We start from the raw sequence: 60634 nt of genomic DNA, 5'->3' as shown, positions 1-60634 counted from the left end.
AATTAAAATAATATGTTATTATAAGCTGTTATTATAAGTTTTTAATACGGTATTTTATTTATTCATAAATTAGGTTTGACAGACTTAAATACTTAACGGTTGTAAATTCACTGAGTCAAGACAAGAAATGGCTTCCATTATAACAAAATATTACATTATTTTGAAATAAGCTAAACATTTTCAAAGTTGAACTGTAATTGTATAAAGAGGATGAAATTATTTAAGAACACAGTCATTGCAAATTAATTATTAGTACCGGTACATACACACATGGGGATATTCCTGAGCAACTTGGAATAAACATGGACGGTTAAGTGATAGGCATGATGTAACCTTAACGAAATGTTTCCTGAATCACTTTGAAGACATGAAAGATTATTTAGAAGCAATAAACGTAACCTAACCTATAATATATAAAAATGGTTTCCAGTTATACTGTAAACATAATCTAACTTGCATCAATGATAATTGCACTCTTGCTCAGATTGGAACAAAAAAATTCATGTTTTTTAATATTTCTTTACAAACAATTCATTTATTGCTAACTTAACACTTAATAAAAATTATCCACAAAGTTAATAATATCATATTTTAGTTGTTAATCTGGTAGAAGCACTGCTGAATTTTTTTAACAGATTTGTTAGTCTGGCTGTCATGCAACCTATCTGCTGCACTCCTCAATATATGTTCAATTAGTCCTAGGTGATCATCTAAAATATGTATGGTAGGATATGATCGACCTAAGAATCTAATGAGCTCAACAATGCTCTTACCTACTTCCGTGATGAAAGAAACGTCTGCTGCTACTGTAACCAGTTCTTCTTCTTTGATACGAATTGCCCAAATGGAACTGAGTCTTTAGTATGAGTGTTGTTATTTGAAGAAAGAGAAAATTGTGCATGTGTCTGTAGATGACTATGTATGCCAGGAAGAAATATGGTAGGCCTATTGTTGAAAAGCATTAGTGTACTGTTTGTACTTGAATTAGGCATGGCTTTGCCATGAATTGATCCAGAATTGCCTAGCATCAGTTATTTAGTTCATGGTGCAGATGGTGTGAATGGGGCCGACATCGTATTAAGGATGTGTATGAGAATGAATGTGTATCACACTGTACAGTGTTCAGATGCTATTGGTAATTTCATCATGGATGAGTAAGGACATGCCGAAACCAGATCAGGCACAGTGGGTAGCCGGGTGAGAAAATTTAAAAAATTTAAAATCAAGAGATGCTGGTTTACAAGCACAAGCAATGGTAAGTCTGGAATGCCATTAAAGAATGGTTCTACTTCCAACCATGGACGTTGTTCGAGGTATTTGTTATCAAGTGGACCACTGGAACACTTATTTGAAACAACAAGGTGACTATATTTAGGCAGATATATCGCCCATACATCAGTCTTTAGTTTCTGTATGTTCATGTATTTCGAACAACAAACCATTAGAGAAACCAAGAAAAAGTCTGTTTCATTTGGGCACATTTTGCAAAAAGGTCACTTCTGCAATTTGAACTCCTGAAATGCTATCTATTTCCACAAACAACACTTCATCATTAAGATGGTCTGCAAGGTACGCTACAGAGTTGTATCATGGAAACCATCTCGTCAATAAAGGCTTCGGGAACAATGGAACTTATTTTTCTGGTTACCAATCATGCACAATATCTCATAGATAGCGAGTGCTTTCTCAAATCACGCTAAAATCTTTCAACAGTAGTGTCGGCCGAATGGTCAAAGGGCCCCAGATATGATTCCCGGCCGGAAATTTTAACCTTAATTGGTTATTTCCCCTAGCTCGGGGACTGGGTGTTTGTACTATCCCCAAAATTCCTGTGACTTTCACACCACACACAACACTATCCTCCACTACAAAAAATTCACAGTTCCCATATACGGAGGGGCTGCATCAAGCTAGAAATAGCCACATAAAATTGTTACTATTACAACAGTAATGCATGTTCACTTTGCAGTTGTTTTGCAGCAACATTATTATTTCATGACGCTATATGAAATTCTTTTTGCAAGTTTATTTCCAATTTAAAATACAAGAAGTCGCAGAAGTGTAATTTCAACATGATACAATTGATTCTTATCACAACTTTCCTTGAAAATGTAAAGTATTTTATATACAAGGTCTCTATGCCTTTGCCTTGTTTGCAGTGCACTATGTCTTCTGGTATATGCTAGAGCAATTTTTGTTACTTTCATTGACCTGTCTCAGTCTTATCCTTGGCTTTTCAGATGGGAAAAAGATATTTTCAGTCATGTTGTTATCAAGATTTTGGAATTGATTTACTTCTCCCTTATGCATGTTTGTATGTCCCACTCCTCTTCTCCACTTCGTATTTCTGTGTTGGACAACTTCCTTTTCATACGATCTTGGAATGCCATTCTTTTATCCTCCTCCTCCAATTCCTAAATTCTGATCTTTGATTTCTTCTTCAGTACAATTTTAGGGATTTTTACTTGTTTTATTTCCACAATTAATAATCCATGATCACCTTCCATACTTTCACTGGGGATTATCTTCGTATTCATGACGTACCTTCCCCATTCTTGGTCTGTTATTATTAAATTGATGAGTGCTCCATACTGCCCATGTTATATCGTTCAGTGTCCTGCCGTTCTGGATCTCGGGTCTAGATGTGGGAATATCCATCTGGCGCCGTGATGTGGTAGCTGTTGCTGCATTAGGTGGTGCCTCCACCTAGGGTCCCACCAGAGCACCGAGCACTGCGACCTCTTCCTCGCCGGCGGCTGCCGCTCTGGTGGGCTGGACAAACTGGAATTTTGGGGGTAGCGTCAAGATTTTATCGTCCATGGCTGAGTCAAGCTGTAGAGCATATGACCACCCCTTCGATTTTTTTTCTAATTGCTTTATGTCGCACCGACACAGATAGGTCTTATGGCAACGATGGGACAGGAAAGGCCTAGGAATGGGAAGGACCACACAGCAACTCGCTTGGTGCTTTAGATAATGCCCCGTAGAGAAGACTAAGGCGGATGTAGGTGTACGCCTGTTGGCCGTTGTTCAGGTACGGCTAAGCTGATATAAACCACAGGATGGTAGTGGCAACGTGATGGTCATGACCGGATGGTGTCTGGAGCAGTAGGGCCTTCACAGCCTTGGCGAGGCGGTAGATGCGATTTTCTTCTGGCGGTAATGGAAGGGCATTCCCGTACACCACAAGATCCAGGCATCAGCATTTGTCCTGGAGTTCGTCGCCAATGTTCTGTGCCATGGTGTCATCCAGGGGTTGCCAGTGCTGTTCCTCGGGATTGAGATCAATATGTTCAGAAATGGGCGTGAGTTGCTGCTGAAGCTCTGCTAAGAGTCTGTGAGTCTGGAGAAGATGTAGGGGGCAATTTTACCTGACACCTGTATAATCTACAGTTACTTATGGAGGTGGACCTTTTATGGTGTGGGCAGGCATAAGGCTTGGCTTGAAGACGGATCTCCTGATCATTCGCAATGAATCCTTAATTGCTCAAAGGTACTTTAATGAAATATTAGTGCCATATGCAATTCTTCATGGGAGACAACTTAGAGAAAACACAGTATTCATGCATTGCTAGAGCATACGATGTCAACATCATTTCGAGATTCCTGCAGGAGCACTACACACAACGAAAGAGTGGCCATCCAGAAGTCCTGACTTGAATCTGACCGTGCAAGTCTGGGACCAACTGGAACAAAGCATCTGAACAAGAAATCCATCACCCCAAACACTACAACAAGCCCTTTTGGAAGAGTGGGGGACACCTTCTTCAACTGAAATGCAGTACCTTTGTCAGAAGAATGACAAGGCGTTGTGAAGCTGTTATACATGAAAGGGGTGGCAATACTTATTAAGATGCTTAATTAACACATAACCATTTTGGTGTATGACCAGGGATCACCTTATATACATGTTGTGCAAAGATATCGTGTATTGTGTGTCCAAATAATGCTTTTTGTTACCGTGTTTTAGCGGTAGGTAGAGGCGTAAGAAGGTGCGGGCGTGAATGGGTTTCAAACTACGGAATCAAAGTTAATGTAAAAGTAATTTAAAATTTAACTAGGTTATATTTTCTTTTCAAAAACCAAGCAATAACAGACATGGCAGGTACAATGTAGCAAAACAAGGGGAGATACAATATTTACAGGTTTTGGGCTTCACGCCCTGACTTCAGCGATCAGCTCAGTTTTACCACAAACACAAGTTTTAACAGAGGGGCAGAAAACCCCATTCATCCCTAGGAGCCCCTGGCTCCGAATTACACAGAAAAGCCTCCACGAGGCATATGACACTCCATTTTCAAAAGAGCGATCCGCTCTTAAAATTTAAGCCTCTCAAAGGCCACACCAAACTCTACCTTCAAGCTGTCCTCTAAGGACGTATTCACAGGGGTAAAATACCCAACCTACAGAGGTCTATTACATGAAAAGAAGGTTGATTACATGACCTCTAAAATAACAATTTGAGAGGAGGCGATCTTGCACTCCTAATACACTTTGTTTTTTTAAAACCTAATCTGGCTCTGGGCCGCTAACGCAAGGGCTAATCCCATACTACAGAGGTGACTTAGAGAAGAACACTTTACATTACATAAACGAAGAATAAGTTCACCTCAAAACAAATGTGAGTGGGAGCTCGAGAGGGTTAGCACTCTCTATCCCAATATGTAGCCTTACAAGAAAAAGATGAAAAGAGTAATTACATTTTAGGAAAAGGTTACATGATGGAAATGCTTCGAACCCGCCGCGAGTGTTAAACTGCCGACCTAGCAAGAAAAGAAGTTATTAAAAGGCCATTACCTGGTGTTGAACGGCTGAAGAAGAAAGAGGCGCTTCCCGCCTCCTGCTATGTACTTAATACACTGAAAGATGGAACAGAAGTGGCCCGGAGACCCCAAAATCAGCAGTTTATATCCTCTCGCGGAAGATTCTAGGCGTTAGGGGAAATAAAACACCCTCCCTCAAAGTTTTATTGGCTAGGGAAACGAAACCCCTACATAGAGGAAGAAGAAACACATTATTGGTGGAAAATTAATTAAAGAAATTCGGGATTGGCTAGATCCAAAATAAGGGGAAAAAGAGGGGTATACAGCCAACTTAAACCATGACAGAAAGAAATTTAACAAAGAACAAACTCTTGAAATAAAAATTTCTCCAACAAAATAGTTCTTTGATTTCGCACTAGGTTGCACTATTGTAATTCTTCAGTAGTGTCCTCTAGAAGAGAAAGTTCACACTTCTTACTTCAAGCGAAACAAAAACACATCAAAAATGACACAGTTCACAAACTCAAAAATTTCCAGGTAGTGACATCTTCTGAGAAATTAGTAGATTAATAGTGTAGATAAAGTTCAGACTTCCTCCAGAAGAGGAGTTTCAACTGGCGCAACTTTTAAATAAACAGAGTAGAGGTGTACCGCCCGGTACAGACCTCCCCCCCCCAAAAGTTCCTCCAGGGGTGACACATGAAATCAGTTTGAAACAAAGTCCAAGTAATGATGTTGATACGAAGATAGATAGCAGAAGCATTTACAAGATTTCTTAATTCAGTTTCAAAATATTGTTGTTGCAGGTGAAAGTCTTTATGTTTGTAGAATTTGAATTTCTGAAGATAAACTTTTAATACTTAAAGGTGAAGAAAAATTTTGCAATGTCCACCAAATATTGTAGTTGAATGCCCAAGTGTAGTTATTGCTTATGGTGACTGTCCATATAGTTGATGTAGATTGAGTCGAATGGCCGGACCGGCCGTTGCAGCTTGCGTCCAACGGAGGCCGCTCGGACCCCTCAAGTACCCTGAGATACCGCTCGCCCGCACTATGAGGGGAGCAGAGGTGTTGAAGTACGCCGCGCCCGCGGTGAACAGATACAGGCTGCGGGCATGTAGTAGGTCGTGCGCCGCACATCAGCCTTGGCCGGGAGGAGAGCTCCGGCTCGCCGTGCACATGTCGTCCTCGCTGGAGAGGAGGGGGCCCATCCCCCTCCCCAGTCGCTGCACGGTGCTGCGCGGCTGCGGGGGCGCTGAAACATTAAAGCTAGGCGGCAGAATTGTGTTGGACAATCATTTTCTTTGAGGGCACAGGCTTGTAGAGAGAGTGAGGGGCCAGCGGCGTGCAGATATTCATGGTATTCATTAAGCCACTGTGTAGAGTGGAGCAGGAGACGGGAGCGTGGTAATGGCCGTGGCAAAGACAGGATGGCAGTTTAATGGGTCGGGGCAGGTTTCACAAACATGCTTACATAAGAAACAAAATCCTATAGAAGGGGCAGAATGCCTTAAAAGTGAAACTCAAAAAAAATATAACCTTCATATCCTTTCAAAATAATATGAAGCAAGTTAACACAGAGATTACACCGGTTTCACCTGGGACAGGTGAACTCTAAATATCCTCTCGGTGGCTGGATTACTTAGCAATAAGGTAACCGGCGTAAGAAAATCGAGAATGATACAAGGCCCATGAAATCTGGGGGCAAGCTTGCCCGCGGGAACAAAATTTTTGACCATAACCTGGTCACCTACCTTCAAAGTGGTGGGTCTCCGTCCACGATCATACCTTTCCCTAACCTTTTCATGAGACACTTTAAGATTGGCTTTAGCCTTCTTCCAAAGATCTTTAATGTTGTCCGGATCTATTGTCTCGGGCAGAATGTCATTCAGAGACCAGAGGTTAGAGAGCGGCGTGTTGGGGACGAACTTAAACATCAAAGAAGCTGGAGTAAATTTGTGAGATTCATGAACCGCCGAATTCAAAGCAAAAGCTAACCAATGCAGGGACGTGTCCCACCTAGAATGATCTTCATGATGATAGGCAATAAGTGCGGACCTGAGATTACGGTTAACCCGTTCAGCCAGAGATGGTTGAGGGTAATAAGCAGATGTAGTTACATGAGAAATGGACAAGTCAAAACAGAATTTACGAAACAGATTAGATGTAAAAGCCTTAGCATTATCAGATACAATATACTGGCACGGACCAAAAGAAGCAAAAATAGAATTTAGGCAAGTGATGGTGGACTGAGCGGTAGCCAGCTTAGTCGGAAATAACCAGGAAAATCTTGTAAAACCATCTACACACACAAAGATGAACTTGTTAGCATTGCCCTTTGACTGGGGGAAGGGTCCCACATAATCAATATACAGGCGTTCCATGGGGCGCGATGCTTGATGAGAAGACAAAAGGCCTACCTTAGTGGACATGGTTGGTTTACTAAGCAAACAAGATTTACAGGCTTTTACAAGTTCACGAATTTCACCGTCCATACCTTTCCAGATGAACCTTTCACGAATCTTTTCACGGGTTTTAAAGATTCCAAGATGCCCCCCCAATGGGGTCTCATGATAGTATTTGAAGATCATAGGCACGAGAACAGCTGGAACGACAACTTTCATCATCTTGTCATGCCTCGAAGGGCAACATAAAACACCATTCCTCAGAACATAAGGGACGACATGCTCCCCAGAAGAAAGGGTTTCCATTATAGGAGCCAGCGTCGGATCTTCACGTTGGTATTTCTCAATATCCCTAAAAAGCATGGGAGCATCTGTTAAGATGGCATTAACACCAGATAGTATGGACTCGGAAGGTGATGAACTGTCGACCGGTTCGTGGGTCTCTACGTCGTTATGAAACATACGGCTGAGTCCATCGGCGACAACATTTTCAGTACCTCTGATATGCCGTACATCGAATTGGAAGGCAGAAATACGGATGGCCCAACGGGCTATACGACCTGTACGACGCGGCCTACCTAAGACCCAGCTTAAGGCTTGATTATCTGTCTCCAGATCGAATTTGACGTGTTCCAGATAGAGACGGAACTTTTCTAAGGCGAATAAGACTGCCAAACCTTCAAGCTCATATATGGAGTACTTTGCTTCTTGAGCTGACAATGTCCTAGACGCATAGGCGATGGGTCGCCTCCCTAGTTCAGTCTCTTGAAGAAGAACTGCAGCCACTGCTGACGACGATGCGTCGGTTTGGACGATGAATTTCTTCGAGAAATCAGGCATAGCAAGTACAGGGGCATTACAGAGAGCTAATTTAAGATCTTCGAAAGCGGCTTGTTGAGAAGGTCCCCACTCGAATTTGATGCCTTTCCTACGAAGAAGGTTTAAGGGCGCCGCTCTATTAGCAAAATTAGGAATAAACTTCCTGAAGAAATTCACCATACCAATGAATCTAGCGATACCTTTGATGTCCTTAGGAGGTTTAAAATCACGGATGGCCTGTGTTCTAGAATGATCGACAGCTACCCCATCGGGTGACACAATATGCCCTAGGAATGACATTGAGGGCTTAGCAAAGGCAACCTTGGACAACTTAACAGTTAACCCAGCCTTACGAAGGCGATCGAGAACTTCTCGCAGATGATCTAGATGTTCTTCAAAGGTCTCGGAAAATACGACGACATCATCCAAGTAGTGATATAAGTACTCAAATTTGATGTCGGAAAAGACCCTATCTAGTAGCCTAGTGAGCACAGCTGCCCCCGTGGGGAGCCCGAAAGGCACGCGGTTGTATTCGTATAAGTTCCAGTCCGTGGCAAACGCTGTAAGATGTTTAGACTCTTCGGCAAGGGGAATTTGATTATAGGCCTGATTCAAGTCCAAGATGGTGAAGAACTTGGCCTTACGAAACCATGAAAAGCAAGAATGAAGGTCGGGAAGGGGCACAGATTGCAACACCACCTTCCGATTGAGAGCCCTGTAATCAATGACAGGCCTGAAGCCTCCTTGGGGTTTCGGGACTAGAAAAATAGGCGAAGAATACGCTGACTTAGAGGGCCTAATAATACCATCCTTCAACATCTGATCGATGATTTCTTTCAGAGCCTTCATTTTAGGTGGAGATAGCCTATACGGTGGAAAACGGACAGGAATCGAGTCCGTGACCTCAATTTTGTATTCAATAAGGTCAGTAACACCAAGAGTATCAGAGAACACCTCGGGAAACGACTGACACAGTTTGCGAATACTATCAGCCTGCTCCTCAGGTAGATGTCTAAGGTCTAACAACATCTCATCCTGGGTAGGCGAAATAGATGAACATGATACAGAATTACACTTTAATAGTGGGATTTTATAACTAGAAGCAAATTTGAATGTGCACGACCTAGACCGGAGATCGAGCACAAGACCAGTGTGAGAAATAAAGTCAGCTCCCAATATAATGGGGCAAGACAATTGCTTGGCCACAAACAATTTAACTTTCCATGTAAACTTAAAAACACGAATTTTGACCAGTAAGGAACCTAGAATTTCTAATGGAGATGAATTAGCCGAAACGTATTGAACAGGAGAAGAGACATAGTCAGGGAGTTTACAAACAGATTTCAATTTAGAATACCAATCAGCCGAAATAATGGAACAAACACTGCCTGAATCTAAGAGAGCTGTTATAGGCTCGTTATTTAACTCAATCTTAAGAAAAGGAACAGGTGCGGGGGTATCCGCCGCAATCCTAAGACACTCTCTGGGGCATTCAAAAAAAGAATTTGAAGGCTGGTCGATCTCTGCATTTACAACCTGTTTACTAGGGGCTGAGTCTCGGGAAGATGGATTAGTCGGCTCAGCCGACGCCACTAGTCACTTTTTATTATTGGAATAGCTGGAATTTGCACCAGAAGTTGAGCAGGAGGGGGTGCTATTTGAGTTTGGGCAATTCTTGGCGATATGTGAGAAAGCCCCACATTTAAAGCAGCCTTGTGATGAGCCAGCTCCATTCCTAGTCCCACTTGGCTTGATCAGTGGACACTTATTCCGCAGATGGTCAGGCGACCCACAAGCATAACATTTACGGGGATTGACTGATCGGCGAGGTGGAGGCCGAGTATTACTAAAGGAAGGCGGGGGTTCTTTCGCCACACGCAAGGAATCGGCATACCTAACTCCTTCCGCAGAGACGGCTAATGCTTCCAGTTCAGAGAAGGTTTGCGGGCACGCCGCGAAACACAAATATGACCTGTAGGGTGGTGAAATCCCTTCGACAATAGCTTGCACGATCTGATCCTCAGGGAAGTGGAGAGCAAACACCCTAGTATAAAACTTAATATCTTGGATGAAGTCTGCCAGGTTTTCATCCAAGCGCTGTACCCGATAATAGTATTTCTGAATAAGGGAGGACCTGGCCCTAGCCGGGATGAAGTTAGCTAGCAAATGGGCATGGAAATCCTCAATAGAAGATTGCTCGGCGATGGCTCTAACTATTTTGTCAGATAGGACACCAATAGCATAAGGATAGATAATTTGCAAAATTTGACATGGGGAAAGAGAAAACACAAGGGCATGATCCTGAAATTCCACTAGAAATCTTAAAAATGAAATTACGTCACTGGTGGTGTTGACGGAAAACTTAGAGATACCTCTAAGCAACATTGCCAATGGATGAGGCAAGCTGCTGAACCCAGGTGTCATAGTCGTTAAAGGTTTCAAGGGCAAAGAAGTTAATTCAGAGCGGATGTTACTCAATGACGCACGGCGTTCAGATTCGTTGTTCGATGGGGCAGAGATAGTTTGAGCAGCCACGGTTATCCTATTGACTTCTCCCTGAGGAGGCTCTTCCTCGTTACCTACATTCACCGTGGCGGGTTGATCAGTTTTGGGAGGAGCTTCGCCGGTTAGCAATTGAGTGACCTTATTAGACAATTCAGAAATAGTTTCAAGGAGCGTATTAGCTTGCTTCCTCTGAACGTCATTCACCTTTAGAGACAATAGATCATTAACTCTATTTGCAAAGTGATACAGCCTGCCTTGCACACGCTTAATTTGATTAGGAGATGGATCGTTTTCATCAAAAAAGCTGACTACCGATGCTAGCCCAGTAATATTCTCGACAATCGTGGAAAGAGAGTCATCAATTTCTTTCTCTCCCAAATTGGGGATGGAAATGGGCAAATCAAGGGACTCTCTAAGCTTGTTAGTATCTATTGCAACCGTGCCTCCAGATTGAACATTTCTGATAGTTAACTCATATATCAACTCCTCTTTGCGCAAGTAGTTAAGGAGGAGAACATCGCGAGGGCCGGGCATGATGACAGAACAATTTTGAAAAACTCAAAAAATTCCAGCAACTGAGAAAATTGTTAGAGTTCGAATCAAAGCAATGTTTAGCCGTCAAAAGGGGCTAAATTGAGACCCATTCAACCACGCTCTGCTACCACTTGTTACCGTGTTTTAGCGGTAGGTAGAGGCGTAAGAAGGTGCGGGCGTGAATGGGTTTCAAACTACGGAATCAAAGTTAATGTAAAAGTAATTTAAAATTTAACTAGGTTATATTTTCTTTTCAAAAACCAAGCAATAACAGACATGGCAGGTACAATGTAGCAAAACAAGGGGAGATACAATATTTACAGGTTTTGGGCTTCACGCCCTGACTTCAGCGATCAGCTCAGTTTTACCACAAACACAAGTTTTAACAGAGGGGCAGAAAACCCCATTCATCCCTAGGAGCCCCTGGCTCCGAATTACACAGAAAAGCCTCCACGAGGCATATGACACTCCATTTTCAAAAGAGCGATCCGCTCTTAAAATTTAAGCCTCTCAAAGGCCACACCAAACTCTACCTTCAAGCTGTCCTCTAAGGACGTATTCACAGGGGTAAAATACCCAACCTACAGAGGTCTATTACATGAAAAGAAGGTTGATTACATGACCTCTAAAATAACAATTTGAGAGGAGGCGATCTTGCACTCCTAATACACTTTGTTTTTTTAAAACCTAATCTGGCTCTGGGCCGCTAACGCAAGGGCTAATCCCATACTACAGAGGTGACTTAGAGAAGAACACTTTACATTACATAAACGAAGAATAAGTTCACCTCAAAACAAATGTGAGTGGGAGCTCGAGAGGGTTAGCACTCTCTATCCCAATATGTAGCCTTACAAGAAAAAGATGAAAAGAGTAATTACATTTTAGGAAAAGGTTACATGATGGAAATGCTTCGAACCCGCCGCGAGTGTTAAACTGCCGACCTAGCAAGAAAAGAAGTTATTAAAAGGCCATTACCTGGTGTTGAACGGCTGAAGAAGAAAGAGGCGCTTCCCGCCTCCTGCTATGTACTTAATACACTGAAAGATGGAACAGAAGTGGCCCGGAGACCCCAAAATCAGCAGTTTATATCCTCTCGCGGAAGATTCTAGGCGTTAGGGGAAATAAAACACCCTCCCTCAAAGTTTTATTGGCTAGGGAAACGAAACCCCTACATAGAGGAAGAAGAAACACATTATTGGTGGAAAATTAATTAAAGAAATTCGGGATTGGCTAGATCCAAAATAAGGGGAAAAAGAGGGGTATACAGCCAACTTAAACCATGACAGAAAGAAATTTAACAAAGAACAAACTCTTGAAATAAAAATTTCTCCAACAAAATAGTTCTTTGATTTCGCACTAGGTTGCACTATTGTAATTCTTCAGTAGTGTCCTCTAGAAGAGAAAGTTCACACTTCTTACTTCAAGCGAAACAAAAACACATCAAAAATGACACAGTTCACAAACTCAAAAATTTCCAGGTAGTGACATCTTCTGAGAAATTAGTAGATTAATAGTGTAGATAAAGTTCAGACTTCCTCCAGAAGAGGAGTTTCAACTGGCGCAACTTTTAAATAAACAGAGTAGAGGTGTACCGCCCGGTACACTTTTCATTTTAATTCTTAATTGTTGCAAAGGAGAAGGTTTGGTTTCATTAGGTACATATGCATATTATGGAGGTGTGAACATATTAAAAAAGTGACCAAATTTCCCTTTTAGCAGTGTATTTAGAGAAGATCAACTCCTCTAACAAGGATGACAGTGGCCTCTTCTAATTCCATTCAACACTTCCACTAAACAAAACACTAGGAGGAAAAAAAAAACAGGAGTAGGAAAAAAGTGTGCAGCTTATTAGTTTAATGTTTGTGTACTAACACCTACACTACCAAAAGCACTAGATAATTAGCTTTATATTGAATTCACAAAATACAGGGTTTTCTCCTATCCTATTATGTTAAACTCCACTTCTCAGCATTCAGTTTAGATGTCCAAGTCCTCACCCTTTTCAGAACCTGGGATTTTTTTAGCATATTGTAATACTAGCAATTCCCGCGGCTTCACTTGTGTGTATTTCGTAATTTGATCAAAGTAATTGTTCCTCGGCATTGTACTAAGGGGTTATCTGAACATTACTAAAGTATAAAACTCACCCAAAATTGAGTTTCATTTACCCCAGAAATTCTTTGTAAATCATGTTTGTGGGGCAAAGACGACCATGCGACACAGAACTGTACATATGGGAAACAGTCTTCTCTCAAGTCAAAAAAATAAATACATGTTTTTTATTTTTAAGGGAGATTCCAAATACCTATTCCAACATCTGTAACATCTACAGTTTTTGAGATATACGTAAGTATCCCCATAAAAAGAATTCAACCCCTTGATCAGTCCTTCCCCCACTCCGACCCCATCTAAGTGTATTTTCCAAAAACAAAAATACATGGTCCTTTATTTTTAAAGGAGATTCCAAATACCAATTTTCACGTCTGTTACATCTTCGGTTTTTAAAATAAAATAATTCAACCAATTTTCACTTCTTTTCAACCCTCCGTTAAGTGCCTTCTTCGAAAACAAAAAGGTACTTCTTCCTGTATTTTTAAAGGACTTTCCAAATACCAAGTTTCTTTTCTCTAACATGTTAAGTTTTAGACATATAATGTAGATATACCGGTACTCATTTTAAAAATTCACCCGCTTTTCCAATTCTTTTCAGCCCCTTAACTGGATTTTCCGAAAACAAAAAAATACGTATTTCATTATTTTTAAAGGAGATTCCAAATACCATTTTTCATGTCTGTACATCTGTAACACCTTTAGTTTTTGAGATAAATGTATACTCATAAGAATTATTCAACTTCTTCTTGACTTCTTTCCACCCCTCTCCCGCCTTAAGTGGACTTATTACAAGTAATGAAATTAATTTTTCATCCGTATTGAAAGTGTCATGAAATGTATATAGGAAAATATTTAATATTTATTACCACCTATTCAATAAAATACAAGATGTTGGCATTTAAGTTAAAACAATTTTTTTTTAATGTGAGACATGTTTCGCCTCTTACTGTGAGGCATCTTCAGTCACTATCAAAACCTTATTATTTTTGTCAGCAACAGGTTGAAATTATCCTAAAATGTGTTTGATAATAATTGTAAGTGAGATAAAAATTTTACAGTTATTGTAAAAATGTTCATGAATAACTAAAAATCTAATACAATGGTAAACTCATGTGTAATTCACTTGATGAATAGGACATCATTCGATGGTACAGTAGCAAGAAGATGGCTTGAAGCCTTAGTCAATACCAGATATCCAACACATAGTGGAAAGCATATTAAAAAACATTACAGTGAAGATATACAATACATTCAAATGATATTTAAAAAACTAGTATTTTCTTAGGTAGTACACTTAAAGATGGAGGTGTCATATAATTATAAGTGACAGTTGATGGCTTAAAGCCATAGTCAATGTTTGAAGTATAAGTAAAAGCAATTTATTTCATATTCATTCATTACTAGCAAGATACCCGTGCTTCGCTACGGTATTATACTGAAATTTATAATTGAATGCTTATCGTTTTATATATAACCCGCCAATATTCACGATCTGACTCGTTTTCTGAGAGATTACGGCAACGTTCCTCCCATTTTTCGATCTTTTTTGCAGCAATCGATTTCGTACTTCCCGGGCTAGGTCCAGGTATTCCACCCGGTCAGTTGGGTCCCTAAACATAGCCATGTTTTCCTATAAGCATTTTTAATGTGGATCAAATCCTTGAGGAGATTCGGCGTGGTGTCCTCTTGGGTGCCTTGGCAGTACTGAACCAGCGGCCGGACTGCAATTGTAGTCATTACCCGCCCAGGACCCGTTTCGAGCACGGTCCGCACACTTTGACAACGGTCCAAAACATTATTATTATTATTATTATTATTAGGGTGGGTGAAATTAGTTGAATTTAGGTATTATTATTATTATTATTATTATTATTCTGGACCCCATAGCAAGATGCAAGACCTCTACTTGGCGGTAAATTACATCTGCTGTCATTGTCGTCCGTAGGCAAGTGCACAGGACTTCTGGCGATACGAATGACACTTCCGTGTATTATTGACCTTATTATAGAAGTGAACAATTGCACGGTCAATCTTATACCTATCGTTTATTTCAAATGTGTTTAAATTTTATTTATATGCCAGAGGAATCTACTGTAATCTAAGAAGGTACTCCAAAGGAAAATATGGCTCTTGAAAACGAACCCAGGAAAGATTGAAAATGATCGGTTTATGATCGGAATAAGTACATTGAAAATCCACAGGCTGTTTCCAGTCATTCAACCGGGTCAGGAATGGAATGAATAATCCCCCAGCTAGCGGTGAGGATGGGAATTGTGCCGCCTGCCGATGCCCGTCGCACTCCTCTTGGGCAATGATTAATGAATGAAAAATGAAATGAAATGGTATTGGAGAGTGTTGCTGGAATGAATGATGACGGGGAAATCCGGAGTACCAGGAGAAATACCTGACTCGCCTCCGCTTTGTCCAGCACAAATCTCACATGGAGTGACCGGGATTTGAACCATGAAACCCAGCGGTGAGAGGCCAGCGCGCTGCCGCCTGACAGACGGAGGCTCCTTATAAGTACATTAGGAACAGTAAAATCAACTGGTCTCACCTCCGTTTTCACCCAACCGCGGTTAAGTTGATTTACCCCCCGCCCCCCTCCAAGAAAAAACAAGGCATGTTTCTTTATGTTTAAAGGAGATTCCAAATACCAATGTTCACGTGTGTTACCTTCAGTTCTGAGATATAAGTATTCCCATAAAAATAATTCACTTTTTCACTTACTTTCACACTGCCCCCTCCTCTAATTGAATTTTCCGGCAAAAATTTTTGTTTCTTTAATAGTAAAAAAAATCTTCTAAATACCTATTATCTTCAGTTTTTGAGATATGTGTCCTCATGAAACGAATTCAACTCCTTTTCACACCTGCCCCCCCCCCAAAAAAATGCGTCGTTTTATTTTTAAAGAAGATCTAAATACCAATTTTCACGTCTGTAACAACTTTAGTTTTTATTAGATGTAAGTATCCACATACAATTAATTCAATTAATTTTTCAATTTTTCACCCCTCCCCCTTCATTGGATTTTCCAAGAATACCTGTTTCTTTGCTTTAACAGGAGATTTCAAATACCAGTTTTTACGTCTGTAACATTTTACATTTCTGAGATATACTGTAGATATAGTCTTTCTAAAAATTCACCCCAATTTGTCACTTCTGTTTAACCCCATTAATTAGATTTTCCAAAAAAAAAAAAAAAAAAAAAAAAATGTTTCTGTATTTTTAAAGGAGATTCCATATACTAACTGTCAGGTCTGTAATATCTTCAGTTTCTGAGATATAAGTATCCTCATTAAAGACATTCAACCCCTTATTCACACTTTTCAGCCCCTCCTATTGGGATTTACAGAAAACAAAAATTGTGCGTTCTTTTATTTTTAAAGGAGATTCTAAATATCAATTTTTACATCTGCAAATTTTTGAAGTATTGAGATATAGATACAATAATTTTTAAAATACGACCCCCCTTTCACCCCCCACTACTTGGATTTTCTAAAAACAAAAAATACATATTTCTTTATTTATAAAGGAGATCCCAAATAGCGATCTTCAGGTCTGTAACATCTTCAGTTTCTGAGATATAAGGATCCTTATTAAAGGCATTCAACAATTTTTCACCCCTTTCCACCCCTCCTATTGGGACTTTCCAAAAACAAAAAAAATTTGTTTTTCTTCATCTTGAAAGTAGATTCTAAGTACCAATTTTTACATCTGTAAAGTTTGAAAGTTTTGAGATATAGATACACTCATTTTAAAAATTCACCCCCCTTTCAACCCTCCACTATTTGGATTTTCCAAAAACAAAAAGTAAATGTTTCTTTATTTTTAAAGGAGATCCCAAATACCTTCTTTTCAGGTCTGTAATATCTTCAGTTTCTGAGATATCCTCATTAAAGGCATTCAACCCGTTTCACCCCTCCTATTGGGATTTTCCGAAAAAAATTACATGTTTCCTTATTTTTAAAGGAGATTCTAAATACCAATTTTTACATCTGTAAACTTTTAAAGTTTTGAGATATAGATACACTCATTTTAAAAATTCACCCCCTTTTCACCCCCCACCCATTAACTGAATTTTCCAAAAACAAAAAAATACGTGTTTCTTTATTTTTAAAGGAGATCCCAAACACCAATTTTCAGGTCTGTAATATCTTCAGTTTCTGAGATATAAGTATCCTAATTTAAGGCATTCAACCATTTCTTCACCCCTGATATTGGGATTTTCCAAAAACAAAAAATACGTGTTTCTTTATTTTTAATGAAGATTCTAAATACCCATTTTTACATCTGTAAACTTTCAAATTTTTTAGATATAGATATGCTAATTTAAAAAATTCACCCCCTTTTCACCCTCCCATTAATTGGATTTTCCAAAAACAAAAAAATACGTGCTTCTTAATTTTTAAAAGCGAAGAAAAGTTCCAATTTTCAGGTCTGTAATGTCTGCGGTTTCTGAGATATAGGTACCGGTATCCTGATTAAAAGGCATTCAACCCCTTTTACACCCTCTTTCACCCATTCTATTGGGATTTTCTGAAAATAAAAAAATATGGGTTTCTTATTTTTAAAGAAGATTCTAAATACCAATTTTCACATCTGTAAACTTTTAAAGTTTTGAGATATAGATACACTCATTTTAAAATTTCACACCCCCTTTTCACCCCCTTAGCGACGGAATATCCAAAAATTCCTCTCTTAGCGAGCACCTACATCTTAATATGAATATATCCTCAAAATTTCATTAATTTATGTCCAGTAGTTTTGGCTCGGCGATGATGAATCAGTCAGTCGGTCAGTCAGGACAAGTTACTTTATATATATAGATATACTAGCATGTTATTTTACTTCCCTGGGAGAATGTAGAAATGAAGGATATCCAGAATGCAAAAAAGAGAACAAGTTTACCAAGCACTACAGTTAGAAAATATTACTGTATTTACTCAGTTATAGGATCCCATCGCCTATAACGTTGCCTGTTCCGGGCTTCTGAGACATTCTATCTAGGTGCGGCGATAATGGTAAAACCCATGCCTTCCTGGCTCTAGCACAACTAGAGTCCACTGAAATGTCACCTTGGTTCCAGGCTTGCTACACAACCCCCTCCCCCACTTGTTTTGCTGCTTGGTTGGTACCGTACAGTACCCTTTTCCTTGCGTCGTCTTTATCTTACGATGTGTACTCTGAAAACTTGGAAGATGAGTACCAGTAATTGCAGAATGAGTTTTATGGCCTGTTTTTTAAATTAAATGCTGTTGAGGTTGCATTGAAAAAGAGCAGCATCTCATGAATTCGAGATACAGCATAAAATGATTTGTTATTGGCATAATCAGAGGGACCAACTAAAGTTAGTGAAGAAGGACTAAATATTTTCATGAAATGCAGGAATGAAGGAAAGTACAAAGTAGTTGATGAAAAAGTGTTATGAGTGCATTGTTCAAACAAGAAACAGTAGTCACGCTGTAACGCATGAAATGTTACAATTCAAAGTATGCAAGACAGCGATGAACCAAGAGATTTCAGCTTTAGAATTTAAGGCGAGCTGAAACTGGACAGTACCATTTATGTGCCTAAACAGTTTCAGGAGGAGAACTTTAAAATGTCAACAGCTTCCAGCTGAACACGCAGATAAAGTGGAATTTCACTGTTTCGTGGTAAGTCGCAGAGAAAAACATAAAATTTCTTCTATTGGAAATTGGCAACATCGATCAAACATCAGTTTCCTTCAAAATACCAAAAAGAATAACGCACAGCAGATGTATCAAGTGTTTTAGTGAAAACCTCAGGAGCTGAGAAGCTACAAAGTAGTTATACTAGCTGACTGCAGGAAATTTCCACCATACTGTATTTTCAAATGATAACTTCTGTCAAAAGAAGACTGTCCAAAAGGAATTCACATCCATGTACTTGACAAAGAGTGGATGGTGGCAATCAGGTGAAAGACTGGCACCACGTGAGAAACATGTCCAGGTGCACTACTTAATAAAAATTCAATGCCTGTACTGGAGAGCAGCAACTTAAGTATATTGCATAAGAAATGTCTCCATTAACAAGCCCTTTATGGACCATAAGAGAAGGTTTACACCAACCGAATGGTGGATATTTGTCTTGTAATAAATAATAATGTTATTGGCTTAACGTCCCACTAACTACTCTCATGGTATTCGGAGGCGCAGACGTGCCGGAATTTAGTCCCACAGGAGTTCTTTTACGTGCCAGTAAATCTACTGACACGAGGCTAACGTATTTGAGCACCTTCAAATACCACCGGACTGATCCAGGATTGAACCTGCCAAGTTGGGGTCAGAAGGCCAGTATCTCAACCGTCTGAGCCACTCAGCCGGCTATTTGCCTTGTAAAATTCCTACCAATGAAGACTAAATAAACATCTGTCAGAAAGTAGACTGGCACCTACATCTTTAAGAGTGCAAAGTCATAAGTCGGTCAAAGTTTTTGGATTCAAAATGGTGGCCAAAGTAATTCCCTCGCAGATGCACATGGTCAAATGTAACCTCCAAGGGAGAAAATATTTAATAACCCACTGGTCTGAAAATAAAAGGTTTCTACTAACATTTGTTTTAGTAAGACTGATCTGCAATAATACCGTATTTACATGAATAATCCCCGCACCCTAACTTTAGGAAGACTGATTTTGAAAAGAAAGAAAAAAAAAAAAAATGTCAAATTTGACGCAAATAAAACCTGCACCCCAATTTCGTGCCGCAATGTTCTTAAAAAAATGTGCGGGTATTATTCGCGTAAATACGGTACTTCGATATTTTTATAGATCCGTGTGCAATGTTTTCACATTTGTTGCCTGGTGTTTTTCACACCTTTCAGTGCAATGTAGTTATTTTATAAGCCCCAGCAGAAAAGGTTTTCATATTTGTTCTCTTATGTTTTTGTACACCTTTTAATACTCACTTCTCATCTTTAGGCCGATGACCTTCGATGTTAGGCCCCTTTAAACAACAAGCATCATCATCATCATATCTTTAAAAGTGTAGATATAGTTTTCACTGTACTCGTAGATCTTCTTCAGTTAAATGGTTCCTTAATGCAACATTTCTCCTACTACTGCTCAGCTGTCCTCATCAGTCTACTCGAATCCAGTCCTGTAAAATGCCCTCACGTCAAAAAAATCGTATCTAGTGTTTCCATATCTCTGTTGGATAGTTTTATTTGTGTATTCAATAGTACATTTTCTCACTTAACACGTTCTTTTTCCTTGTCCCCTGCAGAAATGTCTTAATGATGTTTTTCTGTATTCAATATTCATTTCAATAAGCAACTTTGCAGTCTAGCTTGACCTCCAACTTATAACAGTATGGGACAACGCAGCAGGTATTTGCATTTATTAGTTTGTAATGTACAGAGTTTTACTATGTGTACACTTCACAGTGAAACAAGTAACGTCAAATACTGTAACATACCTGGGTAACACCTACTGGAACAGGAGTGGTAATATGGACTTCTGGAAAATTCCAAGTTTAGGTTTCAGATAGACATAGCAGTCAATAAATGTATATTTAAATGCTTCTATAATACAGCATTCCTCCTCCTCCTACTACTACTGAATCACCCAGGTAAATTTGGTAAATCGAACAAATGAAGCATGCTACAGTCTTTACTTGATTTTAAAACAAATCAAGAATTCCCTTTATTTATACTGTAAAAATGCATATTTCAAATATATTTTAACACACACAGTATAACAACAAAGAAAGGAACAAATATGCTTTCTAATGAAGATAGGTACTTACATAAACATGTGGATCTCTTAGTCACTTATTTTCTCAATTAAAGTTTTGAATTATATTGCAGAAAAATATACCTAAATTTACCAGATACAATTCCATACTTAATAACTAAGGAGCGGATTTTTATGTAATTACATATTTTTTTGCGTAAGTTTTAACGCAAGTTACGAAGTTCATTATTCCTATTGTGCATTCCCAAGTGTAAAAACTGAATCTTATTTCACATAAAAACACATAACATATTTTTACCTTTTTTTAAATGTAAATACATATTTTAAGAAAATCTATAACAAGCACATAAATCGGCAATATTTGTTGATCAATAAAATTTAAAATGCTTCTGTGTTATAAAACAATGCTCATATTTTCATTTTACGATTAGGGTATTGTTTTTAACAGTGTATTTAACATCATGTATCTGAATGTTTCGGCTATCTATAGACCTCCCTCCAGAAGTTCTAAAACTTGCTGGTCACTGGCTATGTCGTTACATTTAGACAGCGATATGATTTGCTGCACAAGATGTTTCCTTGCATGATGTCATTCCAACTCTTCATGAGTCAGCCCTCTCGGGTTTTGTTTATAGAATATCAGCGAAAGGCAATCACAGAGAGATAAGGTGACGTAATTCCATTATGACATGGGAGACTCGGAAGAATATTGCCCCCCCCCTAGGTAGTGGAATTTCATCACTCCTAAGAGTAAGGTTAGCTGTTCGGGTCCATATATCATTCCTGTAGTCGTGTGATTTTGTATGGATTTATAAGAAATATTTCCTTCAGTGTCCGCTGCTATTCTTTTTATTGAAACAGTGATTCACCGTAAATGCGTGTGTCGTAACCTGCAAAATAATGCCAAAAGAGAAGTAGAGTACAAGGTCGCGTCTTCAACAATATGTAGTAGAATTTAAAAGCATTTTCACTACCGATGGAAAAGTATTATTTTGCCAACCGTGTGGTAAAACAGTACGTGCAGATCAAAGTTCTCACGTAACCCAGCATTTGTCTGGAAATAAGCATACTGCGGCCGCTTCGCGTGTGCGTTCGCGACAATTACTAATAGCTGAACCAGCTACTTCAAATGCAGGCCCATCTAAATATTCCCAGCATTATTTAGATGTGTGCAGAGCATTTGTTTGCCCCGACATTCCACTTGGTAAAATAAATGATCCTGGACTGAGAAATTTCCTAACAAAATACATTAATTTTGAGCCTCCAGACGAATCCACATTAAGGAAAAACTATCTCCCAAAATGTTACGAAGAAACTTTACAGAGAATTCGGGCAGTATGTGATAGCGAAAAACTGTGGGTGAGCATTGACGAAACCACTGATTCAAATGGCAGAAAAGTAGGAAATGTTGTAGTTGGTGTGTTGAAGAATGACAAAACTGCTTGCGAACATTCTTATTTGCTAGCGGGTAAAAAAATGCTTGCTGCAAACCATGTCACTGTAGCTAGGTTATTCAATGAAGCCATGCACTTACTTTGGCCAAAAGGTATAAAATATGACCATGTATTGCTTTTTCTTACCGACAGTGCAGCTTACATGAAAAAGGCAGCCGAAGGCCTTTCTGTGAGCTTTCCGAAAATGATACATGTAACTTGTGTTGTTCATGCTCTACACAGGTTATGTGAAACTGTGCGGGCTGAGTATCCTCAAGTGGATAAATTAGTGTCTAATGGCAAAAAAGTCTTTGTAAAAGCACCCTCAAGAATCGATCTCTTTAAAGAGAAAAACTCGGATCTTGCGCTTCCTCCTCTGCCTATTGTTACGCGGTGGGGTACCTGGCTTAGCGCTGTGCTATACTATGCAGACAATTTCGTTGTGAACGTGCTAGATAAACACGACGTGTCGTCAATTGAGATTCTTCAAGAGATACTAAAAGACAGCTCTTTGAAAAATGATTTGGCGTTTATATCTGCCAATCTAAGCTTCTTGTGTAAAACTATAGACATACTTGAAAAATCCACTAACCTGTTGTCCGAAACAGTGAAGGAAGTGCGCGCTGTTGAAAATAAATTAGATTCACTCCCCGCTTCGCAGGTACTGTTACAGGTCAAATATCAAAATTTGTTCAGGAAAAACAGAGGATTTCAAACAATATGCCAAATTTTTAATGTATTAGAGGGTGCTCATGTTGGCGAAATTGATGGCGCTATTGTTGGTGACATTCCTCTCTTTAACTATGCTCGTATAACTTCCTGTGATGTGGAGCGATCGTTTTCGCAGTATAAGGCGTTCTTTAGAAATAATCAGCATGCATTTGTGATGGACAATTTGGAGATGACCTTTGTTGTTCACTGCAATTCTGAGATTACTTCTAGCAACTAATATTCCAGCGTGTGATGGGTGAGTACGAACTGGTACTATTTTTTCAAAGATGACAGGTTGCTTTTGCCATACATAAACAAAACATTACCTTTAAAAAATAACCAATCATAATATCTACTCTGGCATATCAAAAATTAATATACCATACAGCACGTTTCCATACACAGACACCATTTTTGCCTTAAGGAGCACATTTGGTAGCTCCATATTCTAATACAAAACATTATATTTATTTACTTCTTGAGCGCTAGTAGTTATGTGATATTTAAAGGAAAATAATTTCAATTTTTTATCACATATTTTAAAGTTTTTCAGCACATAAAAAATAAATATTTTTCACATTTTTAGCACATAAAAATCTGCTCCCTATTAATAAGAGTTAAATGACTGAAATATACAAGGGTTAAAGTTTCAATACTTAACAAACATGACTTCTGAAACTATTAACATCACAAATATTACATCAAGAATCTGTTTCTGATGTTGGTTTTCCTAACAGCACAATGTTCAGGACAAAATCACTGAATTAACAATGAATTATATAAAATAAGTTATATTTACAGATATGTGCCTTCACTTCACCCTAACAATTATAGATATTTGGCAACACCTTTCTTCTAGAAATATTTACAGTTCATCTTCATTCAGTAACATATTTGGTATTCCTTGACTGATCGGAAACTTCCTTCCTGACTCAGGACACACCAACTCTCCATTGATAACTTCCACCTGGAGCCATAAAATAACCAATTAGAAGTTTCTTAGCTGCACAATATGAATGATAAACAATACAAAAATTAAGAAGCATCTGTTCGAGGTATACAGTATTCACTTTATTAACAAGAGCATTGGCCAGCTGTCAGCTGAAACTATTCCGTTACTATAAAAAAAGAAAAGGTACTGCAACCACTACTCGTAATTTCCAAAAAATATTGTGACAATGAAGGCTGAGAGTGCAGGGTGAGGTGACAAAGCTGGCACAGCAGTGAGCAAAACAACAGTGTCAATAAATTGTTGAGGCTTGCGATAAAGGAGCTCCTCAGAAGAAGCTGAAAACTGATTAACGAAGGAGCAGTACCCAGAATTATCTGCAAGTGGAAACTATGAGAATCTTCTATGAGTTCAACATCATAAGAGTACGAAGAATGCAACATATTCTTAAACATAACCATCTCTTTTAAGGGAGGCCTTCTATATGACTGTGAATTCTTTATGAAACATGTACAAATCACAACATTTATTAACCCTTCAAGCTGGCAATTTAATCCTGAGCTGTTCACTTTCCAGGCGGTATTTAAATTGAAGGTCAACAGGGGTTTAGACACCATCAAGTCGAAGAATTCATAATGTTAAATACAGTGGAACCTCAATTCTCCATTTTTGGAGGAACCACGGGAAAAAAGTACAAAACGGGAAAATGGAAAATCCGGGAAAGAATGAAAACCATCAACAATTTGGCTAAACATCACAAAAATAAAATACAGTGAAACCTTGTTAGTGCATTCCTCATTAACACATTTTCCCCGCTTAGCACATTGTAAATTCGAAGTCCCGATTCTCATCGCATTAAATCTATATTTAAAAAATACCTCAATTATCACGTCACAAATTTTTGCTATTACCACTTAGTACGATCACATTTTTCCTAGCCCTGAAAAATGTTATTTGCCATCCCTTGTGAAACAAAACATGATTTCCAACTCGGGTAAGATCTGTTGTCACAGTCGCGTGATTACAGAAAAAGTCCCTAAATTCCCGAACTTCACAGGATAAGTTGCACGTTCGGAGAGCAAGCTGTTACCATCAGGAATGTTCAATTTTGCTTGCCAGTTAGCAGCAAGAATGCTCAATAACACTGTGAATCAATTTGTGCTTGTATTTCGCATTCCATTCAGAAGTTAGAAATTTATTTTGTGTTGAGTGGTACAGTGAAGTTTTTCTGCATGATATGGTAGCCTATGCCTGGATTAGAAATATAATGGTGTGAAATTGACCAGCGTCGTGCATATTTGTCTTGTGATTGCCTAGGTATGGATGCAGAAAAAGTGAAATTCCTTAACCCTTTCCACTCAAATTATTTGTAAGTCCTGATTTCTCCCCACTCGTATTTATTTCTGTCAGCATTCTTCATATTTTAAAACCTTGTATTAAGTACTGGTTGTAACAATATGCACAGGAAGGAACTACAAAATTAATTTATGGTATTTACAATGCACAAAGTAATGTTTTTCACTTTCTTAACAGTATGCCTCGAGTGTGTGGAAGCGTTCAAAGCAAATGCCTGGATGGAGCCCTGGTTGCTTCTCACAGGTTTTACAGAAGTGGACTGTCTCTCTCCTCCCTCCAACAATTTTCCTGTCACTGCAAACCTTGCAATCCTTAGTTTTTCCTTCAGGATGGTGGTACAGCAGGTGTAGCTTGCCATTCAGCTTCACTTCTTCATCTGTTGAGGAAGGTCTTCCCCTTTTCCTGCTCTGTGTATTACACACATTTCCTACAAGTTGTCTTACCAAGTTTTTCCTGAACTTCAGATGGGTGATTCCATTGTTACCTTCTTTGAAGAGTAGGAAGGCATTCACTATTGTGATCTCCAGAAGCGAGAAGAAAATTTTTCTCCACCACTTACAGATTTATGTGTGAATGGGTATGAGCTAGCATAGTGGTCAGAAAGATCAACGCCTCCCATGTATTGATCATAAGCACATACGACAGTAGGTTTCTCTACAATTTCCTCAGCACCTTGCCGTCTTATTCTTTGCACAGGCTGAGTGGAATTGTCATAGAAAGTGGATAGCATAGCAATAATTTGCTTGTCCTTCCAAACCAAGCAAGAAGTGTTATTTGTTCGGAGTGCAATAATGTCATGTTGTTTTATTCTCTTTGCTGCGGCTTTTCTCACTTGTAATGGCAGACCTCTCCTATTTACCATTACAGTGCCTGTAATATGGACCTTTAGTTTCAGTAGCTCAGCTACAAGGTCGTAACTGGTATAGAACCGGTCCGTACAGACATGAAACCCAATTTCGTTGGTGGCTTGCAAAACTTTTGTAACCAAATGAATAACTATCCTGCAAGTGAAGGGTAAATCTTGCCTAACAAGTGATTGTGTGGTTATTGAACCATAATATGGTTCAATAGCACATACGTATCTGGTACTCGAGCCTGACAGTACATAAATACGGAGTCCCCACTTTGTTGGTTTCTGCTTATTGTAACACTTGAACACGAAATGACCCTTGAAGCCTACAGTGCTTTAATCAACACTGAAATTCTTTCCTGGAATGAAGTGTTCCCTGAATTTCGTGTCCAGGTACGACACTATATTTCTGACCTTTGAACCTCTAGATTGTAGACCTCCCCTATCAGCATCAGGGGAAGGTGGAGATTCCAGAATATCTGTAGAAATCTGTCTCTAGAGAACACATCTTTGTAGAACACCTGCTTATCCAACCAGTCTTCACTAAAATAATCCTGCATTTCTGCCTTACTGTTCATCCCCATGTTGATAATTAGGCCTACACCAATAAATGCCCTCAGCTCTACTAAAGTCACAGGTTTCCAAGAAAACCAGATAGATCTCTTCTGAAGTGGAGTGAATATGAATGAATGAATACCTACAACCTGTTTTCCAGTCTTTGATCGGGTCAGGGATGTAATGAATGAATCAGAGATAGGCTGTTATTATGATGGGGTCGCCACTCCCAAAGTGATTTATATTAATGAGTGATAGATGCTATGAAATGAATATGGAGAGTGTTGCTGGAATGAAAGATGACAGGGAAAACCAGAGTACCCGGAGAAAAACCTGTCCCGCCTCCACTTTGTCCACCAAAAATCTCACATGGAGTGACCGGGATTTGAACCACGGTATCCAGTGGTGAGAGGCCGACGCACTGCCGTCTGAGCTACGGAGGCCCTCTGAAGTGGAGTATTTTGCTGTATTTTCATTTCGGCAAATTTGTTTGTCTCATGGACAATAGAGGTTAGCAACTGATCAGTAAAAAATAGCTGCCAGTACTCTAGTTCTATTTTAGGTCTATTGCCACAACTTATGAATCCACTGACTAACCTATCAGGAAATTTGGGTAATCCTGCATCACCAGTTCTCCACGATCTCCAAGGTATATTTGAAGTCAGCACTGTATGACTGGGACCGGGACGAGTCATAATAATACCGCTTCCTCTATGATTCCTTGCGACGCTGATATCGATATCATCTCTTGAATCACTAATGGATATATCACTTTCATCGCCAGATTCAAAATTTTTGTCACTTTCATGGTCACTATCAACAAAATCAGCCGAAATAGACTCAAGAATCACAGCTTCGGTCAGACTGTGCGCCGCCATGTTGCTTCACGCGACTGCTTTCCATTGTCAAGGAAACGGAGCAATTTTGCCGAGCAAAGAGAAACTAAAACAGTCTTATTTGACGCTAAGTGACGGCTGTTGACCTAAGGCCGACACACGAGCGGAAAGGGTTAATAATGAAGACAACATTAAACTCTTTCAGAAAGTGGACTGGCATCCGCATCTTTAAGTGCGCAAAGGTTGCGAACGATGAAATCGCACCTTTAAGTTTCGACTCGATCGATTCGACTTGGTCAAAGTTTTCCAAAATGGCTGCCAAAGTCTTTCTTTCGCAGTCGCACATGGCCGAGCATAACCTCCAATTCATTGTCTAAGAGTGTGACCAGAATATGTTTTATAACCCACTGCTTGGAAATAAAAGGCTTCTACTAACATTTGTTTTAGAAAGAGAGTGATCTGCAATAATACTTGGATATTTTTATTCGCCCCCATGCATTTGTTTTCATATTTGTAGTTTTTCACACCGTTCAGTGCACTTATTATTTTATAAGCCCCAGCAGAAAAGGTTTTCATATTTGTTCTCTCGTGTTTTTCACACCTTTTAATACTTTCCTCTCATCTTGAGAAATTGCAGGTATTGTTTTCTTCATCCAAGTGACCACTGCTTAGTCCGAAGGCCTGCAGATTACGAGGTGACGCATGGTCAGTGTGACGAATCCTCTCGGCCGTTATTCCTGACTCTCTAGACCAGGGTCGTCATCTCACCATTAGTTAGCTCCTCAATTAAAGGTAATCACGTAAGCTGAGTGGACCTGGAACCAGCCCTCATATCCAGGTAAAATGCCTGATCTGGCCGAGAATCAAAACCGGGCCCTCCAGCTGAGAGGCAGGCAAATTAGACCGTGGGGTAGCGTCAAAACATTAATTACCGGTACGCGAGTTAAAAATCTCGATCCTTTACATAAAGTCTTACCGGGGAAACTTCGCTGGTTTTTCGTGAAAACTTCTTTCAATTCAGCAACACTGATCAGCCAAATTCTTTGAAATATCTAATAATGCCAAGCACAGTCGACCACTAGAGACGAGATCATTGGGATGGGGGCAAGGAGAGGCAGTTGGAATACCAGGCTTGAATTAGCTATACGGAGTGTTATCAGTGATTTCGGAAAGTAACAAAATTCCAGAAGATTGGAGTAAAGGAGTCATCATCCCACTGTTCAAGAAGGGCAACCGACGGAAATGTGGAAATTACAGAGGCATCACGCTGTTGTCACACTCACTGAAGCTGCTGGAAAAGATCATAGAAACAAGACTTAGGAAGGTAGTGGAACCTTTGCTTGAGGAAGAACAACATGGGTTCAGGAAAGGTCGAAGTACTGTGGATCTTATCTTTGCAGTAAAGATGTTGACAGAAAAGTACTGGGAATACGGAAGAAATATTGTGATTGCATTTGTGGACATCAATAAAGCATATGATAGTGTTCCTCGAAACAAGATATGGGAAGTACTTAATTGACAAAGTCAAGATGCTATACCAGAAGTGCTACAGCTGTGTCCAGATAGGCAACAGATGATCAAAATGGTTTGAAACAAAGAGAGGTGTCCAACAAGGAAGTGCTCTGTCACCACTCCTGTTCGTAATAGTAATGGACAAGGTCATCGTATCTATCAAGAAAATGGACAGTGAATCAAACGCCCTGGTATTTGCTGATGATGTGCTTTTATGGGGAGAGACAGAAGCTGAAGTTCAGAAGAAACTTAATGAATGGAACAACACATTCAAAAATTTTGGACTGAAGATGAGCAAAACAAAGAGAGTGGAAATGACCATCAACAGGGAAGGAACAAGCTCAAAGATATTTCTGGAAGGAGCAAAAATTGAAACAGCTTCCCAATTCAAGTACCTCGGAAGCACAATCTCGAAAGACAACACTGTTAGGCAGGAAATACTCAGCAGGACACAGAGAGCACCGAACTTCTACAGTCAAGTTAGAAATCTTCTCTGGGACTGCAAAATACCACAGAAAGCGAAAACAATGATGTACCACACTTACTTCGTACCAATCCTCTCACGTATGGTTTAGAGACATGTACCCTACTAAACAAAGACTTCAGTAGAATCCAAGCAACTGAAGTGAGATTCATTAGAACCATGAACCAAACAACCAGAAAGGACAAGATCAGAAATGAAGTGAATAGGAAAGTAGCTGGTATTGAGGTTCCTATTATCAGTGTCATAAAGAAACGCAGACTTCAGTGGTATGGGCACATAATGAGAATGAACAGGAAAAGACCTGCCAGAAAATACTTCGACCTTAATCTCGTAGGAAGAAGACCACAGGGGAGACCAAGAAAACGTTGGATAGAGACTGTAAGATCAGATGTGGAGGAGAGAAGATACAAATGGGAGGATGTACTGGATCAGAAGATGTATGAAGACAGAAGATGGCGAGCGCTTGTACACCACACCCAGGAAACTGGAGTTGGGAAATTATGATGATGATGATGATGATGACTCATTATTCTTTTAAGAAAAGAAATATCCAGTCAATTATTGTTGCACTGTACTTGCTTTTTTACTATTATTGTACTTTTTTTGGCTAGCAGAGTACCACGTTATACATAAACATACACAGACATATACACACGCGCGCGCCATGTATTTTCTCACATAATTAACACCCTGCCATAATTTACGCATCCCATTATTTTTGGGTCAAAAGTGGAGAAAAAGAAATGTTCACGTATTTGATGCACCCACTTCTTCCAATATCCATCTTGCAGCTTGGGATGCGTTTTAAAATAGAAGATGTCAACTACTCAGGTAGCAGCCTTCCAACTGCAAAATCAGGCATTCCAAAACATACGGTCATAGGGCCGCAAGTATTCGGTGTCCGAATGCAATGTGCACTACCACGGTAACAGAGAAGTGCACCTCAAATGACCAACAAGTCTCGCAAAGCATTTCGTGGACCAAAAAGCACCAGGTTTCCAAAAGTAGGGGAGGATCTGCTTAAATATATTATTTCATTATGCAACGTTGTATATGTTTCTCACGAAATTATTAGGCCTATTTGCTTTACGTTGCACAGACACAGATAGGTCTTCTGGCAACGATGGGATAGGAAAGGCCTAGGAGTGGGAAGGAAACGGCCGTAGCCTTAATTAAGGTACAGCCCCAGCATTTGCTTGGTGTGAAAATGGGAAACCACGCAAAACCATCTTCAGGGCCGTGGACAGTGCGGTTTGAACCCACTATCTCCCGGATGCAATGCTGTATTTTAAAGGACGAGAAATATCTGCAGCACATTGATTCAGTGTCTCGAATCTGAAGATTAGCCAAGGCTTGATGATTAATTTTATGAAGAGAAATGGACTTTCTCTTAGACAAAGAACAACATTCGGCCACAAAATGCCAAATGATTTCACCTGAAATTTCATAGCTTTGTGATTGATTGAGAAGTGTAAAGTGAAGGAATATTTTCTTTCCAAAACAGGAACCACAGGTCAGACGGCAATCAGTTTCCATATGCCACAAAGCGAACAATAGATAAGAAAGGGACATTGAGTGTTATCGTACGCAAAAAACAACGGTGCACGAAGGTCAATCAAATATAAACTGGACTTTTGTTCCTGAACATCAACAGTTGGTAGGACTGGCCCGGGCTTCTGCTATGCTTAGCCGGGACCGTTAGGAGTGGGGAGAGCGTGCTGTTAGATATTTCCTGCCATTTCGTCACTAACACTCATGATCGTAAGTTATGATCTTCATTTCTGTGTTATTAACACTCATGATAGTATCCTCCAAATCAATACATCATATATTCCGTCATTAGACGGAGTAAACAAGATCAGACATGTTTCGGCTCGTTTGAGCCATCTTCAGTGAAAAAAAAAAAAAAAAAATTAGGGGGGTTGGAATAATTTACATAATATGAGTTGAAAAAATGCTAAAAAACATGTGTTCCAGATGGGTCCCTCGCCCTTTGACCGAAAATCTGAAGCTGAGATGTGTGGAGGTCTGTCACAGGCTTACAGCAAGGTTTGCATAAGAAGGTGATGCAGTTTTGAGTCGGATCGTCATCTGCAACGTAACATGGGTCACCATACACTCCCGAATCCAAACAAGCCAGTAAGGAGTGGCGGAGGAATGGGGAGGTAGCACCAGTGAAAGCCAAGACTCAACTGTCAGCTGGCAAGGTTCTTGCAAACATTTTTTTTCGATCAGCGAAGCATTTTGCTGATTGATTTTTTGCATGAGCAACGCACAATCAATGCTGCTTACTACTGTGAACTGTTGAACAATGCAAGGGTTGTATATAGCCGCAAAAGGCGAGACCAACCGATTCAACAGGTCATCCTCCTCCACGAAAATGCACGGCCCCATACTGCAGCTCTAACTGTCTCCAAGCTACAGGAAATGCACTGGACTACACTTTACCATACTCCTTACAGCCCCGGACTTATCGCCCTGTGATTTCCATTTGTTCGGACAGCTAAAGAAGCTCTAGGAGGGCAACAATTTGAAGATGACGAGTTGTGGAAGACTTCGTGCACAACTGGTTGGTGACAACGAGCCTGTTCTTTTTACGATGAGGGCATCAAAAAGCTGCCCATGTGCTGGGACAAATGCAATACCAAAGCAGGAAACTATGTGGAAAGATAAATTGTAATTGCCTTGTGTTTTTTAATAAATGAACCTAAATAAAACATATAATCCCATTTATATTTCATCCCCCCTCGTATTGCAATGCTTGCTGTAACAAGTGATGGCAGAAAGCTTGCACCTTGTGTTGTTCTAAAAGAAAAAACAATGTCTAAAGTAAAATTTCGCGAGTGATCCATGTCTGTATCCAAGAAAAAGGGTGGATGGACACGTCACTCGTACAAGACTGGATACGAATGATTTGGGGAAATATAGTAGGGGTCCCTACTTTAATGCTCGGCCCTTCTCGCGCTGGACAGTTTTCTTTTTTTGTCGGTATGTCATTATAATTTACATGAATTGTACTTTTACTAGTACATGTTTATTTCACTTCAGGTCGTACTGTCAGCTCGTAACGGGAAGAATATTTTCCAGTGTCGGTACCGGTATTTCAAACCCAAGTGTCCAACTTATCTGATGTACCCTATTTGACTTTTCAGAAATATTTCACGCTGGAACTTTACACTAAATGATGATTAACCGCAAATGAGTTGAACCAGTTGCGTTTATATTATATTTGATGTATCTTTTTAAATGATATAGATGTTGATTCCCAAAGGGAACGTGAAATATTAGTCCTGAATGAGTAAATTTATAATACCAATATAAATGATGCATTATCGGACATTATAAATTTTCCAGCTAACTCATTCCTGGTTGCCAGCGATTCACCCCAGTGTTGCACATTATAAATTTCATATTAGAGCCCGTATTGTCAAAGTATCAACTTGTGAAAGTTTAGATTTTATAATTGTATTGTAAAGGTGGAATTATAAAATCTAAACTTTCACAAGTTCACCCCAGTGTGCTAAGTTGGGCTCATCAGTTGGTAAATAGCACACCTACCAAGACGCATGGCTAGTGCATACCGTGGAGGCCACTGCGTAGGCTACGTGGAGCCACCAACAGTGCCAATGCACTACGAGAGACTTTGTCTCATTACCACAAAAGGATGGCTGCTTCGCCATCAGATGATATAGATGTGGATTCCTATAGAGAACCTGAAACATTAGTCCCGATTGAGTAAATTTATAATACCAATATAAATTATCCATTATTGTACATTATAAACCTTCCAGCTAACTCATTTCTGGTTGCCAGTGTTTCACCCCCATGTGCTAGGCTAGGCTCATCAGTTGGTACCTAGCACACCTACCAAGACACATGGCTAGTGCATACCGTGGAGACCACTGTGTAGGCACTAGGAGAGACTTTGTTTCATTACCAAAAATTGATGCTGATGTTGATTCCCATAGGAAACCTGAAATATTAGTCCCAAATGAGTAAATTTATATTACCTTTTTTTTAGCTAGTGGTTTTACGTCACACCGACACAGATAGGTCTTATGGTGACGATGGTGTGATAGGTGTGTCATCAAGAAAGAACAAGAGAATTGCATTTTTGTCATCAAGAAAGGACAACAGGATTTCATTTTTGTTTGGAATATTCTGTATTCTGCAAAATGAAGAAATAAGAACTCTGGATTCTGCTGGAATTATTGTTATGCAATTGCAAGAAATATTAATTTAAATATGTTTGTAATAATTTTTTAGGGAAACATCAAGATATATGGAACTGTAAATGAACATTGCAAGATGCAAGAATTGTTTTGAAGTGTTTTCTTTTTGTATGTAAATTTTATGTAATTGATCAAAATTAATGTCAGCAAGCATGAAAAAAAGACACTTGGGACCAGGGGTAGAAGAAAATAGAAATAATTCAGTAGCCAGCCCCTTTTTTATCAGGAGCCAGCACATATTTTGCAAATATACATTATGAACACCACAGGTTAGACTAGGATCAAGCTACGTATTATTTTTGAAATGTGGCCTTAAGTAGTATAGTCTCAGTTCATATAAGAATGGAAATTTATATTTTAAGAGATACTAACCCAAATAATCACCAGTCACCTTCAAGGTCAGCGTCTTTTAAAATTACACTACATGTGCCTGTTTGATTTCCCACCAGTAACATTCAACTTGCTTTACAATGCAAACAAACCTTCGAAATCAGTATAGGGTTCTTTTTTTTTTTTTGCAGTATGATAAGATGCCATGAACAATGCATTCTTATGCTGTAACATATTAGCATTCATTTTCTTGACGCACCTCGCTTAAAGTACACATTCGGGATTTTTCATGAAACTTTCAGCCTCCTGCCGGCCCCGCGCTGTAGTGGTAGCGTGCCTGCCTCTTACCCGGAAGCCCCAGATTCGATTCCCGGCCAGGTTACGGATGTTGACGTGGATCTGAGGGCTGGTTCGAGGTCCATTCAGCCTACATGATTACAATTGACGAGCTATCTGACAGTGAGATGGCGGCCCCCGCCAAGAAAGCCAAGGATAACGGCCGAGAGGATTCGTCGTGCTGACCGCACGACACCTCATAATCTGCAGGCCTCCGGGCTGAGCAGCGATCGCTTGGTAGGCCAAGGCCCTTTGGGGCTGTTACACCATTTTTTCAGCCTCCTGACACTTCGAGTGAGGATAGGATTTTTCGTATGTTTTAAACGTTTCCAATTTAAATGGTCCTGAAAATTCGGATACACCTTTAGAATGTTTATCGGTAATACTACGAAAGTTACTGCCTAATTTACACTTCGCAATTCCTTCTTCACAGCACAGCCAAGGTATTCATTCAAACTACGATTCTCTGCATTGTGTATCATTCTCATACTTCTCTGAATCAGTAACATTCAGCTTGCGTAACAATGTAACCAAACCTTCAAAACCAGTGTAGGGTCTGTTATTTTTTGCAATATGATAAGTTGCCATGTACAATGCATTCATATGCTGTGACATTAGCATTAATTTTCTTTACGCACTTTGCTGAAATTTCCGTTTGCCTGAAAATTGAAATTTCCACGTATTTTTGATTTCAAGCTGGTCATTGTCGTCCTGAACTCTACAGTCGGCACTTCCGTCAAGTGTTTTCTCACATTCACTCCCTTCTGTATCACTTTGTGTTACATTTACGGGCCCTACTTACGAAGAAATCTGAAAGAGTACACTGTTACTCGCATCAGTCAATTCGTGCGGTGTTGTACGTTTCATTTTGCCGGTTTTCTCAAGTATAGCACAGAAACGTAAAATGGCTTCCGAGTTCGTGAGCTTCGATGTCTGATGCTACGTTGCCAATTTTCCATAAACGCACAGGAATAAAAACAACTGTATTTATAAAGTGCAAACTGTTCAATACCAAAATGCTGTAACTAAATTAAAAGTATAAATATTGTTCGGTGAATATGCAAGAATTGATAAACACGTCATTCCGCATGTTCTAAATGCAAAGAATGAATTCCACGGGAATTTATCAGCACTGCTTTGGCGGCAATGGTTGAGGAACGGTTAGCAACTACTGTATTTGCGGTTAGTCACAGGAAGGATGGCGGTAATGTAGTGTTTGTGGAATTATTTAACGTAGTAGTTCTCTGCATTTCTCCACAACTCTGGTCTGACCTTTGTACTCGGCTACCGATAGCTGATCATCTGTAATAGAACTCGTGTTACGATATGTCCACATGAAAGGATACCGGTACTTGTTTGGCGGGTTACAACGATATCTCCCATGACTGCTAGGCAGTTCCCGCGCAAAACTGAAACGTCCAGTTCCAAGGTACGAAGAGCAATTACAGAATTCAAGACTCTGCCAAAAGCACAGAAAATGTTTATTGCACATACTAGAATAAATGTGAGTTACAGAAGAAAAACGTGAAACACCACACGACTTGTTACTTTGTAAAGTAATGGAAAAGTACATGTAAGAGAACTCCGGATTTCAAAAAATAATTTTCAAAACCGAATTTGAAAATTCAGGCGCCAGGTTAAAATTTTCAGGTGCCATGGTGACTGGGCGCCCGGTATTTTTCGACCCCTGCTTGGGACGTTTTTACTTGAAAAATTTCTTGAAGAATTATTCGAAAATTAGTTTTTGTAATTCTGTATGTGTAATCTGATGGAAAATTTTGTAAGGTGCTTTATTTTGAAACACCCTATACCGCACATGCGGTTACCGATGTTGAAACAGATGATGTAATTCCTCTCGCATCAGTAGGCCAGGAAATGATCATATATGGTCATGCAATTGTATTGGCGAACGGGAATATAGTGGAACAGTGTATTATTGGTGGATTGTGATTTGTCAATTTCCGGCCTTAGGCCGCTTCACGTGCGGGATGCAATTTGGCCGCGTCTTTACCATCTGACCGTCCTCGAGTGCGGTTGTGCTCAGGAGTTCCCCTCGGGAACTCCCGCTTTCCGGGGTAAGTGCTATTTTCATGTTATTCTCAATGTTTTCTTATTTTGTTTGATTTAATTTAATTCCTTTTGTATTTCGGTATTTTCTTGCTCAATGTAATTTTTAAAGTTTTAAATTCAACGTGTCTGAGTTACCCTAGATTCCCATCATTTGTAATTTCAATTCTCACCTGTGTTTTTTTTAAATCAATAATTCATACATTTGTGTTTTTGGATTCGTAATTGTATCAGTTTGTCAAATGTGTTAAGTAACAGCTACTCTATCATTTAACTTTGTTTCTTGTAATTTTTCATTTTTTATTTTTAATATAGTTGTGCTAGAGGGTGATTCTTGTGAACTATTTTCTCCCCCGTAAAGCCATACCTTCCCATGGACCTCATAGGGCTCCTGCAGCTTCCACATCCTTTCTTAGTTGTCATTATTAGGCCTGTAAGTTTTCCTTCGTGTCTGATTTGATTTTGTGTATTGATAGCTACCGTCTCGTTTCCAAGCTTTGATATAAAATCACCGCCACTGTCTCATTTTACAATTTCCTTATTCACATTAAGGGTCAATATTATTATTTTCTATTCCGTGTTTATATTATTATTATTATTATTAGTATGTGTAGGCGTAATTTTCCCGACTGCGGTTACATTGTTACTAGAGCATGTGTTATGGAAGGAGAAAAGGTTGACAATAATCATTCTTGGCTAACTTTTCTAGAATTAATTTTAAATCTTAAGTTTGAATATAGGTTTTAATTGTTACGTGTGTATTCTTAATTCCCGGTTTTTGTTTTTCATGATTCTTGCTTGAGTTTTACACACCACATGTTTTTCATTCCGCAAGGGGCAGTCTGGTGTTGCTGTGTTTCACCTTGTAATTAACGGTTGGAGGAAATGGTGCGTCACTATTTGTAACAAGTTTTTTTGGTTTCGTTAATTTTAATAAATTTTCTTGTGTGGCAAGGTTTTGCTTGACCACGTGTTTTGTAGTAAAGTGATATCTTCACATTTCGTGTGCTGTATTCGCGTTCCGAAAGTCTTTGATAAATTTCAACATGTTTGATTATTTCAAGTTTTTTTCTATATGTGTGTTTTGATCTTAACATCTATGTGATTATTTGTTGCTTTAAACTACGTCGTAAAATCATGCTAAGTATTGTACCTTCTTGTCTGACTGCATGTTATCTTTGAACAGCTGGTGTGATTATCTGTTAGACACCTGGTTACTGACCTATACCTTGAGCCTGCGCACGCATTTTCCATCTTATAAATTTACTTGTGTCGTAATCTTGTGTTTCTTCCAGGCCACATATATTGTAGGGTGAATTGTCAGATTGATCATTGTGTTTTGGTTCATTTGAGCATGATCTCTTATTCTGTTTCTATCAGTTTCCAGCAATATTTGAGGTTAAAGTTCGTAAATTTTTGTCTATATCTTCGAGTGTTTTTCTGTTTGTAAATTTCGTGTTTTAACATAGTATGTTCAAAATTTTGTTTCTTGTCACCTGCTGCGTTTATTTGGCAGTATTATACATGTGCGATCTTCTAAAAAAAAAAAAGTGTCGTATTTTAGCTCGGTATGTATTTAAATTTCTGGTAATGTGGTGTTGTTTTTGGTCTGTTGCTGTATCTGGGTTCATTTCTGAGTAGGTATGGGACTATTTGGAATGGTTGCCATTAAGTATCAATATTATTATTTTCTATTCTGTGTTTATATTATTATTATTTTTGTATTATTATTATTATTAGTATGTGTAGGCGTAATTTTCCCGATTGCGGTTACAGATGGGATAGGAAAGGCCTAGCAGCTGAAAGGACCCATCGACAGGAATTTATAACAGGTAAGTTAAATTCATCTAAAATGCAAATTTATATGATGTACATACATGTAAGGTAGGATAAGAGGAGACAGGTGGATTGAAGGCAGCAGAAGGAGAGTGGAGAAATAACAGAGAAGTAAATGATTAAAACTACCACTAATGTTAGCTCCTCCCCACCCAAAATTCCTTCTACCAGGTAGGTCTTGCAAATATGTCGTAGATCTACTGGCGCGTTCTGGCCTTGGTCCCTTGGGATATAATAGCCATTTGCATCCAGATTAAACCACATTCATTACTAAGTACTATGTCACATAAATCCACAACTCTCTATGGCATACATTAACAACACCACTACAATGTTGCTGATCACAGAATTTGACCAAAAAAATACTGTCAATACACGTCTTGCTCCACAAGTCAACCAGCAAAAATTATACAGATTGTAAAAGAGATGTTCAGTAATGCTCTTTGAATCTATTGGAATGTGCAATAATTTCCTTGCCAGGTACTAAGTCTACAATCACCTGGTGAGTATGTATTTCACCATTCACAACAGAGTTATCATGCCATCATAAAGCTAACTGTTTTGAATGAATAGATCCTGTGTCTATTTGTGCAACAAAAAACCTTTCCTAAATAAGTGTTCATTATCATCTATCCTCCACTCCAATAGGCCAGATTCAGGAATAATGTAAACCTTCTACCTTAATCATTTCTTTATAAATTTTTGAGCATGAGGTTCCTGAAGAAATCTATAAACCAGATTTCAGAAGCTAATAATACCTGTAAACGGTCAAAAATGTTGTAACCTAATCTACTGTATTTACAATGATACAGCTGCACTGTACACTCAAATGCACAAAAAAGGGCAAAAAACAAAATATTTAATTTTATACATTCTCAAAATGCAAGAATATCTGTAAACTGTTGATAGCCGGTGGCCGAAGAGACGATACTTGGAATCCTACCACTGGGACATTTATGTTCACCCTATTTCAAACATGAGGATTTTGAAACATCAGCATCTACTGAGACAACCAATTTTTGTGCAGTTGAGTGTACATTTTCAAAAGGTTATACTAGTTGTACTATTCTAAAACTAAACAAATGCTAAACATATACATTACCTCCAATAAGACATGATGGACCTTTTTCAAAAATTCCTCATTATTTTCAAAATCCTCAATCAATGATTGGGGAAGATCTCCAGAATGACCAATCTGCAAATATAGAATGACTAATGTAGGCTAATTAATTATATTTTAATACAATAAGAATAAAAATAGAGAACAAGAGGCAGACCTAGACCAAGATAGCTGCACTTGATTGAGAACAGTATAATAAGAAGGAATCTAGATTAGAACATAGTTAAGGAGTAGCAACAGTGATTGAATAATGGAAGATAGAAAGGTGTCATTAATGTACTGACCTGGCTGAAGTTGGAAAAAGGAAATTCATAATGATGTTAAATACAAATTATACATGTATAATAACATCAATGAGAAAATCTCCCAGTACAATGCAAGAACATATCATCAGTCTGTTGGTCAAACATACATTTTTACCACATCAAGGAAATACATTGCATGATAATCACAATAGCAGCTAGCAATAATAACTGCCAGAGAATAGTGACAAACACAATAATAATATTATAATACTATGGGTTGTACGGAAAAATTCTAGATGCCAAATTAAAATTAGTAACAATACTTAACAGTTATGAATAGTAGTGGCATCAACCAGGAATATATTTTATCAACCACTCATTTCAATTCTCTTATAAAAGCAGTCTTAATATTGTACACTTAAATGTAAGAATTTGGTTCAATGACAACAAACCGTTCTTCAGCCTGGTTTACATCAAAGATGTAGTACTTGTGGTTATATAATAATATGGCTTGTTAGAATGTTAATTCATATTGAATCTACAAGCAAAACCCATTACATCAGCATGTCAAGAAACAAAAGCAATGTTAATGTTTTCAGACTCCAAAGTCAGCAATTTCAACCGATTTCTCAGTTTAAATACTGCATAGGGAAGAGTAATAAATCATCAAAATTTTAATAAGATGAAATATAGTACTGGTGTTTAAACAACAACAGATACTTATGCCACTCAGCTTGACAGTTACAGGAGTACAAGACAGAGCTGTTGATTAATTCAATATTTCATATCACTCACATCAGTCATGGTTGTATTGTCCCAAAGGATTTTGAATGGTTGAAAGACTTGTCTATGGATGAGATCCCTTCACATGAATGTGTTGATGAAGTCCCTAACAGGTCCAAAGCCCAATCAAGTGGCACAGAATCTACGACGACTGGAGAACCTGAAACTGCTGCAGCCTACAGGGACATTATGGATGCATAGCTTGCACTCTTACCTACCGACACCAGGGGAGTAGATGATATTCCCCAGGGCATACTCTTCAATTCCTAGGTTTGTTTCATACCAGCTTCTTATGGCTACAGGAAGAGCAATTCGTAGAAGATGCCGTAACAGAAAATATGACCAGGCTTGATGATGATATGGTACTGTATCCAGAAGCAATAAAAAAGTGAATGAAGTTTTACTTGAAATCGCTATGGGAAATAGGAACTCCTCATCTTCAGTGCAATTAAAAATAGGAATTTACTGCATGAAGTATTTCTAAAAATGTTCCTGAGTTTATTCACTCACAAGCTGCATATACTGGGCTAGTACCTGAGGCAGATATCCCAACTATGAACCACTAACAATTAAAAATGAAAGTGTCAAATCAAGTTACATAATACAACACAGAGATACAAACATGAAAAGGAATAGATAATAGGGTTAACAGGTCAGTGTAAGAAAAGGAAACAATAGAAAGAGGAGCAAGGACAAATACTGTACCTATAAAAATACAAAAGGACAGTTTTCACAATGATGAGGTGAGAACCTGTCTACTTGGAGACTATACTAAGTGAAGATGTGGAGATTGTCCTCATCTCTTCTTTCTATTGGTCCTTCTTCCCAAACTGACGTGTCATAGTGTTTATCCTACTATGTATTCCTTTTCAAAGCCACTATCCCATATAGTCACAGATGCACATCTCTCAAAATTTGATGTAGCTGTCCATGACAATCACCAGCTTCTTCAAATGACAGAAGTTGGAATCCAATGATTTCGGGAGGAAATCAAGTAATTTGTAGAAACATTCTGAATCCATGTATGCAAGATTTGGTTCTGTTTTAATGAACTAATGCTGGGAGTACAATGTAAACACACACTGGACAAAAAAATAGTTGATTTCTCCTGAATGAACGAATAGGGACATACAATTGGGGCAAATATTTGTTTATAGGAAGGGGAGTTAGGGATTGGAATAACTTATCAATTTCTTTGCAATCATTTAAGAAACGGCTAGGAAAACATCAGAGAGGGAATCTGCCACCTGGGCAACTGCCCTAAATGCAGATCAGTAGTGACTGACTGATACAATATTGGATCAGAAGGGAGGTAATTTGGAAAGATAAAAGTGTAGCCATGTAAAATTCTAATGTGAAGACTTTGGTAAAAGGCTGGACAAAGAATGATTTCATCCCAGAGAACGGACTGTAATGATGATGATGATGATGATAATAATAATAGAAACAACAACCACCACCGTACGGATTCATATACCATAATGCAGACCTTCTTCACTCTCACAAGTTGCATATGCTGGGCTAGTACCCGAGGCACATATCCCAACTATGAACCCCTACAATTATAAATGAAAGTATCAAATCAAGTTACATAACTGGATTCTACTGGCATGGATACTATGGCTGAGTTAATTTAATTTTGGTGACACCGAGTACCAAGATTTTTGACCATCTTTCAAAAATTGATTACCTTAGCCTGGGGGATCATGAGTCGGACATTCTACGACTGACCCACAGAGGCACCCATGTCCAAAATGATGAACAGGAAAAAGAATCTCCAACAATGTATGTAAGCCGGTCAACAAACATAGTTTCTCTAAACACAAGGTCCCATTTGACATGCACAATGGCAGTGAAAATAATAATAATAATATTATTAATTAAATGTCACTTACACTGTCGGCAGCTTTCCAAAGGGCATTCCAGTCCAGTTTTGGAATAATTCTAGAGACAAATTCAGAATTGAATTCTGTTTCTGATACTTTAATATCTTTCGCCTGAAACATGAAGATAACAAAAGTAATGTATTATTCAAAAGTATTAAAAAATGGGCTCTCAGAGCAAGAAAACACATTGGCACTTAAGCCCAAAAGGCATGGGATGTAGAAAACTACAGACTAGAAAAGCATACAACACAATAATGATGTTTGCTTTTAGTGGGTGGGAAGTAAAAGGCTGTAACCTCTGTTGTTTCAACACAAAGATAATTTTTACATTTATTATTTGATGATGATTGATGTTTTTTGTTTACAGGGGCTTAACATAGAGGTCATCGGCCCCTAATGGTACGAAATGGGATGAAATGAAATGACAACTTAAAAAGTCCAAAATCCTCCACTGACCAGAATTCAAAGCGTGAGGACGAAGAATGAATGGATGGACGGATACGAATTTAAAACGATCAGTGGATCCGATCCACAGTGCATCACATGCACAGAAGCTGGCACAAAACAATAGCAGTACTGACCAAGGGACTGCTTATATAGCATGATGCTGAATCGATTATGCTTATAGTCGAAACGGGTCCAAAATCCAAGTCATCGGCCCCTCATAATGGTATTTATCGCTAGGAAAGTAGAACCATGCTGTGTGTAATGTTGCGGTACTAATCAAAAGTAGCATAGACTTGCGGTATTCCAAACATTGTGGTTCTACTCACAGGTAGTGTAATGCGCACATATAACACAGACCTATGGTGTTTCGCACATTGCGGCGCTATTTACAGGCAACGCAAACCTATGGCGTTCTTCACATAAGTGGACTAACCACAGGGACTCGTAGAATTCCTCACATAGTGGGAACTGAGCATAGGTAAGGCAGAACCATGGTGTCGCTCATAAAAGGGTACGAATCACAGGTACTGTAGAAGCCCCCTCCTGATTCACACACTATCACCACTAATCACAAACCTATTGCATACCTAACATAGTATTTTCCAAGAACTTAGCAGGAGCACAAGTTCTCATTCAATTATACTGATTTGCGTCATTTATTTTTATATACGTACTTAACTTCCCGCAACCGAGACAAATATTGGACCTTCAAGACATTCTCCACTCTACTTTGGCGTTCGAGACCGCAGCGCATGACCTTGAATGTGCCGCGCTGATCACCGGGAACTGGCGGTTTGATTCTACAAATCTATTCATCTGCGACTTCAAGTTTATTTATAATCTTCATATATTATTAGATAGTGTTGTGACTTTGTGCCTGACAGAGTGTGAAACTGACCCATTTCTCCAATATTCATAAACATTGTGTGATTTCGCCTACTTGTTTTTACGGCTGACGATGACCTGGACTAGGGTCGAAACCGGTCCCATTTAAATAAGAATGTAATTACTACATTTCTTTCTTTTATGTATTGAATTGGTTAAACTTCAATTATTTAATTTTTAATGTACCTAACATAGTGGTACTACGCACAAGTAAATGCGACCCATGGTGTTCCCTGCGTGATGGTACTAATTACAAGTAGTCTCATGGTTCTAATTGCATCATTTGGATCATCCCTTGGTCGCCCCTTTTAGACGCTTCTTACGACAGGCAGGGGATACCGTGGGTGTATTCTTCCTCTGAGTCCCCCACCTCCACAAGAGGTATTTTATTTCCCTTAAGTCCGCCGGCAAGCCGGTTAGGACACCCCTATCTGCCACCTGGGACGCGCCACATGGAAGTATCACCTCTCCCCCGGCTACGCCAGCGTAGTAGGTTTGTCGTTTATTATTTGAAATGATGGATTAATAGCATAAAATTCAATTTTGATGTGTAGATAACCAGTGGTATCAACTAGCTTCCTCATACAAGGGACAGAATCTACAGAATGAGATGTTTGTAAACAGTCATGAAGTCATGGCTTCATTGGGTGAGTGATGTTTCATGCAGAACACGTTCTCCTTTGCCCGACCCCGATGGAAAAAGTTGTAGGGTATGAAATCTGGAAATCTCGCAAGCCCATTTCTGTGATCCACATCGTCAAAATGTCCACGAAACATGTACAATATACACAAAGTAAGCGGATGTGCCATCCTGCATGACAATAGAATTAAACTAACTTTGTGGTTCAGACAGATACGTGTAAGTACATGTGCAGCTGGTAGAAATTTGTGGACAGAAGGGCAAGGTTAAGCAAGAACTTGATTGGCTGCTTTCAAGGACAGGTCTGGTTGCCTAGGCAATGCTTTGTTTAAATGGGCTCTTGGGCTGTCACTGCTAAACGTCACGATCACAAAGTTAGTTTAATACAACTGAAGTTATCCTTGTTATCTTTGCATTGTTCCATTAACCCATGAGTCTTGTTGTTCATTTCCATGTCCGTTTCGTGTCATTGTGTCCGTTTCGACTTCAGATCCGATTCCAGATTTGTGTTGCTGTTGTTGAGAATGTCTGAGACTCTTGTGACTTATGTGAATCTTCTAAGTGTTTTATGTTAATCCTCTCTTGGTCTGAAGTTTTGTTAGCAGAAATTTCAGACACAATCATATCTCTGGAACAACTGGCTTATGGACTGAGTTAATGTCAGCTCCTGGATATGATTTTACATAGTTTACATAGTTTCAAAACGTGTTATCATGATGCAGTCAATCTAATTTCTGACAATCGCTTGGGGACTGCCAAGCGGAATAATAAATAATATTATTGTTTTATTGATTTTACGTCCCACTAACTATATTTTGACGGTTTTTAAAGATGCTGAGGTGTCGGAATTTTGTCCTGCAGGAGTTCTTTTACGTGCCAGTAAATCTACTGACAAGAGGCTGACGTATTTGAACACCTTCAAATACCACCAGACTGAGCCAGGATTGAACCTGTAAGTTGGGGTCAGAAGACCAGCACCTCAACCGACTGAACCCTTCACCCCAGCTGCCAAGCAGAGCACCAGGTTTACAAATAACGAACTACTGAAGGATGAGAAACACATAAAATATCCCAGTAAGGCCTGAATTCTGATGATGTAAACAACATTAAAAATGCCCTCAAAATGTAAAAAAAAAATAATAATGTTTAAAAATTAATGTTTAAAAATCCTTCAGAAAATAATAGGTTAGACATGAACTAACAAAGTACATAATATAGCCTTTTCATTAGGAGCTGCTTGAAGACAATGAATATTGATTGAAAAAGAAACAGTTTGAAAAGAACTTCAAATAATAAATGGCATGCAACGCAACATTGAAAACATCCTAGAATTTTTAGGTAAATAAAATATAATAAAGTATGAAAAAATATTTTTTCATTTATTCCTAAAAATTAAAATCCTTTTCCTAATCATCGTTATCCAGTCGATTAGATTAGCAGTTTGCCTTTTTCTACCACTACAAGTGTTAAAGTGACTCAATGCAAAGCTTCACTTAAACCCTTATAACTACATTCGGTGTGGACATTTTTCAAAAAATCAAAAAACGCCTCAGGGTATTGAACCACGGAAAACATTACAGAAAGAATTATGTAGGCCTAAATAAGTTAATTAGGCTAGGATTTGAATATTAAAAAACAAGTAAAGAAACAAGCGATTTTAAGCTGTTTTTCCAGAACTGTATTTAGTCCAGAAGTGATTTTTGACAATTTTTTAGTTTGACAGAGCTATCCAAGACTTAAATTTGAAACCTTTCCAAGCCCTTCAGACCTTCAACGTTCAGCACAACTGAGGAAATTGCTTAATTTTATGTTTTTTTTTGTAGTATGGGGACCCTACTTTGCTAAGAAATGTTTTCAACATTCAAACATTTTAAAAATTATAAGAAATAACTTGAGAAATTAATTTGTACTAAGTTTAAAATATAAATATGATTCGAAAACAAATACGAAAAAAAAAACAAAAAAAAAAAACACAAGAAGAATAAGACTAAAGGATACCAGTATGTTGTTTTAATTCACCTTAGTCTAAGTTGCACCGAACTACAAACATCATCTTCAAGCTTTTATACCTCAAAAGTCGATGTAATTGGAGCATACTTGAAGTGGAGAAGATCACTGGCTGTTAAATCTTCCTCAATTCCATCCATGGAGTAGTTTTTGCCACAGAGTATGTGTAAGATTTGACACAAAGTTTTATATCTGACTAGCTGATTTACCCGTGCTTCGCTACGGGATTCTCAGAAAGACTGCCTTTGTGGTTTTCCTAACTGAAGTCAACATCAGAGAGAGAGAGAGAGAGAGAGAGAGTCATCTCCTTACAGGCAATAAAGGCCCTTGGAGGGGTGGAAGGTAAAGGCTTCCACTATCCGTAACCTCGGCACTTGGTGGGGTAGAGTGGTTAGCTCTATGCCCGGCCTTCTTTGCCCCCACTCCCCAGAAATTAACCTGGTACTCATTTTTGATGTAGGCTGAGTGAACTTCAGGGCCATGTGCACCTTCGGAAGTGGAAACGCAGTTTCTTAAATTTTACGACTTCCTGACGGGGATTCGAACCCACGTCCTTCCGGGCGAACCGAGTACGCCTTTACCGCCTCGGCCAGGCAACATACGTCATTAAAAAAACGCCAGTAGGAATGTAGCGACTAAATGCAATGTTATCATATAAAATACTTGATCGAATAAAAAACTGAACATTTTCTCACTTTCAACGAACAGTGGTACAGTGCCGATCTAACAGTCCAAAGTTCCACAGCTGGAATGACCAGGCCGCAGACAGCAGTGAATACTCCTCTGCCATTATTTCATGAAATATGCACACTGATAATTCCAATCAAGCCTCAGATTAGGGACTGAATAGCTGGAATACTATAATGAACCAATGTGTTACGTACCAGTAGTATCAGAAAATTTATGAACCAGAGATTTATTTAATAATAAATAAATATGAACCAGAGGAATGGCATCCTAAAGAAGAAAGTTATCTAACTCCCCAGCTACTTCCCGCAAATATTCAGGTAGGCTGTTACACTCGGTATGACCGGGCGATTTGGCCGTGTGGTTAGGGGCGCACAGCTGTGAGCTTGCATCCGGAAGATAGTGGATTCGAACCCCACTGTGGGCAGCCCTGAAGATGGTATTCCGTGGTTTCCCATTTTCACACCAGAAAAATGTTGGGGCTGATCCTTAATTAAGGCCAAGGTCGCTTCCTTCACAGTCCTAGCCCTTTCCTATCGTCGCCATAAGACCGATCTGTTTCGGTGCGACGTAAAGCAAATTTTAAAAAACTCGGTACGCAGCAGTAATCCTATCTATCGGAGATAAGTGTCAACAGAAGACACAAAGCACATCACAACAAACAATGGTCGATGAAATGTTATTGTTGATCAATTTTATGAACCTTCTTTATTGTAGCCCTTCACATTCAGTTTTCTTTCGAGTCTGCGATATTAGGGCGTTTTATAAAAAAAAATTTTAGCGTAGACTGTAGTTCCTCATTCTCCGACTTTACATACCGATTTTTATTAAGTTCGGTTTACCTATTTTCTCGTGACTCGGCGCAGATATGGACTTAGTACAAAGATCCAAATTCATGAATATCTCTGTGAACATAGCCGGGACGGTAACAATGTATAAGAGATAAATGATCGAAAATTTAATTCTATATAACTTTAGTTATGTAGTATTTATCAATATGACCATTAGTAACATAAATATTTGAGAATAAAATTGTAGGCTTTCCCCTAAACTACCGTTTTTCTCAGCGTCAATACAATGATTTATAGCCTAGATTATAGAGACTTGTTCCCTGACTTTGCCTACTGATTTTAATTAAGATACGATCACTAATAACATAAATATTTGAAAATTACATTTTAGGCCTTCCCCTAAACTACCATTTCACTCAGCGCGAATAAAATTATTTATGGCCTAGATTGTAGCGACTAATCACGTTTTCTCGTGATGCGTGTACATACATACAGACAGAAATTACGGAAAAGAAAAAAGTGCATTTCCTTGTTAATGTGGACATGACCGATACAGAAATACCATTTTTTTCTAATTCTGAGCAATGTACAAAACTCTTATTTTATATATATATAGATATTCTTGTCAAGCACTTTTTTCAGTTTAAATGCAATAATTGTAACATTTTCAAAAATGAGTGTTGTTAATATCAGACTCCAGCTGTTTAATTAGTGAAATGGAATCTACCATTACCTCACCTTTCTTTTCCAGTGAAGAGATAGCTGTTGACAACAATGTGAAGTTCGAATTAATAAATGCCAAATTCCCACCATGTTTGGTTCAGAGAACATATCTTGAGCAATCTATAATGAAGCAGCTTCTTCACAGCCAAAACCCTGTATTATTTTCTTCACTACATGGAAATTTTCACAATAAGCATTTATTTAACTGCATGCCCCAACATGCGATTGTAGGTTACGGTGTTAACTGCAAATGTCCGGAGCTTCTGCTTTGATGTTTTTTTTTTTTTAAACATGTTTCTTTACGTCACACTGCCACAGGTAGTTTTATGGTGAAATGGGATACAAAAGGGCTAGCAGTGGGAAGGAAGCGGCCATGGCCTTAATTAGGGTGCAAAAATGGAAAACCACAGAAAACCATCATCAAGGCTGCCACAGTGGGGTTCGAACCCACTATCTCCCGAATGCAAGATCACAGCTGCACGCCCCTAACTACACAGCCAACGCACTCGGGGCTTTCAACTGTGTAAATCATGAGGGGGCTTCAAAGAAAATCTTTTTTAACATTCACCACAAGCTGTCTATGTTGGGATAATTTGCTCATACTTCTTCACAAATCCTATGTAGGCCATGCGCTAGGCACACTACATGTACCATTTTATATTAAAGTGCCTACAATGAATTACCTGCTCGTAGCATATGTGGTGCCGCGTCACTTAAAAATAAAAGCTTGTCACCATGTTTTATGCCATCAGGCCACAGAAAATCTTACCAGTGTCAAATAATTTGGATACCATCGAGTAATTAGTCTTTTCTAACACTTCAGCAGTCAGTAAAAATATTTTACCTGGTCTGTCTAATTCCAATGTTCCAATCACAATGTTGGCTACATAGTACCCCACAGCATCGACAGAAACCCACAGCTTCTTTCCATTAGTACCGCACCTTGTTTCCTTGTAGCACTGTGGTATATAATTCTTACATAAAGCTGACTCATCTGGTATTTCTCGGTTTGTGTGATTTTGATAAAGATGTTGATTCCCCTAGGGAACCTGAAATATTTGTTCCAAATGAGTAAATTTATAATATCAATATAATTGGTCTCTCATTGGACCAGCTATATTGGTATTATAAATGTACTCATTCGGAACAAATATTTCAGGTAACCTATGGGAATCAACATCTTCATCATCCGATGGCCACGCAGGCATCAATTTTTGAAAATGAGACAAAGTCTCTCATAGTGCATTGGGACTGTCGGTGGCTCCAAGTAGCCTACGCAGTGGCCTTCACAGTATGCACTAGCCATGTGTCTTGGTAGGTGTGCTATTTACCAACTGATGAGCCCAACTTTGCACACTGGGGCAAAATGCTGGCAACCAGGAATGAGTTAGCTGGAAAATCAATAATATCCAATAACAGACCAACTAGATTGGTATTGTGTGTTTTTTCCAAAAATGCACATCATTTTGGATTAGAGAATTTAAATAGTGGAATATTTGCTGACACTAACACATCACAGAACTCCTTACTAAACTGTGAGGACTTGGAGGATGTCGAAGCAACAGTAGGTAGCAAACTCTTTAACGAACGCTCAAAAGCATGCACATGCTTCTCGCTACAGTCTTTCAGCTGATACTTTGGTTTTGCACAATTTACAATGCAGTACGATTCGATCAGTAGAAAACTCACTATCACCAAACTCAGCTACTATTTGTTTTAAATGAACTGACATGTGGTTCAATTTTATTTATATACTAGCTGACATACCCATGCTTCGCTACGGGATTCTCAGAATGACTGTATGGTTTTCCAAACTGAAGTCAACTTAAGCTATTACAAAAACGTCAGTAGGAACGTAGTGATTAAAAGCAATGTTATCATATTAAAGTCCGGCTCCATGGCTAAATGGTTAGCGGGCAGGTCTTTGGCCCAGGGGGTCCCGGGTTCGATTCCTGGCTGGGTCGGGGATTTTAACCTTCATTGGTTAATTCCAATGGCTCGGGGTCTGGGTATATGGGCCGTCATCAGCATTAGAATTCATCCTAGGTAGGGCCCCATTCTCACAGACATGCAGGTCGCATATACGGCGTCAATCTAATGGGAACAACTCAAAAGACATCCACCAGACCTCTTCGGAGGCCACACGGCATTATTATTATTATTATCACACAAAATACTCAATCAAATGAAAAACCGCACAATTTTTCATTCTTAACGAACAGTACTACGCTTTGCAAGTAATCAGCTTCATTTTCCGTATCAAAATTTAATCGCTAAATTTTACACTATTGAGAATCTTCCACCGTTTTGATACTTTATTTTGCCTTTTGGCAAATTTTTTATTTATATGTTAACAGTACATGTTTCGTTCCTTATTTAGGAACATCCTCAGCTGTTATAGTGGCTTAGGTGAATGGTTAAAATTTTAAAATACATAGATTTACAAATACATTGATTCACTTAAAAACTAAACTAAATCATCTATCTTAATTCGTATTTAGTTTTTAAATGAATCAATGTATTTGTAAATCTATGTATTTTAAAATTTTAACCATTCACCTAAGCCACTATAACAGCTGAGGATGTTCCTAAATAAGGAACGAAACATGTACTGTTAACATATAAATAAAAAATTTGCCAAAAGGCAAAATAAAGTATCAAAACGGTGGAAGATTCTCAATAGTGTAAAATTTAGCAGTACTACGCTGCCGATCTAACAGTCCAAAGTTCCAGAGCAGGAATGACCAGGCCGCAGACAGCCGTGAAGACTCCTCTGCAATTATTCCGTTAAACATGCACACTAATCAGTGCCTCAGAGTAGGGATTGAATAGCTCGAATGCTATGATGAACCAGTTTGTTACATACCAGTAGTATCAGAACCATAGGAACGGCATGCTAAAGAAGAAAGTTATCTTACTCCCCAGCTACTTCCGCCAATATTCAGGCAGGCTGTTGCACTCGGTACAATTGGACGAGTTGGCCGTGCGGTTAGGAGCATGCAGCAGTGAGCTTGCATCCGGGAGGTAGTGGGTTTGAACCACACTGTTGATAGCCCTGAAGATGGTTATCCGTGGTCTACCATTTTCACATCAGAAAAATGCTGGGGCTGTACCATAATTAAGGCCAGGGCCGCTTCCTTCCCACTTCTAGCTCTTTCCTATCCCATCGCTGCCATGAGTCCTATATGTGTTGGTGCGACGTAAAGTAAATTAAAAAAGAAAAAATACTCGGTATACAGCAGTGATCCCATCTATCAGAGATGAGTGACAAGAGAGACACAAAGCACATCACAACAAACAATGGTCAATGTAATGTTATTGTTGATCAATGTTATGAACTTTCTATATTTTAGGTCTCCGCTTTTAGTTTTCTTTAAGAACCTTGGGACTCTGTAATATTAGGGTGTCTTACAAAATCAATTATAGCATAGACTGTAGTCCCTTCTTGCCAGACTTTACATACCAATTTTTATTAAATTCTGTTTAACCATTTTCTCGTGACTCAGCGCTGATATGGACTCGGCAACAAAAATCCAAACTCATGAATATCTCTGTTATATAAGCCAGTACGGTAAAAATGTATAAGATATTAAATGATTAGAAATGTAATACTATATAAGTTTACTTATGTACTATTTGTCGATAGGACCACTAATAACACAAATATTTCAGAATTAAAGTGCCATTTCTCCCAGCGTGAACAATATTATTTATGGCCTAGATTGTAGCAACTTATTCTCGGATTTTACATATCGATTTTCATTAAGATAGGACCACTAATAATATAAATATTTGAGAATTAAATTTTAGGCTTTCCCCTAAACTACCATTTCTCTCAGCGTGAATAAGATTATTTATGGCCTAGATTGTAGCGACTTATTCCCGGACTTTACATTCCGATTTTCATTAAACTCTCTTCAGCCGTTTTCTCGTTTGTTTGTTTGTTTGGCGTATGATGAATAATGACAACCCATAAACTATTTACACAACCAGTGAAAGATGAGTACAAAGTAAATACAAATTATCATATCTATACAGTCAAAGAAAGCAATTTACAAAGTTTGAAAGTACAAGAAGAAAACACAATATATTTACATCGCTATCCACCTATCAACTCTGACAGTTCATATATACACACTGAGTGCGAGTGATGTACATGTCACTAAATGTGAATGTCCAAACCCGCCACCCACTTCACTGCTTCGGGTGTTGCTGTGTTGAGGTCTTCCATGGTGCCAGTGAAAGCACGGAGTGGACATTCCTGCACTACATGTTTCATTGTTTGTCGAACCTCCCCACAATCACAGTATGGAGAAACTGACCAGCCCCAGGTGTGTAAAGTAGATGCTGTTCTACCTACTCCACATCTCATGCGGTTTAGTCTACTCCAGGTGCAACGTGGCAGATCAAAGCCTGCCAGCTTTGTGGATGGGTTATTAATATCCACTATTGCCCGAGCTGGGGATAAAGACCACTCTGTTAACCATTTAGAGGTGGGGTTGAATTCACTAGATGTTATCTTCACAGCTGTCTTCCAAGCAGGCTGGCGAGACTTCAGGCGTGTGCATTTCTGTCTGATATCCTCATGAACAGGTAGACGTTCATTCTTTAGCATTCTGGTCCATAGCTGAAAAAGGACCTTCTGTCTCCTGATATGTGGAGGTAGTATATTGCTGAGAACCGGTAACCATTGGGTCGGTGTAGCATGAAGTGTACCAGTTATGATCCGCATGGTTTGACGAAGTTGTGAATCTACTAGCTGTGTGTGAGCACTGTTAAGCCAAACACCAGAGCAGTATTCTGCTGCAGAATAGACTAAGGCCAGAGATGTTGTCCTTAATGTGTTTCCATCCGCTCCCCAGGAAGTTCCAGCCAATCGTTGGAGAATGTTATTACGACTTTTTAGTTTGTTGGCGGTTTTCTGCAGATGATTTTTGTACGTAAGAGACCTGTCCAATGTTACTCCTAACTGGGATTAGCCGTTTTCTCGTGATGCGTGTACATACATACATACATACAGACAGAAATTACAGAAAATTAGAAAGTGCATTTCCTTGTTACTATGGATAAGATTGATACAGAAATACCATCCTTTTTAAATTCTGAACAATGTACAGACAAAAACTCTTATTTTGTATGTATAGATTTGTGTCTTTATTAAGTGGCGAAGTTGGGGCCCTTGGCCCTCTCTTACACTTAACCACATTTTCAAATTATTACTTGAATGCTTCCAAGTACTACACGCTATGAACTGTGTGAAACTGAAGCAATACTGTTCATGAATAATCCACACCTTTCCCTTCCACCCTAACTTTTACAGCTGTAGACGTCAGAGAAGTCTTTGTGACTCCCGGTAACATTCAAGACATTTCAGTCCCCAAATAACTTGTTTCCTGTAAAAGCGAGTGTATTAAGTATATCACGAAAGAAGAGCGGTGACAGCTGTCATCTACTTGTGGGTGCAAAACGATTGCTCCACTCACATCATCGCTGCAGCACAGACATTTTAAGCCTGTTCTTGTGCAGTCAACACCCGTAACTTTCTGCACTGTAAACATTTCCATTGACAGTTAGCGTGTTAGCAAAATAATATTATATTGAAATATTTTATTTCAATAAAACTGTGCAGGCAGTCAATTTCAATAAAAAATTTCAATACAGTATTTGCATAACTAGGCTAATAGTTAAGGCTTTCAAATGTACCGTTATTTCATAAAATAATATGGTAAAGTGACAAACAGGGCAAAATGTCCTAAGGGGACATAATTCTTCAAAATGTGACCAAACAAATCTCTATAATCAAAGAAAATGCTCTTAAGATATATTTTAAAAAATGCAAATAATGCAAAATAAAATGGATATATTTGTAATTGAGGTGCCATGAACAGAGTTTGCATATACTGAAGCACTGCATCTGACCACTCAATAAAATGATGACATGAAATCAACATCCGGGCCCTACTGATCACTGTCTGCACAGTAAGCAAAAATGCTCCCTGTACAGTACAAGCTCAATACATAGCAAACATATTGTATCCAATTATTTTTCAAAAACAAATCATCGGGTTGTTGGAAGGCATCTGTAGGCCTGTCACATAAATCCAATCTCTTCTTTCGTTACTTCAGTTGTAAATGTATCCAAGATTACAACTTACATTCACTGTTCCATATCGATTTTAACATAAAATGATTTTCTTCCTTATGGAATTTGACACTTCAAGTTTCTACCTAATCAATACAACCAATCAAACCTAATCAAACTCAACATGTCATATTCCATAAGGAAGAAAATCATTTTACAAGATACTCGCGGCAGGTTATTGGAGTTCTTAAAACTAATATTATTCTGACAATTTATCTTAATGATTTTTGTGTTTTATAATGAATAATCTTCAGCTGCACCCACAAACTAAGAACTACTCGGACAGTGAAGTAATGATCAGCTATGGTATAATTTTACTATCCACTAAATTTATTTCACTGTTATTTGCAGTTATTCATATGTTCACTTGTTTTTCAGTTTTTGGCTCGACACAGTTCTTACCAATGATCAAACACACAAAAGAAGAGAAAACAACGCTTTTCCCCTAGCGAAAATCAAATGATCATAAATATGTCTCTCACTCATGACCATCCATCAACGACTTTTTATGTGCAATGTAATGTGTATATGTTGTATTATGATGTCACTACTTGTTAGTTATCCTGTCCATACATTAACACAAGTATCTCTATTTCTTCGGTATTAAGCTGCTGCTCAATGTAACAAGGAAACTCATACAGACAGGTATAAACCCCGTACGTTTCACTGTCAAGTGCAATACAAAATGCAGGAGACAAGTTCAGTTTATCATCAAGCGTTGTGAAGTAATGATCAGCTATGGTGTAAAATAATGAGCCGTCAGAGAGGCCAGTCTTCGAAAGAAGAGAAAGAGAGTTGAAGATTTTTCATTATAAAACACAAAAATCATTAAGACAAATTGGCAAAATTTTGAACAGTCATCATTCAATTGTGCAATGTGTTATAGATGGTATAAAAGTACCAACTGGATTGAAAATAATGACAAAGTAAGTCAGAAAAGAATCTTTAATTCCACAGATGAACGTTGGATACTACGAGAGGTTAAGAATAATCCAATGATTAATGCTACAAAACTGGCTGTGATGGTTGAGAAACATACAGAAAAGAAAGTCCATCCAGAAACATTTAGGCAAATTATCACGGAAAGTAATAAGCATGGAAGAGTAAGTAGGAAAATACTATTGGCCAGCAAACTAAACAGGAAGAAGAGGTCACAGTTTGTTTGAGAGCACATAGGAAAAGATACCGACTTCTGGAAAGCGGTAATACAGATGAAAGAAAATTAAACCTCTATGGATCAGACAGGATACTTGTATGAAAGAAAATATGTACATGAAGTATTTCTGAATAAATTTTCTTTGAGGAAGTTCATAAAATTTACACTGAAAACAGATATGATTTTTATCACACTCATAAGCACCACATTACAAAACCAAATGAAGAGCTAAAACCTAACAATATGCATCCAAGAGTTAAATACGGTGGAAGAGGTGTTAATGTCCGAGTGTCTGGCAGCTAGTGGGGTAGGAAAGTTGACTTTCATTGACGGGATAATGGAAAGAAAAGAAAAAAACAAGTGTATTTGAAGATATTAAAAAACAATTTGCCTGCTAGTGCTCAAAAACTTGGAATACAAATCTTATCAGGATAACGACCCCAAGCACAAAGCTCACATAGTGTGAATGTGGTTCGCATATAACTGCCCAAAGGTGCTGGAAACACATCCTCAGTCACCAGATTTTTTTGTTATAGAGAACTTGTGGCACCACTTAGTAGTGGTAATAAGGAAACAAGATTTCCAACAAAGATGACCTGATAGCTGCTTTACGTGAAGAATGGGACAGAATAAGTACATCATACAATGAAAAATTTGTACGATCCATGCCTGCCCATTTGAGGGATGTTAAATGAGGGACGAAAATGAAAATCCACAGCCTGCTTCCAGTCATTCAACCAGGTCAGGAATGGAATGAATGAAGCCTCCATCTAGCGGCGAGGATAGGTAATGTGCCGGCTACCGAACCCTGTCGCACTCCCTCTGTGGCAATGATAAATGACTGACAGATGAAATGAAATGTTAACTGAGAGTATTACTGAAATGAAAGACTTCAGGAAAAACCGGAGTACCCGGAGAAAACCTGTCCCGCCACCGCTTTGTCCAGCACAAATCTCACATAGAGTGACCGAGTCTTGAACCACGGTATCCAGCGTTGAGAGGGCGGCGCACTGCCGCCTGAGCCACGCAGGGCTATAGATGAGAGATATGCACCACCAAAATACTGATTTTATAAATGATTGCGTTTTATTCCGAGCTTCAAGGACCTACCATAGGGTGTAGGCCTAGGAGTTTCACTGTAATCTCTTTTTGTGTATGTTTGAGGAAAGCTTTTTTAATTTCCTTTAATTATGTTAATTTTGAATACTGTCATAGAAAATTATGTATTGGTTATAACAGAGTTACTAACAGCCTGAAATAAAAAAATATAGCCTAGGCCTATATTATTTGTTGCTAAATGCCCAAAGAAATATTTTGCTGATGTACGAATTTCATTGTGACTCACTGTATATATGTCAAAATAAAGAGGTAACCCTCACTCCGTCGGAGATAGCTATTTTGAAAAGCGAATAGGAAAATGAGTTGGTACTCGAAAAATATAACCTACAGCAAACACAATGGTTCGCACAGGTTAGTACTAAACAAGAAACATAGTCGTTTACAAAAATAAAAGATTTTAAAACATCTTATCATAAAAGACGTCTATAAGATATAAATGTAAATCTGAATCACAAAAACAAAAACAGCACAACAACTTTCTGTCACACATTTTGAGATACGGTCGTAAAACGTGAAATATTATCTTACCACAATACCCAAAGGATAACCAACAGTAACCCCTTTCATGCATTTAGAAGTAAGCATGTTATGAGTAAGGAGCTTCATTGCAAAACAATTTAACCTATAAAAGAATTCCTGGCTTAAAAACAAATAATGTCAACACGTGCGACCGATTCGAAATGTTTTGATAACCACAACGCTACAAAGAGCAACGCTAGGTGTTGAACGTAAATTTCAAAGAGATTCAAGAGATTACTTAGATATTCCGTGGTGACGGAAATATTCTTCTTCTTTCTCGCCTCAACCTCATTCAATATTGAGATGGGCTCTTTCATTATATCGCCCATTAGGTTAGTCTATTTTATCTTATGGTATTGAGTTAAGATTAGAAACATGATCTAACTATTCACTGTATGTATTACATACTTCCCAGAGATTGTACACACTGTTCATACTCACACTCATAAGTAGCTCATTTACACAAAGAGGAAACTTACCGTATTGTTTTGAATTAAGTGCGCAAACATTTTGCATTACAAACTGGAATATTCACAGATACATTTTGATCGTAATTTACAACCTAGAATGTGGTAGCGTTCACATCGTTCATTACAAAGTTCACACACACAATCACTGCTGGGAATGTGATACCGGTACTTCTTATTTATACACAATTTGTACGAAACCCGTGCACAGCCATCCTGGTCACCACATGTCGTAATTTCTGGTTTGCTTGTCTCCATTTGGTAGTCATCACTGCTTCTGTTGTATAGAATTCTTCCCTTATTTGATCTTCCTTCTCCCGTCTGTTCCGCAGAGCAGTCTTCACTGCAGGTGTCTTTGGTAACAAGTGGCTTAAAGTTAGATCTTCCAACAAAAAAGTTTCTTTTGCCATAACGTAAACTAGTCGAGATGGCGTATATTTTGATAAGCCCATTATTCCTTTCAAGAATCCGGCTTTTAGAGCCTCGATATCTTCCAGTTGTTTTACAATCAGGTGTTCCCAAACGATCTCTATTCCGTATGTTAACGTGGGTAGTATTTTGGTATCGAACAACTTCAAGGCAGTTTCCAGGGAGAGAAGCAGTAGATTTTTAATTGCATTAATTGCTTTAACCTGCGCGATCGGTCTTTCCCTGAGGTGTACTGAGAAAGGTTTTGCAGTCATCTGTGTGGTGATTCCTAAATATCTGTACATGTTCTTCTTTTTAAGCGGTAAACCTTTGCAGAGAAGATTTCATCGTTCGAGGCTAGTCTTCCTGCTTTCCTGAAAATTACTAGCTCCGTTTTGTCTCGATTCATCTGTAGTTCGTTCGTTTCTATCCATTAAACTAAGGAGTCTAATCCTCTTTCAAGCTCTTCCCTGTTGTTCGACGCCAGTGCCATATCGTCTGCATATATGTATGATGATACAGCTCGTGATCCCTTATTAACTGTAGCTACTACATCGTGAGTAAGAATACTGAAGAGCAACGGGCTGAGTGGATTGCCCTGCAATACCCCGTTAGTCTGATTTAACCATTCAGACTGTCCAATACTGTGGTTGATTTTCACAAAATTTCACAAAATTTTCCGACAGGATATTTGATATGATTTTTATTTTCCATAGGTCTTCGTAGAGTTTTTTAGTTTTTCTACTAGCTTCCTGTGGTTAACCATGTCAAAAACCTTTGAGAAATCTATGAAGATCACATTCAGCTTTCCTCGTTCTTTACTTATTTCTGCTTGTGTTTGTATTATGAGACATTCGGCTGCCATTAATGTGGAGCGACCTACTCTGAAACCAAATTGCTCGTCTGGAAGTTGATCCACTATTTTTGGGCCTATCCTCAAGGCTAGCAATCTTGAGAGTATTTTGAAAGCAGCTACTTCAAGTGCTTTACTTTCCGGATTATTTGGTTCACCTTTGCCTTTGTGTAATGTTTTTATTGTGGAAATGCGCCACTCCTTAGTATATTTCCTATCTCTAAACATTTGTTGAACAGGTCAAGCCATGTCTCTGCCATTACTGTGTAAGTCTTGTAGATGTTCACTGCAGAGTTCATCCGGTCCTGGCGCTTTCCCTCCCTTTAGTGATCTAATGACATTATCCACAGTCGTCTGTGAGACAGTGAGCTGAGCGGATGTGCTGAGTGGAGCGCGGAGCAATGGGTATCACGTTAACACAATATAGGATAGCGATCGGCAGATGGAACTGTAAAAAGGGAAGTAGAATGGAAACAAGGATGGAGTTGGTGAAAAAAGGAGGATGGTGGCTATGTTACTGGTGGCGGCGGTGGTGATGGTGTTGCTGATAATAGGAGGAGTAGAGATTAACCCCGGCCCAGGTCCAGTAGGTTCCATTGGATGGGAAGAGTACGAGGCGATTAGAGAGTTGATAAGAGAGGCTTGTCAGACGGAGCAAATAAAATAAATGTTCCGAGAGTTATCCAAGGAATTTATGGACTTAAAATTGACTGTTAAGGAAGATGTAAAGAAGATATTGGAAGAGGAAGGGTGTAATAAAGATGAATTACACCTATTGAAGCAGAAGGTAAGAAGTCTGGAGTGGGACCTAAGAGAAACGAAGAGAGTAGTCGAGAAGAGTATACAAGAAAACGTAAGAAAAAATATCTTCATATATGGTGTCCAAGAAGAGGAAAGAGAGTCTAAAGTTGAACTAGTGTACAAAGTGGTAGAAGTGATCCAGAACAGGATGAAGATCAGTGAAGTTGATATTGACGATGTGCAGCATGTGGGGAGAGTGAAAGGAAAGAGACCAATTAGAGTGAAATTATTATCGACACTGATGGCGGACATTGTAATAAGAAATTCGAGTAATCTAAAAGGAGAGAAGGTGTGGATAAAACGGGAGATGGACAGGGAAGCGAGAGAGAAGGACAAAATTCTGAATAGACATTTAAGAGAGGCAAGAAAACAAGGTCTTAAGGCATATATTAGAGGGCAGCAGCTGGTGGTTGGAAACGGAAGGTAGAATCGAGTGTGGGGGTTGGGAAGGCTGAAAAAACTTGATGAAGAACACCAACAGCAGCAGAACGTGTCCTTGGCAACAGTGGAAGTAGCAAGGAAATGCAGTGACGTAGAAAGGAGTGATATTACGGAAGTGAGCGAAGTCCACATCACATCAGGTGCGGGAAGTAGGGATATGCTGAACAGCAGTGCC

At 38.8% G+C, this 60634-nt stretch overlaps 1 protein-coding gene across 1 annotated transcript; it reads right to left on the bottom strand.

Moving 5' to 3' along the window:
- Positions 1 to 23609: 23609 nt before the first annotated feature.
- On the bottom strand, positions 23610 to 57678 carry Trmt112 (tRNA methyltransferase subunit 11-2). The gene is made up of 4 exons (XM_067139737.2): positions 57499 to 57678; positions 42383 to 42484; positions 39442 to 39534; positions 23610 to 23963 (listed from the first exon to the last, which is right to left on the bottom strand). The coding sequence occupies exons 1-4, from the start codon at positions 57574 to 57576 to the stop codon at positions 23862 to 23864; spliced, it is 375 nt and encodes a 124-aa protein (XP_066995838.1). The 5' UTR covers positions 57577 to 57678; the 3' UTR covers positions 23610 to 23861.
- Between the last annotated feature and the right edge of the window lie 2956 nt (positions 57679 to 60634).

The sequence above is a fragment of the Anabrus simplex genome, chromosome 1 (genome assembly GCF_040414725.1).
Source record: "Anabrus simplex isolate iqAnaSimp1 chromosome 1, ASM4041472v1, whole genome shotgun sequence".
Classification (NCBI taxonomy): Eukaryota; Metazoa; Arthropoda; class Insecta; order Orthoptera; family Tettigoniidae; genus Anabrus; species Anabrus simplex.
Note: the sequence above shows the minus strand (reverse complement) of the source record. Positions and strands in the feature narration are given on the sequence as shown.

Excerpts from the sequence above, each read along its gene's own strand:
- Trmt112 (XM_067139737.2), bottom strand. The coding sequence starts at position 57,576 with ATGAAGCTCCTTACTCATAACATGCTTACTTCTAAATGCATGAAAGGG. Across the intron at positions 42,485-57,498 it reads GTTATCCTTTGGGTATTGTG|GCGAAAGATATTAAAGTATC; the intron begins GTAAGATAATAT and ends TTCATGTTTCAG. Across the intron at positions 23,964-39,441 it reads TCCATCATGTCTTATTGGAG|GTGGAAGTTATCAATGGAGA; the intron begins GTAATGTATATG and ends TTATGGCTCCAG.